This window comes from Trichomycterus rosablanca, chromosome 16, assembly GCF_030014385.1.
Source record: "Trichomycterus rosablanca isolate fTriRos1 chromosome 16, fTriRos1.hap1, whole genome shotgun sequence".
NCBI lineage: Eukaryota > Metazoa > Chordata > Actinopteri > Siluriformes > Trichomycteridae > Trichomycterus > Trichomycterus rosablanca.
Window position 1 is genome coordinate 7488217 of NC_086003.1, and position 65801 is coordinate 7554017.

The 65801-nt window shown below is 42.4% G+C and overlaps 2 protein-coding genes across 2 annotated transcripts; one reads left to right on the forward strand and one right to left on the reverse strand.

Annotated features, from left to right (window-relative positions):
- Positions 1–1417: 1417 nt before the first annotated feature.
- kcnt1a (potassium sodium-activated channel subfamily T member 1a) lies at positions 1418–52091 on the reverse strand. Its single transcript, XM_063010976.1, has 29 exons — positions 51873–52091; positions 48414–48569; positions 35326–35405; positions 33993–34095; positions 33720–33768; positions 31916–31975; positions 30555–30629; positions 29498–29581; positions 28347–28441; positions 25653–25836; positions 25379–25543; positions 21878–22014; positions 21222–21285; positions 19316–19424; positions 19094–19202; positions 17349–17498; positions 15535–15767; positions 14168–14381; positions 13813–13918; positions 12805–12977; positions 12301–12372; positions 11863–11997; positions 10393–10504; positions 9044–9145; positions 7851–7934; positions 7626–7748; positions 6521–6809; positions 4219–4303; positions 1418–1509 (listed from the first exon to the last, which is right to left on the reverse strand). The coding sequence occupies exons 1-29, from the start codon at positions 51944–51946 to the stop codon at positions 1440–1442; spliced, it is 3492 nt and encodes a 1163-aa protein (XP_062867046.1). The 5' UTR covers positions 51947–52091; the 3' UTR covers positions 1418–1439.
- A 1298-nt stretch (positions 52092–53389) lies between these two features.
- LOC134330841 (beta-1,3-galactosyltransferase 9) lies at positions 53390–56878 on the forward strand. The gene is given in 2 exon segments (XM_063012109.1): positions 53390–53491; positions 55787–56878. Coding segments are annotated over 2 exon segments (1194 nt in total).
- The last annotated feature ends 8923 nt before the right edge of the window (positions 56879–65801 follow it).

The following is a 65801-nucleotide window of genomic DNA, read 5'->3' on the forward strand; positions in this document are numbered from 1 at the left end:
AGATATTTTGTTTTTTCTGCTCAACTTCATTTGATTAGTTAATAAACATCCATTCCTGCATTTCAGGCCTGCAACACATTCCAAAAAAAGTTGGGACAGTAAAGCATTTACCACTTTGTGGTAACCTTTTCACCACACTTATTTTGTCTCATTCTTTCTGCAAACACGTCTTAAGATGTGCAACAGTACGGGGTCGTCGTTGTCGCATTTTCCGTTACAAAATTCTCCACACATGGCAGGCCAGTCCAGTACCCGTACCCTCTTCTTCCACAGCCATGCCTTTGTAATGTGTGCAGCATGTGGTTTTGCATCGTCTTGTTGAAAAATGTATGGACGTCCCTGGAAAAGACGACGTCTTGAAGGCAGCACATGTTGCTCTGAGATCTCAATGTACTTTTCTGCATTACATTAATGCTGCCATCACAGAAGTGTAAATGACCTTTGCCAAGGGCACTGACACCGCCCCATACCATGACAGACCCTGGCATGGTCCTTTTCGTCTTTGGTCCGGAGCACACTGTGTCCATTTTTTCCAAAAAAAGACCTGGAATGCTGATTCATCTGACCACAATACACGTTTCCAATGTGTGATGGTCCATCCCTAGATGTCTCCAAGCCCAGAGAAGTCGACGCCGCTTCTGGACATGGTTAACGTAAGGCTTCTTGTTTGCACAGTAAACATTTAAATGGCATTCGTGCATGTAACTCTGTATTGTAGTGCTTGACCAAGGTTTGATAAAGTAATCCCTCACCCATGTGGTTATATCAGCTATTGTTGAGTGGCGGTTCTTGATGCAGTGCCGTCTGAGGGATCGAAGATCACAGGCGTTCAGCTTAAACTGACCTTTACGTACTGAAATTCCTCCCGATTCTTTGAATGGTTTAATGATATTATGCACTGTAGAGGGAGAAAAAAGCAAATCCCTTCCAACCTTTCTTTGAGGTTCATTGTTTTTTAAACATTTCAATCATTTTCTCACACATTTGTTGACAAACTGAAAATTTGCATTTTCCATACTGTCCCAACTTTTTCTGATTTGGGGTTGTAAGATACAGTTGTACATAATTGTCATCAATACCTCATACAGTATATTATAAGTATTGTAACGATGACTGGTCTAATACAGTAATACAAAACTACAAAACCAAGATATCAAGTTTTCAAAGTGCTATACATGTGCACACAGCTTTCATTTAAAGAAAGCATTTGGAAAAACAGATGGAACCAATAAGGACAGTGATGCATGGTAAAGTGAGCTGGCATCCCATCTAATAAATAACTACATGACAGGCTAATACATCATGAATAGTTTACTTAGATGTACTTAACCTAATTAAAAATTAGCATTCAGTTGCTATGCTAGGCTAGACCACCAAGTAAATCAATGTACAATCTCAACTATTTACGGATACTGACATAACTGTGACATAACTGTGGTTCAGCTCTGATTTGGACGAGACTGGTTCTCATCTGGAATGTGAGCCAGTGGATCTGGTCGGATCAGGAACCTGTCGGGATATAAGAAAGTCATTCAAATCTTCAGGAAATCTTAAAACAATAGTTATAATTGTATTAATAATAGTAATAATCTATATAAACATGCATGTACAGGTCCTTCTCAAAAAATTAGCATATTGTGATAAAGTTCATTATTTTCCATAATGTAATGATAAAAATTAAACTTTCATATATTTTAGATTCATTGCACACCAACTGAAATATTTCAGGTCTTTTATTGTTTTAATACTGATGATTTTGGCATACAGCTCATGAAAACCCAAAATTCCTATCTAAAAAAATTAGCATATCATGAAAAGGTTCTCTAAACGAGCTATTAACCTAATCATCTGAATCAACTGAATAACTCTAAACACCTGCAAAAGATTCCTGAGGCTTTTAAAAACTCCCAGCCTGGTTCATTACTCAAAACTGCATTCATGGGTAAGACTGCCGACCTGACTGCTGTCCAGAAGGCCATCATTGACACCCTCAAGCAAGAGGGTAAGACACAGAAAGAAATTTCTGAACGAATAGGCTGTTCCCAGAGTGCTGTATCAAGGCACCTCAGTGGGAAGTCTGTGGGAAGGAAAAAGTGTGGCAGAAAACGCTGCACAACGAGAAGAGGTGACCGGACCCTGAGGAAGATTGTGGAGAAGGGCCGATTCCAGACCTTGGGGGACCTGCGGAAGCAGTGGACTGAGTCTGGAGTAGAAACATCCAGAGCCACCGTGCACAGGCGTGTGCAGGAAATGGGCTACAGGTGCCGCATTCCCCAGGTCAAGCCACTTTTGAACCAGAAACAGCGGCAGAAGCGCCTGACCTGGGCTACAGAGAAGCAGCACTGGACTGTTGCTCAGTGGTCCAAAGTACTGTTTTCGGATGAAAGCAAATTTTGCATGTCATTCGGAAATCAAGGTGCCAGAGTCTGGAGGAAGACTAAGTACCCACAGTCAGTGATGGTCTGGGGTGCCATGTCAGCTGCTGGTGTTGGTCCACTGTGTTTTATCAAGGGCAGGGTCAATGCAGCTAGCTATCAGGAGATTTTGGAGCACTTCATGCTTCCATCTGCTGAAAAGCTTTATGGAGATGAAGATTTCATTTTTCAGCACGACCTGGCACCTGCTCACAGTGAATGGTTTACTGACCATGGTATTACTGTGCTCAATTGGCCTGCCAACTCTCCTGACCTGAACCCCATAGAGAATCTGTGGGATATTGTGAAGAGAAAGTTGAGAGACACAAGACCCAACACTCTGGATGAGCTTAAGGCCGCTATCGAAGCATCCTGGGCCTCCATAACACCTCAGCAGTGCCACAGGCTGATTGCCTCCATGCCACGCCGCATTGAAGCAGTCATTTCTGTAAAAGGATTCCCGACCAAGTATTGAGTGCATAACTGAACATAATTATTTGAAGGTTGACTTTTTTTTGTATTAAAAACACTTTTCTTTTATTGGTCGGATGAAATATGCTTATTTTTTGAGATAGGAATTTTGGGTTTTCATGAGCTGTATGCCAAAAGCATCAGTATTAAAACAATAAAAGACCTGAAATATTTCAGTTGGTGTGCAATGAATCTAAAATATATGAAAGTTTAATTTTTATCATTACATTATGGAAAATAATGAACTTTATCACAATATGCTAATTTTTTGAGAAGGACCTATAGATATGTATGCATGTGTACACTGATCAGCCATAACATTAAAACCACCTCCTTGTTTCTACACTCACTGTCCATTTTATCAGCTTCACTTACCATATAGAAGCACTTTTTAGTTCTACAATTACTGACTGTAGTCCATCTGTTTTCTCTGTATGCTTTGTTAGCCCGCTTTCATGCTGTTCTTCAATGGTCAGGACCCCCACAGGACTACTAAAGAGCAGGTATTACTTGGGTGGTGGATGATTCTCAGCACTGCAGTGACACTGACATGGTGCTGGTGTGAGTGAATCAGACACAGCAGCGCTGCTGGAGTTTTTAAATATCGTGTCCACTCTATTAGACACTCCTACCTAGTTGGTTCACCTTGTAGATGGAAAGTCGGAGACGATCGCTTATCTGTTGCTGCTGTTTGAGTTGGTCATCTTCTAGACCTTCATCAGTGGTCACAGGACGCTGTTGGCTGGATATTTTTGGTTGGTGGACTATTCTCAGTCCAGCAGTGACAGTGAGGTGTTTAAAAACTCCAGCAGCGCTGCTGTGTCTTATCCACTCATACCAGCACAACACACACTAACACACCACCACCATGTCAGTGTCACTGCAGTGCCCACCACCCAAATAATATCCACTCTGTAGTGGACCTGAGAGAGTCCTGACTGACCATTGAAGAACAGCATGAAAAGGGGGCTAACAAAGCATGCAGAGAAACAGATGGACTACAGTCAGTAATTGTAGAACTACAAAGTGCTTCTATATGGTAAGTGGAGCTGATAAAATAGACAGTAAGTGTAGAAACAAGGAGGTGGTTTTAATGTTATGGTTGATCGGTGTATACACACATTTCCACACACACACTCTCATACCTAGGGGGGATTTTATTATCTCCAATTAACCTGACTGCATGTCTTTGGACTGTAGGAGGAAACCCACGCGGGCACAGGCAAAACATGCAAACATTACACAGAAAGGACCCAGGCTGCTCCACATGGGAATCGAACCCAGGAGCTTCTTGCGAAGCTGCATGTCATGTGCATGTTAGTCTGGTACGTACACAATATCGTTGAGCTGGAGGCGAGTGTCAGGGCCGGGATTCACCAGAACGTAAGAGAGTGAGTTCTGCTGGTCATTCAGCTCACCTGAAACACCAATCAGACGCCATCGTTATGGACAACATCGTGTTCAACATTGCGCTTTGTCACCTGCTTTGTCCTTTTTATTAATATTTTTACTCTACATGGACAGAAATAAACTATCGAGTCACATTATTATGACCACTTTGTACTTTCGAGGGCTGTGGCAACAGTATGGTCTGGGGAATGTGTTGGTGGCATTCTCTGGGCCTGTGCATCCATGTGGAAGGCACTCAGCCAATTTGGGTATGAATCCATCCTTGCAGATCACGTACATCCATACATGCCGATTGTCTTCCCTGGGGCGGATGGGATCTTCTAACAAGACAAAGTGACTTCCTAGTACTACCCAGACTTGAACACAATTGAGCATCTGTGGGAGCACCTCGATCGTCATGTTCGCTCTATGGATCCTTCCCTGATGCACCCTCCAGCAGCTGTGGGATGCACTGCAGATACCTGTGACAACCTACCAGGACCTTATTGAGTCACTTCCAGCCCGTCTAGCTGAGGTCCGTGCTGCACACGTGGTTACTCTGGATATTCGCTGGTGGTCATAATAATGTAACTCGACAGTGTATATGGATATCCAAACATCACATAAACTGCATGGCCAGAAGTATATAGACAAGTGTTCTAATTATTGAGCTCAGGTGTTAACAGAATAACAAAATCCATAATGAAGTTTGGCTTGCAAAGACAAAGCATTTGGTGGATGCTTGTATACTCAGTGTTGATGACCTGACCTGTTACCAGTAAAACTGTTCATTGTGGAACGTTCCAGAAGAGTGTTACTTGTATAACATTGGTCTTATTTTGCCACTGTAACAACTTGAGACACAGCATTATTAACTAAATAAACATGCAAGCAATTTAACAATGTACAGTTTTCAGTTTTTATTGGGGTTTTTTAAAAAGTGTCCCAATATTTTGGAAAACTGGCTTTGTCATTTTTCTTTTTAATGTTTCTTCAAGGGGCTTGTTTTACCTACTTAATCATGATAGCATAATCAGTGGTAAGTTCAAAATAAAGTGTTTTCAACTCTTTCACAAACTTGCCAGTGTTGTACACCAATCAGCAATAACATTAAAACCACCTCCTTGTTTCTACACTCACTGTCCATTTTATCAGCTCCACTTACCATATAGAACCACTTTGTAGTTCTACAATTACTGACTGTAGTCCATCTGTTTCTCTGCATGCTTTGTTAGCCCTCTTTCATGCTGTTCTTCAATGGTCAGGACTCTCCCAGGACCACCACAGAGCAGCTATTATTTAGGTGGTGGATCATTCCCAGCACTGCACTGACACTGACATGGTGGTGGTGTGTTAGTGTGTGTTGTGCTGGTATGAGTGGATAAGACACAGCAGTCCTGCTGGAGTTTTTAAACACCTCACTGTCACTGCTGGACTGAGAATAGTCCACCAACCAAAAACATCCAGCCAACAGCGCCCCATGGGCAGCGTCCTGTGACCACTGATGAACATCTCAAAGATGACCAACTCAAACAGCAGCAATAGATGAGCGATCGTCTCTGAGTTAACATCTACAAGGTGGACCGACTAGGTAGGAGTGTCTAATAGAGTGGGCAGTGAGTGGACACTGCATTTAAAAACTCATACCAGAACAACACACACAAACACACCACCACCATGTCAGTGACACTGCTGTGCTGAGAATGATCCACCACCTAAATAATACCTGCTCTGTGGTGGTCCTGACCATTGAAGAACAGGATGAAAGCTAAAAAAAAGTAGGTAGAAAAAACAGATGGACTACAGTCAGTAATTGTAGAACTACAAAGTGCTTCTATATGGTAAGTGGAGCTGATAAAATGGACAGTGAGTGTAGAAACAAGGAGGTGGTTTTAATGTTATTGCTGATACATGTGATACAAATACAACCTTATACCTATGACTATAACAACTAAGAATAAAATAAGGTATAATGAGCTTTACCTTGCAAATAACCTAAATTGACTCTGTTCATGACATCACAGGCTGTCAAGTTGGTGACGCCTTCCGTAGAAAGGAACATCAGTGGAGTTTCAGATTTACAGAGAAAACAAAGTAAAAGAACAGGTAAGTGAAGTAAACACACTAGGTGTATGACATATAATTTTTGCATGTCAGCGATTGGTTGGACGACGAGTCGAAAGACAAAATCAAACAATATAATAATAATATTGGATATAATTTGAAAAGTGTAATTAAGTGTTTACTGAATCCTGTGTGAAGGCAGAGGTGCTGCCTCCGGTTCCTGACGAGTTCTGTTAGTTCTGCCCTCTCTGAAAGGCGGGACTGGCCACACTTGGTCTGGCCTGTGAAAAAAGCAGATTCGCTCCTCTTCATCGCTCGCCTGCTTAGGCGCCTCGTCCAGTGCATGCTCTTCCTCCTTAGAACTGAGGGATCTGATTGGTCGCTTTCTGAGGAACTGCGTGTCATGGCGTTAGATTCTTTTTCCTTTTCCCTGGTGTTTCCCCAGCCTTCTGTGCTACTTGAACATTGTGACTAATACATAAAAAAAAGAATAGGATATTAACGAAGCCAAAAATCCACACACACACACACACACACTTATGCAAATGATACATAGCTCTCTGGCAGATATTTCACTATGGATGTTGGCACATCACCTAAAACTTAACCCCAGCAAGACAGAGCTGATATACACTGATCAGCCATAACATTAAAACCACCTCCTTGTTTCTACACTCACTGTCCATTTAATCAGCTCCACTTACCATATAGGAGCACTTTGTAGTTCTACAATTACAGACTGTAGTCCATCTTTTTTTCTACATACTTTTTTAGCCGCTTTCACCCCTCCAGGACCACCACAGAGCAGGTATTATTTAGGTGGTGGATGATTCTCAGCACTGCAGTGACACTGACATGGTGGTGGTGTGTTAGTGTGTGTTGTGCTGGTATGAGTGGATCAGACACAGCAGCGCTGCTGGAGTTTTTAAATACCGTGTCCACTCACCGTCCACTCTATTAGACACTCCTACCTAGTTGGTCCACCTTGTAGATGTAAAGTCAGAGACGATCGCTCATCTATTGCTGCTGTTTGACTTGGTCATCTTCTAGACCTTCATCAGTGGTCACAGGACGCTGCCCATGGGGCGCTGTTGGCTGGATATTTTTGGTTGGTGGACTATTCTCAGTCCAGCAATGACAGGTGTTGCTGTGTCTTATCCACTCATACCAGCACAACACACACTAACACACCACCACCATGTCAGTGTCACTGCAGTGCTGAGAATCATCCACCACCTAAATAATACCTGCTCTGTAGTGGTCCTGTGATGTGTCAGTGTGTCTCACCTCAGATGAAGAAAATGACTCTGTTCGGTAGACGCCGATAGGGATTTCAGAACTTGTTGAGCAGAGCTTCTGAAACAGCCTTCCATATGTACGGATCCAAAGGTCACACTCGCTCACATGCATCTGAACGGTCGTCGACACGCGCACAGGGTTATATTCAATAATTAAAACATCCGTAGACAATCTGGATGGACATATAAATATATAAAAATAATACAGACTTACAGCACACAGGTATCCTGATCCGGGTGTGGTGTCCAGCCCCAGAAGCAGCCGCGTGATTGAGATCATGTAGTCTTTAACAAAACACTAACAAGCCAACAAAATACAGCAGATATTATAATATAAATAATCTACTGCAAAGCTCACAATATAAAAATGACCTAGAGTACTTATCCTACCCATTGCTATACATAACTTATAATAGATTACTTGGACTGAACGTACTAGCAGAGAGAGTCTATGCAATTTCACTTACTATACACCGATCAGGCATAACCTTATGACCACCTTCCTAATATTGTGTTGGTCCCCCTTTTGCTGCCAAAACAGCCCTGACCCGTCGAGGCATGGACTCCACTAGACCCCTGAAGGTGTGCTGTGGAATCTGGCCACCAAGATGTTGGCAGCAGAACCTTTAATACATGTAAGTTGCGAGGTGGAGCCTCCATGGATCTTGTTTGTCCAGCACATCCCACAGATGCTCGTGATTCATCAGACCAGGCCACCTTCTTACATTGCTCCGTGGTCCAGTTCTGATGCTCACGTGCCCATTGTTGGCGCTTCACCCTGACTGGTCTGCAGCTATGCAGCCCCATACGCAACAAACTGTGATGCACTGTGTATTCTGACACCTGTCTATCAGAACCAGCATTAACTTCTTCAGCAATTTGAGTTGGATCGGACCACTGGCCAGCCTTCACTCCCCACGTGCATCAATGAGCCTTGGCCGCCCATGACCCTGTCGCCGGTTTACCACCGTTCCGTACTTGGACCACTTTTAATAGATACTGACCACTGCAGACCGGGAACACCCCATAAAAGCTGCAGCTTTGGAGATGCTCTGACCTGGTCGTCTAGCCATCACAATTGGGCCCTTGTCAAACTCGCTCAAATCCTTACGCTTGCTCATTTTTCACCTGGTGCCTAATATATCCCACCCACTAACAGGTGCTGTAATGAAGAGATAATCAGTGTTATTCACTTCACCTGTCAGTGGTCATAATGTTATGCCTAGTCGGTGTATTCTAGTGCATAATTCACTTTAAATTAACACAATTACAGTTTCAAACTGTCTATAGTCAGAAACAATACAATTTTAGTCCTTTTCAACATGTCAACAATTTTAACATCTTGTATTAATTGAGTAGATGGCAAAACATGACAAAATCAACATAGCTTATGGATAAAACACACACCTGGTAGAGGAGTGTATCCAGCATGCTGATGCTAAAGACTCGACCAGCAGCAAAAGGCAGACGAAACATGAAGGCCAGATTAAAACCTCTATCACGCTCCTTCTGAAAAGTGAACACACATTGCATGAACACACACACAGAAGACAGACATCCCAAAATTATAATCTATACAGTCATTCAGAATCACATAATGTTACTTATTCTATAGCTACTAACACAAATGTACACTAAATACTCCCCTGAAAGCCTTGATGGACCAATCACAAGCAAGTATTCAATAGGATGGCATCATAAATACACCATTAACGATAACAGAAGTGCCAACCCCCCACCCAGTCCTAAAAAAAATGTAGACTTAATATGACCATAAGCTTGTTAGACATTCCACACCAAGGGAAACATACACCGACTAAGCATAACATTATGACCACTGACAGGTGAAGTGAATAACACTGATTATCTCTTCATCACGGCACCTGTTAGTGGGTGGGATATATTAGGCAGCAAGTGAACATTTTATCCTCAAAGTTGACGTGTTAGAAGCAGGAAAAATGGACGAGCGTGAGGATTCGAGCGAGTTTGACAAGGGCCAAATTGTGATGGCTAGACGACTGGGTCAGAGCATCTCCAAAACTGCAGCTCTTGTGGGGTGTTTCCGATATGCAGTGGTCAGTATGTATCAAAAGTGGTCCAATGATGGAACAGTGGTAAACAAAGCTCATTGATGCACATGGGGAGCGAAGGCTGGCCCGTGTGGTCCGATCCAACTGTAGCTCAAATTGCTGAAGAAATTAATGCCGGTTCTGATAGAAAGGTGTCAGAATACACAGTGCAGCACAGTCGCAGGGTTGTTTTGGCAGCAAAAGGGCGAACAACACAATATTTAGGAAGGTGGTCATATTGTTATGCCTGATCGGTGTATGCTGTGCCCTCCTTTGGCCAAATTTTGGAAAGCATCTGTGGAAATGTATTCAAAATTTTATCCTTAATTAGGTCCATAAGTACATAGAGGAAATACAGTGGCCAGTGCAGAACCACACTGAACATATAAATTGGCATAACTCATAACCGGCATAAACTGTAGTGATTGTTGCAAGCCGGGAGTCTTAAAGTCGATGTGGACTCCACATTAATGGTCAAGATTTTGGAATAGGATGTCCAACAAGCTCATAATGATATAATGGTGACCATATATTTTTCTTGCGTAGTTAAATCCTTATCCTTAATCATTACTAGGTTCTTGCTTGCTGTCTATAATCCCCAGTTGCCTAGCTACAGTGTTCTGACAAATTTAATCACTCAGACAGAACACACACATTCAAGTGACTCGTTATGTGATCTTTGCTTACCTTTTCCAATCTGGACAGGGCTAGTGAGTAACTGTCCTTGGCTCTGAACTGCATAAAGCGCATGTTGGATGGGTGTGTCAACTCTGTAATGATGCTGAGACTGGGGAACAACCTACAAAGAGCAAGAGACAGACACAGAGGCAGAGAAACAGCTTAAAGAAGATACAAAGTACCAGCTTGAGGTGCAATACATGGATCATAAGGTTAACCTTAATAGACCAGTGAAGTTGTAGTCTACAGGAAACTGGATTACCCCTTCTATAGATCTTTAATAGTGCCACATACCTGTGACTTAATCTTCTAGACATTAGGGGATGAGAAAAGTCTTTGGCAGATAACCAAATCAGTTAAGAGGGTCACAAACACCTCCTTATTTTTAGAGGCTGTGTTCGCCCAAGCACTTTTTCAGCACTGGACAAAGAGCTGCACTAAAGGAATGCCAAAGCTGCCCTTCTACTCTGGTAACATGGGCAAACGGTACCAGACTGGCAATCAAAAAGTAATAAACTAATAAAAGAGTGTAACATGGTACTGTAGGTGAACTCGACCCAGGGCAGGTGTTTAGGCTGGTTGTATGATTGGTTCTAGGCCAGACCTCAGAAAGGGCTCAAGGTCCTGACTGTAGTCCATCTGTTTCTCTGCATGCCTTGTTAGCCCCCTTTCATGCTGTTCTTTAATGGTCAGGACCCCCACAGGACCACCACAGAGCAGGTATTATTTGGGTGGTGGATCATTCTCAGCACTGCAGTGACACTGACATGGTGGTGGTGTGTTAGTGTGTGAGTTTTTAAACACCTCACTGTCACTGCTGGACTAAGAATAGTCCACTAACCAAAAATATCCAGCCAACAGCGCCCCGTGGGCAGCGTCCTGTAACCACTGATGAAGGTCTAGAAGATGACCGACTCAAACAGCAGCAGTAGATGAGCGATCGTCTCTGACTTTACATCTACAAGGTGACGCAACTAGGTAGGAGTGTCTAATAGAGTGGACAGTGAGTGGACACGGTATTTAAAAACTCCAGCAGCGCTGCTGTGTCTGATCCACTCATACCAGCACAACACACACTAACACACCACCACCATGTCAGTGCCACTGCAGTGCTGAGAATGATCCACCACCTAAATAATACCTGCTCTGTGGTGGTCCTGGGAGAGTCCTGACCATTAAAGAACAGCATGAAAGGGGGCTAACAAAGCATGCAGAGAAACAGATGGACTACAGTCAGTAATTGTAGAACTAGAAAGTGCTTCTATATAGTAAGTGGAGCTGATAAAATGGAAACAAGGAGGTGGTTTTAATGTTATGGCTGATAACTAGTCAGGATTTACTTGATAACTTTAGCTATAAGCTGCAGGCAGGTATCATCTATAAGGTATCATCTATGCCTGCTGTCCCTGACGATGCCGCTCTCTCGGTCTGCTTAGTCATTTTGACTAATTATTATTGGTTGTTGTATCTCTGATTCACCTGAACATGGTCTGAACATTGACGATGGTTTTAGCATCGGCCATGTAATCCTCTTCTGCACTCATTGTGCTCTCCTTATCCACCACCACCAGATTATCAGCATACAGCACTCCACACTGTAACAGGCTGTCCAAACTGTCAATCACGGAGGTAAACAATAAGTATTTCAACATAAAGACATCAAATCAGATTTTTCCAGCAATCACAATAGCTGTCTATTTAAAAATCATGAGGTCGATGCTGGTGTGGTCTTTATGCTTGAGAAAAGAAAGTTAAAGATGGAATAGGCTGGACAGAGCGCCAATCCATCCTTTCCCCCATTCGGATGTAGCCTATCCTGCCTGTGTAGAAGAATGACTGGACAATAGCACAGCTGAGATTCAAACCATGCCAGCCAAGAAACCACAATAAGTAATAGTTATTTAATATAATGCTTACTTGTCAATGCTTCCAACCATGTAGTACACCATTGGGAAACATGATATAGCTTCCAGGAAGTGCTTATCGGGCCTAAGGCAAACAAAAAGACAATGTACGTAGATGGAATAAATTAAAGTGATGGAATAAATGTGATGACATTTTTAGACATTTCATATTGTACTGACCAACTCAATGTTTCAAACATATAATTCATTTAAAAGACCTGGCTTGTAATCAATTCATTAATTCATTCACTGTCTGTTTTACCACCACTTTATCCAGTTCAGGGTCGCATTGGGTACAATTCACTGGAAAAAAAGGTAGTAAACACCCCAAACAGGTCGGCAGTCCATCACACACACACACACACACACACACACACTCAGACTTAGGCCAATTTTATGTAGCACCAATTGTCCTGACTACATGTCCTTAGACTTGTGGGAGGAACCTGAAGCACCCGGAGGAAACCCACACAGACACAGGAAGAACAAACGAACCCCACACAGTGTGTGTACTTACTGGTTATCCAGTAGCAGTACTACTGGGTTGAGTTCTCTTCTGGGTCTGTAATATGCTCGTAGAGGCACGATGAAGTTGTACAGGCCATTTCCTGCTGTCTCAGCTGATACGATGATAAGCTTGTTTTTGAAGCCATACGCTTTAGCATTCTCAAAGCTAACATGATTACAGGCCTGCAACAGTAAAACATCTGCATCAGTGTAAATTACAGTAATAATACTTTATCCTACGGCATTTTACAGCCCATTTACTTTGTCCCCAGAGTGACTAATGTACGTTTTCCATTTCTACATATCCAAAATCCAGAACTATACATGCCGAACCTCACACAAGTACACATGAAAAGTAGAAGTACTTAATTGTAATTGAGGTTGTGATGGCATTCTCTACCAGACACTGAGAGCAAATACTTTTATTTAAAGAATTACAACAGCAGTTACAACAATGGAACGGTTTGCCCAGCTGAGGTTGTGGTCATTGTTGGTTTTATTTTAAATGCTAGACTCGTAGTTGCAGTTTCTATTCTAAACACACACTGATAATTGCTTGCACCTCGCCAGCTGACCTAAAGTAGTTGGTCTATTAGTTGGTCCCTGGCCAAGAAGGGGAATCAAATTTAGCACAGGCACAAGAACAGTATGGGTCACTTGGTAATTGAAACAACAACTAAATGTGGGCTCACAGATGTAAAAATGTAGGGTACCATGCAACTTACAATTGTGAACGAATACAGTGCAAGCAATCAATGATTAATAGCCTTGCTCAGAGGCCCAACAGGGGCAACTTGGTGGTGGGGCTTGAACCAGCAACCCTCTGATCACCTGTCCTATACCTTAACCTCTAATCTACCATTGCCCTAGGTAATACCAGCATTAAAAAGTCATGTAGAATGAATTAGGACCAATTTCAGCATCTAAAACATGATAAGAGAAGTAAAATAATACATAGAATATGTGCACACTGTGTATGCAATCCAACACTATATTAAAACTCTTAGCAATGGTTAACCTGGTCAAGACGCAGGCAGCATGGTGAGGCTTTTTCCAGCAGGAGATGGCACAGCGTTGGTGAGCTTCCTATATAGGGTGAGTTTGGAGGATAACCTTTCACATACCTGAGAAAATCAACCAGATCAACCAATCAAAAAGCAACCAGATAGATCCAATCATGTAAATATACACATACAATCCCAAATGTCCACAAAACATGGGACACTGTTAGCTGCAATAAAAAACAAGAATCTATGATTTGCTAATTCTCTTGAACCATTTATAAACTGAAAAAAAAAAAATCTGTTTTGGCTGACCAACTTGGCTGGCCAAAAACCTAATCTAGAAAGTTTAGTTTTAATCGGATCACATACTCGAAAGCAGAGGACACCTCTTCGTCCGAGTGTCCGGCTTCATCTTCTGACTGGTCACTTAGAAGGTCACATGGCAGCAAAGAGGAAGTATCAGCAATCTCCAGAACAGGACCGATGCTAGTGCGGCGACCTCCCGGTCCATTTTCTGTAGGAGGAGCCAGCTTGGTTGTGTCTCCGGTTGGACTAGTGTTTTGGAAATCCATTGCAACGGTTCCTAAAGGATCAATACAAAAGTGTTTTATATTTAGTTAATTCTAGATAGTCAATGTAATATTGTGTGTATTCCACCCCTTTCTACTAAAATTTGCATTATATGTTTTGACTAGGGACAAAACACTGTGAAGGCCTTAGAGAAGTGAGTAAAAAGGGGTGAATTTTAAATGTTTTCTACTGTGTGGTTGCTACTAGCTAAATGCTACGAGCATTTAAAGGTAAAAAAGAAGATAAATATATTTTAGCAGTTTATTTGAGAATTAATGCTGCAGCAAATTGGCACTTATTTTCATTTTATCAGCTCCACTTACCATATAGAAGCACTTTGTAGTTCTACAATTACTGACTGTAGTCCATCTGTTTCTCTAAATGCTTTCACCCTGTTCCTCAATGGTCAGGACTCCCAGGACCACCACAGAGTAGGTATTATTTAGGTGCTGGATCATTCTCAGCACTGCAGTGACACTGACATGGTGGTGGTGTGTTAGTGTGTGTTGTGCTGGTATGAGTGGATCAGACACAGCAGCACTGCTGGAGTTTTTAAATACCGTGTCCACTCCTACCTAGTCGGTCCACCTTGTAGATGTAAAGTCAGAGACGATCGCTCATCTATTGCTGCTGTTCGAGTTGGTCATCTTTAAGATCTCCATCAGTGGTCACAGGACGCTGCCCACGGGACGCTGTTGGCTGGATATATTTTTGGTTGGTGGACTATTCTCAGTCCAGCTGTGACAGTGAGGTGTTTAAAAACTCCGTCAGCATTGCTGTGTCCGATCCACTCATACCAGCACAACACACACTAACACACCACCACCATGTCAGTGTCACTACAGTGCTGAGAATGATCCACCACCCAAGTACTACCTACTCTGTGGTGGTCCTGTGGGGGTCCTGACCACTGAAGAACAAGGTAAAAGGAGGTTAAAAAAGCATGCAGAGAAACAGATGGACTACAGTCAGTAATTGTAGAACTACAAAGTGCTTCTATATGGTAAGTGGAGCTGATAAAATGGACAGTGAGTGTAGAAACAAGGAGGTGGTTTTAATGTTATGGCTGATCGGTGTATATTTCTATTAGCTTATATTTTCTCTTTAGCAGGTCACATATTACATTAGCAGAAAAAGCAATATTCAGGGTTTTTTTTCTTTCTTACCCATACTAGCAATAATGCTGTGCACAGGAAGTTCAGAAGGGCTGTTAAAAATGCACTGTTTATGTCTCTTCCCATGACTTGTTTCCTCTCTGACAGTGAATGCAGAGTTTTCCTCCTTGGTGATGTTTATGTAGTAGCAGGTGTCTGAAGCAGCCATCAAATGATGGGGTCCAGGGTTTAGCAGGATGCTCGTATTGTCTTCTTTCTTCATGCCTATTAAACAAACCCCATACCTACAAACACAAGCAAAACAAATACTGAAAACTTGTCCTGCTGAATGATTTCAGATATTTGAACACAACATAATATTGCATAAAGGAAAGTTGAGTAAAAACAACACATTCTGGTGTGATCAAGTGGCAAAGTGGTGTAATGCGCAAATCCATCACTTGAAGAGCTGCAAATGCATGAGAGATGGTTGATTTACAGATAGTAGTGTGTGACTAATGCACTTTGTAAGATCCTGTCTCTGACAGGTGAAATGAAACAGCCAGCGACTGTGTGCATGTTGGGGGCCACAGGTATATAAACCGAGCACCTAGGCATGCAGACTGCTTCTACAAACATCAGTGAAAGAATGGGTCGCTCTCAGAAGCTCAGTGAATTCCAGCGTGGTACCGTGATACGATGCCACCTGTGCAACAAGTCCAGTCGTGACATTTCCTCGCTACTAAATATTCCACAGTCGACTGTCAGTGGTATTATAACAAAGTGGAAGCGATTGGGAACGACAGCAACTCGGCCACGAAGTGTTAGGTCACGTAAAATGACAGGGCGGGGTCAGCGGATACGCAGAGGCGCATAATGCGCAGAGGTCGCCAACTTTCTGCAGAGTCAATCGCTACAGACCTCCAAACTTCATGTGACCTTCAGATTAGATCAAGAACAGTGCGTAGAGAGCTTCATGGAATGGGTTTCCATGGCCGAGCAGCTGCATCCGAGCCTTACATCACCAAGCGCAATGCAAAAGCGTCGGATGCATTGGTGTAAAGCACACCGCCACTGGACTCTAGAGCATTGGAGACGTGTTCTCTGGAGTGACGAATCACGCTTCTCCGTCTGGCAATTCGATGGACGAGTCTGGGTTTGGTGGTTGCCAGGAGAACGGTACCTGTCTGACTGCATTGTGACGAGTGTAAAGTTTGGTGGAGGGGGGATTATGGTGTGGGGTCGTTTTTCAGGAGTTGGGCTCGGCCACTTAGTTCCAGTGAAAGGAATTCTTAATGCTTCAGCATACCAGGAGATTTTGGACAATTTCATGCTCCCAACTTTGTGGGAACAGTTTGGGGATGGCCCCTTCCTGTTCCAACATGACTGCGCACCAGTGCACAAAGCGAGGTCCATAAAGACATGGATGAGAACTTGAATGGCCTGCACAGAGTCCTGACCTCAACCCGATATAACACCTTTGGGATGAATCAGAGCGGAGACTGCGAGCCAGGCCTTCTCGTCCAACATCAGTGTCTGACCTCACAAATGCGCTTCTGGAAGAACGGTCAAAAATTCCCATGAACACACTCCTAAACCTTGTGGAAAGCCTTCCCAGAAGAGTTGAAGCTGTTATAGCTGCAAAGGGTGGGCCGACATCATATTAAACCCTATGGATTAAGAATGGGAGTCACTCAAGTGTGAGCTGTCCTTTTAGCAGGACTACATGAGAGACATGGCTTGAGATATCTCCAACAGGGTAGTGGGGGGACATGCCACTCCATATTACTGCCCAATGATTTAAAATGGGATGTACAAAAAATGATGGTCATGGCTGTGTAGTATATGAAAGTGCGTTTTGTAGTTTTGGAGCTGTGTGTACTCACTTCTTGTGTGCGTTGAATGCAGTGTAGGTAAAGCTCTTGCTTTCAAACTCTCTGAAAAACATGCTGTCACTGAGTCGGATATGATACACTTCATTCCCAGAACAGCGGCCATACATTCTCTGCCACTGCTCAGGAGACTGCTGACCTTCCCTGTAAATATTAATAAAAACAATTGATATTCATTATTATGTAATTAAATAATCATGTATTGTACACCGACCACTGACAAGTGAAGTGAATTACACTGATTATCTCTTCATCACGGCACCTGTTAGTGGGTGGGATATATTAGGCAGCAAGTGAACATTTTATCCTCAAACTTGATGTGTTAGGAGCAGGAAAAATGAGCAAGCGTAAGGATTTGGGCGAGGGCCAATTTGTAATGGCTAGACGACTGGGTCAGAGCATCTCCAAAACTGCAGCTCTTGTGGGGTGTTCCCGGTCTGCAGTGGTCAGTATCTATCAAAAGTGGTCCAAGAAAGGAACCTCTATACTGGTTCGACCCTTTGCCGCCGACTGAGGACGCCACTCAACTGACCTGCGCCCCCCTCCGGCACGCAATCAGTACAGCCTGCATTTTTCACCTGCACGAGCCGAGCTCATACACCGAGAGACACTGCGCACGGAGGGTCACACCCCCCTCAATGTTATTCCTCAGCCCTGTGCAGGCGCCGCAGTGGTACCAGTTATGAGGACCTATGCTCCGACTCTACCCCTAAGCCCCTGAACAACAGCCAAATGTTGTTCATACTGCCGCCCAACCCAGTCGGAAAGGCAGAGCTGAGTTTCGATACGATGTATCTAGCGTACTTTACCGCTGCGCCACCTGAGCGGCTAGAAAAGAGCAGTGTTAATCCGTCGACAGGGTCATGGGCGGCCAAGGCTCATTGATGCACGTGGGGAGCGAAGGCTGGCCTGTGTGGTCCGATCCAACAGACGAGCTACTGTAGCTCAGATTGCTGAAGATGTTAATGCTGGTTCTGATAGAAAGGTGTCAGAATACACAGTGCCTCACAGTTTGTTGCAGATGGGGCTGCATAGCCGCAGACCAGTCAGGGTGCCCCTGAATTGATGCTGACCCCTGTCTACCGCCGAAAGCGCCAACTATGGGCACGTGTGTATCGTATCGGAACTGGACCAGGGAGCAATGGAAGAAGGTGGCCTGGTCTGATGAATCCTGGTGGATGGCTGGGTGCGTGTGCGTCGCTTACCTGGGGAACACATGGCACCAGGATGCACTATGGGAAGAACACAAGCCGAATGAGGCAGTGTGATGCTTTGGGCAATGTTCTGCTGGGAAACCTTGGGTCCTGCCATCCATGTGGATGTTACTTTGACACGTACCACCTACCTAAGCAGTGTTGCAGACCATGTACACCCTTTCATGAAAACGACATTCCCTGATGGGTGTGGCCTCTTTCAGCAGGATGATGCGCCCTGCCACAAAGCAAAAATGCTTCAGGAAGGAGTTTGAGGTGTTGACTTGGCCTCCAAATTCCCCAGATCTCAATCCAATCGAGCATCTGTGGGATCTGCTGGACAAACAAGTCCGATCCATGGAGGCCCCACCTCGCAACTTACAGGAGTTAAAGGATCTGCTGCTAACATCTTGGTGCCAGATACTACAGCACACCTTCAGGGGTCTAGTGGAGTCCATGCCTCAATGGGTCGGGGCTGTTTTGGAAGTGAAAGAGGGGCCAACACAATATGAGATAATAAAGATTAGAAAAAATACAGTTACTTACTGTCCACGTGATGTATGGACGAGCAGAGTGACAAGAGTGGACGTGGCAGGACACAGACAGTTTAAAGCTAATAATGCGTATTTGAACTCCTCCTCACACACCACATGATCTACAAAAAAACACAACCCACCACTTGTATTTCACATACAACTGATCAATTATCAGGACAGTCCTAAATATAGCAAAGGGAAACTATGAAATCAGGTTTAGTGCAACTCTCACCTGCAAATTTGACATGAAACTTGTTTTCAGGTTTGAGGATCTGGACATAGAGGGGACAATTGGGGGCAAAATCCTTTACCGCCCAAGCTCTCAGTATGGTTTGATGATCCTGAAAAAGTCAATTCATAATATGAATAAGTAAATGCAGAAACAGAAAAAGCCATGGACATTAGTATGAAGATGTAGTATAGTGGCATTTAGTCAAAAAAAAGTGTCAGACACTAATCTCCATTGATTGGGGCTCAAACCAGAGATGCTAAGTGTCAAAACTAGGGATGTCCCGATCACGTTTTTTGTTCCCGGTCCCGATCCAGATTATTAATTTTGATCCCGATCCGATACCGAGTCTCAAACCGATACTTGTATTTTCTAGATATTGTCTAGATAAGAACTAGATAATACTGTTCACACAGTGCACACTTCAAGTACATTACAGTTATTCAAATTAATTCAATGTATATGTTTAACAACTGAATAGCTCTGCAGTGCTGTAGGGAAAAAAATGCCTGCATCCAAGCTATTGCTTAATGTTCTTTTATTTTTACAAAATAAAAGTAAACAAACTTAGTGCAGCATTGTAGTAGTAAAACTAGAACACTCAAAATGAAGTGAAGGTTCTTTCTGAGGAAAATCAGCATCTCTGCCGTGTTAGCGGACAGCCGGTTCCTCTTCTCATCACATAATAATAAACTCGCTGTATTCGACTGTTAAATGATATTTGGTTTGTTTCTTATGAGCCACCGTACTTGTATGCGTGTTGTAACTGTAACAAACTTTTCTGTGGTTGTATTGTGACAATGGTTTGATGGACGTTTCTACGCGGTGAGTGTGTTTTGACCCTTTGGGGCTTCCATAGTGCTTTGGAATAGCGTGCTTGACTAACGCGATGACTTTAGCTGTCCGCTATTCGGTACCGTAATAGAAGAAGTTAATAAAGTGTTCTGCTCATCAACCTAACAGAGGACCAGAATACTGACCCAAAGCATTTAGCACTGCCATGCAATATCCTTTGATCTAGGTTTATTTGGTCATACACATCCTGGCTATGTCAGAACCACATTGGAAGACAAGAACAAGACAATGGTAGGCTTTAAATCGTAGAATAATCAGAATAGTCTCCATGCTTAAACCCCATCCTGTTAATTTTGAAGGAATTGGAAAGAAGAGTGAAATGAAAGCAATTGCATCCTTGATTTCTACTATAGAAAGAATGCCTGGAGGACACCAATTTATGACACCAATCTATTGTAGGGCCTTGGGCAACCCCACCCGCCAGACACAGCTAATCATGTGTGTATGGAGAAGCCAGACCAGCCAACAGAACAGCTGGGGATTCAGACCCTGGATTCCAGCGGTGGGCTGGCAAGTTTTACCACGGCGCCCCCCAAGCCCTTTAACAAAACAATTTCATTATTCATTCATCTTTAATTGTGTATTTATTTTATGTTTTAATTCCCATTAAGACACTGATCTGTGTAAACACCGATCAAAACGTAAAATGAGAGGTCACTCCGGTGGCGTAGCGGTAAAATATGCTAGCACACCAGAGCTGGGATTTCGAATACATCGTATCGAGTCTTAGATCTGCCATGCTGGGCTGGGAGCCCACAGTACAGTACAGAGGAAGCATATGCAATCAGGGTAATTGGTTATGACTTGTTTAGGGGAGAAAATTGGGGGGGGGGGGGGGAAATTGGATAAAATGGCGGTGTTCCAAACCTTTTTACCAGTAATGTATTTAAAGAGTCAAGTTGTACACATATCTTGTCAGTACCATATTCTTTAAATTTAATACTAATAAAATCCCACAAAATCACATTAGCCAAGCCCCCCAAACACCCCCCCAACCCAAACAAAGAGCTGTGATGATGATTAAGAAAAGAGAATGATCACTAGCAGTTCTTACAGCAGCCATTCGATCTGGTTCGTTTCTGCTGCTCAGAATGAAGCAGGCCTCCGCATCGTCCATCCTAAAGCACAGAGATCGCCATTAGGAAAGAGTTGCTAGAGCCATAAACAAAGAAAAGGGCACAGACAGCCGCCCTGCCAGTTAAAATGACACATCGAGATAGAGGTCACTGCCACACAATCCAGCTCAGTGAGTCAGAATGAGGTTTTGCTGAACAGGTGCACGCACACACACACACATTATTATATAAAGAGGCATAGGATGCTAAAAATTCCTCACTGTTATTAACATTTCATAGTCCTGAAAACATGATACCATAGCAACAGACGAGAAAGAGCAAAATGATATAGAAATCATAGGAAATAACTGAGAGAACAGGGATGGAATGGATAATAATTAAACAAAGGAACATGGATTGAAGAAATGGGTATATTAAAAAGGAAGAGAGCAGAAAGGAGGAAAGGGGGGTGGTGGAATCAAAAGGCGAGTGAATGAGGAAAAAATAGGAATGACAAAATAAATAACAAGAAAACAAAAGAAAAGAAAAAGAAAACAATGGAGATGCAATTAAACAGAATGCATGAAATGGCAACAAAATAAATGGAATTAAGGGGGGAATAAGAGAGGAAAACAAGAAAAGAACTGCCACTCACTTGGCTCGAAGGAGGTCCTGGTTTTTGAGGGCAGACCCTTGCAGGTAGATGACCCTCTGAGACCAAAGTGGAATTTGTAGGACTCTTCTAACCTGGCTGTCTGCCTCACATGGACAGAGGATGACCACATAATAATCCTACACACACACACATACACAAACACAATTCCTAATTTAAAGCCTGCAAATAATGTAAAACTGTTTCTAATGTAAACATTATAGAAATACACCCATCAGCCATAACATTAAAACCACCTCCCTCCTCGTTTCTACACACATTGTCCATATTATCAGCTCCACTTACCATACAGAAGCACTTTGTAGTTCTACAATTACTGACTGTAGTCCATCTGTTTCTCTGCATTCTTCAATGGTCAGGACTCTCTACAGAGCAGGTATTATTTAGGTGGTGGATCATTCTCAGCACTGCAGTGACACCGACATGGTGGTGGTGTGTTAGTGTGTGTTGTGCTGGTATAAGTGGATCAGACACAGCAGCACTGATGGGAGTTTTTAAACTCATCACTGTCACTGCTGGATTGAGAATAGTCCACCTACCAAAAATATATCCAGCTAACAGAGCACCGTGGGCAGCGTCCTGTGACCACTGATGAATGACCAGTTCAAACAGCAGCAATAGATGAGCGATCGTCTCTGACTTTACATCTACAAGGTGGAGTGTCTAATAGAGTGGACAGTGAGTGGTCCCGGTATTTAAAAACTCCAGCAGCGCTGCTGTGTCTGGATCCACTCATACCAGCACAACACACACTAACACACCACCACCATGTCAGTGTCACTGCAGTGCTGAGAATAATCCACCACCTAAATAATACCTGCTCTGTAGTGGTCCTGACAATTGAAGAACAGGATGAAAGCAGGTTATAAAGGTATGTAGAGAAACAGATGGACTACAGTCAGTAATTGTAGAACTACAAAGTGCTTCTATATGGTAAGTGGAGCTGATAAAATGGACAGTGTGTAGAAACTAGGAGGTGGTTTTAATGTTATGGCTGATCAGTGTATATAGAAACAGTTCAATGTATTTTGACTTGAATTAAACTATGTGGTTAAAACTCATGCTGGCGCCATTCATTTGATATTCGCTGCCGAGTTTCCTTTCCTCCCAATGTGGTGGTGTAAACTGAAGGAGTCACATGACACCCAAAGCTCTATACCCACATGGGCTCAGAAAGACTTTAGAAGACCCTTGTTAATAAACACAAGTGTAATATATAAAAGAGACCCTAGAAGTTTAGGCAGCTGAACTGTTATAAAAAGCAAAAATTCCACTTTTAACAACTACAAAAATTGGTGTCCTCAGTTCCCATAAGAGGGCGGCATGGTGGCTCGGTGGGTAGCACTGTCGCCTCACAGCAAGAAGGTCCTGGGTTCGATCCCCAGGCGGGGCGATCCGGGTCCTTTCTGCGCGGAGTTTGCATGTTCTCCCTGTGTCTGCGTGGGTTTTTTCCAGGAGCTCCGGTTTCCTCCCACAGTCCAAAAACATGTACAGGTTAACTGGAGACACTGAATTGCCCTATAGGTGAATGGGTGTGTGTGTGTGTATGTATGTGTGTCGCCCCGTCCAGGGTGTTACTGTGTGCCTTGCGCCCATTGAAAAGCTGGGATAGGCTCCAGCACCCCCCACGACCCTAACTGGATAAGATTACAGAATGATGTTAAAGGACAGCTGACCAAACTAACCCACATTTGCTGGAATGCCTTGAAGCCACCAAGTTTAAGAAGCATATATATATACAGTGTATCACAAAAGTGAGTACACCCCTCACATTTCTGCAAATATTTTATTATATCTTTTCATGGGACAACACTATAGACATGAAACTTGGATATAACTTAGAGTAGTCAGTGTACAACTTGTATAGCAGTGTAGATTTACTGTCTTCTGAAAATAACTCAACACACAGCCATTAATGTCTAAATGGCTGGCAACATAAGTGAGTACACCCCACAGTGAACATGTCCAAATTGTGCCCAAAGTGTCAATATTTTGTGTGACCACCATTATTATCCAGCACTGCCTTAACCCTCCTGGGCATGGAATTCACCAGAGCTGCACAGGTTGCTACTGGAATCCTCTTCCACTCCTCCATGATGACATCACGGAGCTGGTGGATGTTAGACACCTTGAACTCCTCCACCTTCCACTTGAGGATGCACCACAGGTGCTCAATTGGGTTTAGTCCATCACCTTTACCTTCAGCTTCCTCAGCAAGGCAGTTGTCATCTTGGAGGTTGTGTTTGGGGTCGTTATCCTGTTGGAAAACTGCCATGAGGCCCAGTTTTCGAAGGGAGGGGATCATGCTCTGTTTCAGAATGTCACAGTACATGTTGGAATTCATGTTTCCCTCAATGAACTGCAGCTCCCCAGTGCCAGCAACACTCATGCAGCCCAAGACCATGATGCTACCACCACCATGCTTGACTGTAGGCAAGATACAGTTGTCTTGGTACTTCTCACCAGGGCGCCGCCACACATGCTGGACACCATCTGAGCCAAACAAGTTTATCTTGGTCTCGTCAGACCACAGGGCATTCCAGTAATCCATGTTCTTGGACTGCTTGTCTTCAGAAAACTGTTTGCGGGCTTTCTTGTGCGTCAGCTTCCTTCTGGGATGACGACCATGCAGACCGAGTTGATGCAGTGTGCGGCGTATGGTCTGAGCACTGACAGGCTGACCTCCCACGTCTTCAACCTCTGCAGCAATGCTGGCAGCACTCGTGTCTATTTTTTAAAGCCAACCTCTGGATATGACGCCGAACACGTGGACTCAACTTCTTTGGTCGACCCTGGCGAAGCCTGTTCCGAGTGGAACCTGTCCTGGAAAACCGCTGTATGACCTTGGCCACCATGCTGTAGCTCAGTTTCAGGGTGTTAGCAATCTTCTTATAGCCCAGGCCATCTTTGTGGAGAGCAACAATTCTATTTCTCACATCCTCGGAGAGTTCTTTGCCATGAGGTGCCATGTTGAATATCCAGTGGCCAGTATGAGAGAATTGTACCCAAAACACCAAATTTAACAGCCCTGCTCCCCATTTACACCTGGGACCTTGACACATGACACCAGGGAGGGACAACGACACATTTGGGCACAATTTGGACATGTTCACTGTGGGGTGTACTCACTTATGTTGCCAGCTATTTAGACATTAATGGCTGTGTGTTGAGTTATTTTCAGAAGACAGTAAATCTACAGTGCTATACAAGTTGTACACTGACTACTCTAAGTTATATCCAAGTTTCATGTCTATAGTGTTGTCCCATGAAAAGATATAATGAAATATTTGCAGAAATGTGAGGGGTGTACTCACTTTTGTGATACACTGTATATATATAAAAAATCAAGCTGATTAGTTCAAAATACATTCAAAATTATTGATGCCTGTTTATAGTATTGTGTTTGTATTCACAAAATAAACCATGTATTTTATGACTGAAGCCTGAATCATGCTGACCATATCAAAAGCCGCTCTTTCAGACCTGTGTGTGTGGGTGAGCGTAGAATTCATTTAGAAAATCCATCAGCAGGTCCATTTTAAGTGAACTGACACAAAGCACAGCGTGCTTTTCTGTCTGGGCACGATGTCTACTGTAGTTCCCTCCAGACTTTTGCCTTTCCATCCACAGATAGATCAGTTCCTCAAACTACAGAGACAGAAATAGAATGCTTGTGAAATACTGTGAAATATCAGAACTATAACACACAGGGTAAATAAGTGGTGTGCTGTGATTATGTGAATATATATTCCCCCACCTGTAGAGGCAGCACAACCAGTGCAACGCAAATCATGACCACCACGAGCAGCTGTGAGGGCCAAATTTGAGGTGTCACGTCACCAAAACCCACGGTGGAAAACGTGACAATGCAAAAATACAGAGAATTAAAGAGAGACAGGCGGTTCTTCCCGGCTCGCTCCAAGTGCTGGATGCCGCAGGTGCTGAAAAGGGCAAACACACACACACTTAAGCAATAGAACACGAGAGGGAGTGTGTTATCGCGAATAACATCACAGCCGTGATGTTATTCGCGATAACACACGACCTCGAGTGTTCTATTGCTTTTATACAACAGTTTTTACAAAATAAAGAAAGAAAATAAATCAAAGAAGCCCTGAATTTCATAATAAATATGCTTTAATATTGACAATACCTTCCGCCAAAAAGTAGTTCCACAACGAATATAAAGTTTAACACTACAAAGCAGACATCCCAAATTGCAAAAACTCATTTCAGGGAGGTAAGAACAACAAGAAGAAAAAGTCAAGAACCTCCGAAGGGAAAAAAAGAAATAAAAAACCTCTCTCACACACACCAAAGGATATGGGTGATAACAGAACTTCTAGGAGCTGCTAACTGGGCCATTAAGCTAACTGTTTGCGTTACAAACACATTAATGTTCCCTACATAGTGCACTAGCTTGTGTATCAGATCACGGATATATGTTCCCTACATAGTGCACTAGATAGTGAATTAGACAATTGGTTATGTTCCCGACACGCTAGATTGTATATCAGATAACGGATTTAAAACGCGATCGGGAATAAGGTCTGTGTCGCCTGCATGCGCGTTTGTGTGCATAAAGCTTGTCGTTACTGGCAACGCGTCAGCGGAGTAATACAGTTGTGGTGTGAAAAGAACGCTTCTCAACCAATCAGATTGTAAGGTCGGAACTAACTGTTGTATAAATAATAATAATATGTTAAAATATTGAAAATAAATTGTTACAGTCACACAATAAACTGTAGTACCTGTATAATCCATAAATCCACTTTTAATAGCCTAATTGATAATTTCAACATACCAATTGGCAAAGCAGTTCAATGACGAATTGAATTCAATGTTACTAAATCTGTGTCTAAGTAATTTAGACTCTAAGTGTTAAACCATGTCAGATGCATGGAAGCTTTTTCAAAGCTATGTAAAAGGTATTTGACTATGAGCATGAATAAGTCATTCAAAAACCATGGGCATTAATACAGAGGTGCCCCCCACCCTTTGCTGTGATGGAAATGCATTTCACATGATATTGTACTGATGTAGGCGGTGAATGATTGAGCACAAGAGACATTCTGAGTCACAAGCTTACCCAAGCTGTGATCTTTTAAGATTTTCTGGCCACTTGAATCATACTCTTCAGTAAATGTACGATCAATATAGACATAATACTCTTCCTAGCAGATATTCAACTCATCTCAGATTATCTTCCGTTGCTTTAAACGTCTTTATTATTGCTTATTTAGTAAAAATATGCATTTTTAACTATTTAGCCATTTCTTGTAGTGTTTTCCTAATTTGTGCAGCTCAACAACCATTCGTCCACCACAATAGCTGTATTTTCAGTTTTTTGTTCTCATGGTACACAGTTAGTGAAAAAATTAGATCTGTATGACACCTCATATTCAAACCAGTGGTGCTCCCAGAAATGTTTCATAGGGGCTTTTCAGATAGCCAGATGGGGCAAATGGGGAAAATCTTGGGTGGCACACCAAAACGAAAAGCCAGAACTACATATCAGGAAGTCTATTATTGTAGTGTACAGACTAGTTGATAACTAATTATCTGATGTGTATAGACTAATACGGTACAATTAACATTTTACTGTACAACAACAACCCTGCACTGTGATACAGCGATGGCGGTTGGCTGCCTGCGTTTTTTTTTTACATAAACTATTGTAAAAATATACATTACTGACTGAAATGGACAGCACCTAATGGAATATCTTAGAAAGAAGCATAATAGGCGGTAAAAACACACGCTGGAACCAGAGCTGGGATCTCGAATACATCGTATCGAATCTCAGCTCTGCCTGCCGGCTAAGGCCGAGCGGCCACATGAACAACGATTGGCCTGTTGTTCAGATATGGGCGGGACTAAGCCGGATGGGGTCTCTCTCCCATGACTGGTGCTGATTGATGGCGCCTGCACAGAGATGAGAAAAGAGTGCTCTCAGGGTGTGTCTCTCCGTACACAACGCTGAGCTGCACGGCACTCGTCAAAGTGCAGGTGATAAAATGCATACGGCGTGCTGCCCACGTGTCGGAGGGGGCGTGGGTTAGCTTCGTTCTCCTCAATCAGAGCGGGGCTCGGCATTGGTGGAGAGGAAGCATGACGCAATAGGGCAATATGACGTGCTAAAAGGGACAAAAAGGAGGAGAAAATGCATTAAAAAACCATGGCTTATAATTTAATTGGGCCTAAATGTTTAACTGTAAAATCTGTATAAATGGAAGTGTACTGTGGTTAATTTCTAGCTGTGCCACAATTGGCCCTTAGATTTAACATATATTTATGTTGATTTATGTTTTTTTTTTCAAAATATTGTACTTTTAATAAATGGGAGCTTTTTGCATTATTAATATTGTGAATAAAAGATCAATGATATGCAATAACAAACGTTTTACAGCCCGTTTTGTTCTCGTTTTGTTGTGTAGAAATAGATACTGACCCTGTAAAGACAAGGCATAGCAGAGTGCAGATGAGAATCAGAACCTGGTTGAACATGGCTGAGTGTGTCCTCTGGATGGCTCGATGCAGGTCATTCTAGAACACACACACGTTATTGAGGTATTTTCCACTGTAAGAGCAAATAGTTCTTAGTAACTATACTAACAGCATTTCCATCAGAAGTCAACTGGATATTGAAGTGTCCAGCATCAAAATTATTTTGTTCACATCCAACTTTTTGAGTGTGTTGTGGTCATGGCTCATTGCTGGCTACTTCAGAACTCTTCAGCTATTTGTCCTAATCCATTTCTCTGTGCTTACTGAAGTAAGCTTTGGGTCACTGTCCTGCTAAAGACCCTTGACAGAAACCCAGCCCTCTAGCACTGGGCCCTATACTGCAATCCAAAATTATTTAAGAGTTTTCAGATTTCACGATGCCATGTGCATAGTCAGGGCATCCAGTGCTTGAAGAACCAAAGCAACCCCAAAACATAAGTGAACTTTTACTATGTTTAACCACAGGAGCCATGTTGTTCCTTCATTTCGTTTTCTGTAAACGGTACAACGATGTGCTTTAACAAAACGCTCAATTTTGGTCTTATCTCCTTAGAATGTTCTCCTAGAAGGATTAGGGCTTGCTTCGGTACCTTCTAGCAAACTTCCTCTTGGGTCTCTTACCTTAGTAGTTAGTGCCCAATTTTATTCAGATGACGGTGCAAGCTGACACTGTTGTACCCTGTATATGCAGGTCAGCTTGAATCAAGTTGAAGGCTGAATGAGGTTCTGTATTTGCATTTGAATAATCCTTTGATGTAACCTTCCAATGTTTCTGTTCATGTCCAGAGAGGTCAGCTACAATGCCTAAGCTGTAAACTTTTAATGAAGTTGCGCAGAGTGGACAAAGGAAAACGGAGATGGACTTGTAGCCTTGAGATTGTCCATGCTTTTGCACAATATTACAGTATGTAATATCAGTACATCCTGACACAAAAATGACTTTCCTTGATTTAGACTGGTCTTAAGTGTGACTTTTATATTACCAGTCATTATATTCTACACCTTTAGTGCATTTATGACTGATGCAAACAATGTCCATGTTAATACAGCCTTAAAAACATAAGCATGAATCAACACACACTGACACACACTTACAATCATGTTCTCTAAAGCATGCTTGGCGAGCCAACAGTTAAGGAAGACAGGGATGAAGAGGTTCCTTAGAGTCGGCCAGAAGATCTGCAACCAGAGCAGAAAAACCTTTATTAAGACTTGCAGAGGTCAAAAATGAAATAGCATGAATTACACTATATGGCCCAAAGTATGCGGACAACTTTCCTAACTTATGAGTTAAGGCAGGGGTGCCCAATACGTCGATCACGATCTACCAGTCGATCGCACAGTGCACGCTGGTAGATCGCGCCTCATTCAAACAGGTCAAAGGGATTGACATGAAGTGTGGCCACTGTTTCTTTAATTTGAGGTTTGTAGCTACCATAGCCACGCCTGAGCCAGCCTAAAGCACGGCGAATCTAGAAAGTTTTCATTCATCAGTAGCCAGTTTGCGCCATTTTTGCATTTTTCCTTTTGTAACCTACACTGTTTGTGAAGATGAGTGCGCAACCAAGAACAAAGAAACAAAAAGCGGTTCGATTCAGGCAGGAACACTGCAAAGAGGACTGTTACGTTCATATGTGGAGAAGTTGACAGACAGGGAAATTTTAACCCGACAATCTGACATTCATATGAAGTCAAGGGCGTCTGCTGGACAATTTTGGAACTTGCTGGCTGAGGAAAAATATCCAAACATTAGAAAATGTGCCACATATTTGAGTGCCAGCATTTTTTAATAAACCTACTTGTGTGAATCAGCCTTTTCCAACATAAAAATAATTAAGTCTAAATATCGATCCACCCTTACCGATGAACACTTGGAAGCTGCTTGAGACTTAGTATCAGCAGCTACTCTCCAGACTACATGAACCTGACTGACACCATTCAGTGTAAATCATCAGAATAAGGTTAGCGTGATTTTTCAGTCGTTTGTCCTGTAATGCTGAATATCAATATATCAATAACTGAAGCACCTTTTTGGACAATGATGAGGCCAATCTTTTAAAAAAGTCTGTCTAACGGTCAGTTGTCCACATACTTTGGATCATATTAGATTTCTATTCAAGGTTGGAGAGTGCTGACTGTAAAATATATTTACCGTGATGATGAAGGGGACAGTGTTTAACATTTCCAGCAGGAATGCAACCTGGAATATTTGCTCCCAGATGTTACCCTATGTAAAAGATAAATAATAGGATCAAATGTTATGGACATCACAGCTTTACTAAAAGGGGATGGATGTATAATAATACAGATTGCAATAACAATATAAATTGTATTTTATAATATTCCATCTCAGATTTTAGTACGTTGGTAAATCAACAAAGTTCTAATATGGCAAGTCTGATGGAACAGGGATCTACTGAGCAGCAGGTATATCTAGGTGTAAGTCCAGCTCTTACACCGATCAGGCATAACATTAAAACCACCTCCTTGTTTCTACACTCACTGTCCATTTTATCAGCTCCACTTACCATATAGGAGCACTTTGTAGTTCTACAATTACTGACTGTAGTCCATCTGTTTCTCTGCATGCTTTGTTAGCCCGCTTTCATGCTGTTCTTCAATGGTCAGGACTCTCCCAGGACCACCACAGAGCAGGTATTATTTAGGTGGTGGATCATTCTCAGCACTGCACTGATACTGACAGGGTGGTGGTGTGTTAGTGTGTGTTGTGCTGGTATGAGTGGATAAGACACAGCAGTGCTGCTGGAGTTTTTAAACACCTCACTGTCACTGCTGGACTGAGAATAGTCCATCAACCAAAAATATATCCAGCCAACAGCACCCCGTTGGCAGCGTCCTGTGACCTCTCATGAAGGTTTAGAAGATGACCAACTCAAACAGCAGCAATAGATGAGAGATCGTCTCTGACTTTACATCTACAAGGTGGACCAACTAGGTAGGAGTGTCTAACAGAGTGGACAGTGAGTGGACACGGTATTAGACACAGCGCTGCATACCAGCACAACACACACTAACACTCCACCACCATGTCAGTGTCACTGCAGTGCTGAGAATGATCCACCAACTAAATAATACCTGCTCTGTAGTGGTCCCGAGAGAGTCCTGACCATTGAAGAGCAGCATGAAAGCGGGCTAACAAAGCATGCAGAAAAACAGATGGACTACAGTCAGTAATTGTAGAACTACAGAGTGCTTCTACATGGTAAGTGGAGCTGATAAAATGGACAGTGCGTGTAGAAACAAAGAGGTGGTTTTAATGTTATGCCTGTTCGGTGTAGATGTCCTGCAAAGTTAGCCAGGCTGTCAAACGATCACCCACTTGTCAGTTTGGGCATGGGATGGCCTGACCGGAGTCTGGGCAGGTAAGGTTATGTACCAAGTGGCACCTTTCCTCTAGATATGCGCTACCTCACTAGGTGTACTACACCAACATGTGGCTACTCCAAAAACACTGTTATGCACAACTGTACACACAAACACATACAGTCCTACCTTGTAGGTGAGGTACATGAGAAGCATGGCCTCCAGAAAACTGATGGATGCTACTATCACCTAAAAAGTAACAAAAATGGAAAATCCCACCCATTACATACAGTACATGTACAGAGGGAAAACATAGAATCCCACACATTACATAAAATAAACACCAATATTATCACTGTTGTAATCACATACAAGCAGTAATCAACCTACCACCTCATCTAAATGAATGTAATAATATCAGTAACCTAAAAAAAAACAGCTCAAAGCTCATTTTTTATCACTGACAATCTTATGTGTGACATGCATATTATATATAGGTTCTTTTATTCTTTATTTTGTTGTTTGTATGTTTCGTAGTTATGTAATTTAAGCACTCTCACTATTGACTCCAAACTCAACCATGGCCAAGACCAAAGAGCTGTCGAAGGACACCAGGAAGAAAATTGTAGACCTGCACCAGGCTGGGAAGAGTGAATCTACAATAGGCAAGCAGGTTGGTGTGAATAAATCAACTGTGGGAGCATTTGTAAGAAAATGGAAGACATACAAGACCATTGATAATCTCCCATGGGGTCAAGATCTCATCCCGTGGGGTTAAAATGACCATGAGAACGGTGAGCAAAAATCCCAGAACTACACGGAGGGACCTGATGGATGACCTGCAGAGAGCTGGGACCAAAGTAACAAAGGCTACCATCAGTAACACACTACGCCGAGAGGGACTCAAATCCTGCAGTGCCAGGCGTGTCCCCCTGCTTAAGCCAGTACATGTCCAGGCCCGTCTGAAGTTTGCCAGAGAGCATATGGATGATCCAGAAGAGGATTGGGAGAATATCATGTGGTCAGATGAAACCAAAATGGAACTTTTTGGTAAAAACTCAACTCGTCGTGTTTGGAGGAAGAAGAAGAACCCAAGAACACCATACCTACTGTGAAGCATGGGGGTGGAAACATCATGCTTTGGGGCTGTTTTTCTGCAAAGGGGACAGGACGACTGATCCGTGTTAAGGGAAGAATGAACGGGGCCATGTATCGTGAGATTTTAAGCCAAAACCTCCTTCCATCAGTGAGAGCATTGAAGATGGAACGTGGCTGGGTCTTCCAGCATGACAATGATCCCAAACACATCGCTCGGGCAACGAAGGAGTGGCTCCGTAAAAAGCATTTCAAGGTCCTGGAGTGGCCTAGCCAGTCTCCAGACCTCAACCCCATAGAAAATTTGTGGAGTCCGTGTTGCCCAGCGACAGCCCCAAAACATCACTGCTCTAGAGGAGATCTGCATGGAGGAATGGGCCAAAATACCAGCTACAGCGTGTGCAAACCTGGTGAAGACTTACAGGAAACGTTTGACCTCTGTCATTGCCAACAAAGGTTATGTTACAAAGTATTGAGTTGAACTTTTGTTATTGACCAAATACTTATTTTCCACCATAATTTACAAATAAATTCTTTAAAAATCCTACAATGTGATTTCCTGGATTTTTTTTCTCATTTTGTCTCTCATAGTTGAAGTGTACCTATGATGAAAATTACAGACCTCTCTCATCTTTCTAAGTAGGAGAACTTGCACAATCAGTGGCTGACTAAATACTTTTTGGCCCCACTGTATATGTATATATTTTGTTTCTTTTTTTATATATATATTTTTTTTCTTGAGGGAAAGTTGTTTATATAAGCCCATTCGGCTTTTTTACTTTCCCTGCACATTCTTTTTTTTTGTTCTTTTTTTTTTTGTATCATTATGTTTTCTTTCCTTTTGTGTTCATATGTGCAAATAAATAAATAAAAATAAATTAAATCTTCTCGAGCTCACCTGAATGGCCCACACAGGAGTTTTCCTATCCACCCAAAAGATCATTTTCCTAAACAAAAACAGGAGCAAGAAAAATACCTTGTAGAGAACGGCAAGGACCTAATAAAGCGATGGAGAAACGTCCTCTTACCAGTTGATCTCGTCAGTTTGAGTGCTGTTGCATTTCATACTGGAAAATCAAAGACAGACAGACAGGTAGGTAATTAGAAAAGGCACCGGCAGACAGTGACTGAGATTTGTTTTTAAAGGTGTACCACATGCACGTGTTCTGACCATGTGTTGCAAAGATGAGCTGGGTTTTCGGTCATCACTCGTATGATGTAGAGCACGCAGGTCAGGACCTTCAGACAAAAGTTGAAAATTCGGATGCGCAGACCTGCGTGAAAAGTCAGGAAAGCACCTAGTTCAGTACCTTTATACAAGTAATAACAGTTATTACCCAGCGTTTTATCCAAAGCGACTTACAGTTATGACCGAATACAATTTAAGCAATTGAGGGTAGAGGACATTGCTCAGGGGCCCAGTAGTGGCAGCTTGGGGGTGGTGAGGCTTGAACCAGCAACCTTCTAATTGCTAGTCCAGTACCACCGAGCTACCACTGTATTATTCTCTTTAAACCTTATTAGACCAACCTAATTTTATTTTGTAAATATAAACAAAATTTGACTTTATGCCTGCAAATATAACATAACATTATGACCACCCTCCTAATATTGTGTTGGTCCCCCTTTTGCTGCCAAAACAACCCTGCAACTGTGATGCTCTGTGTATTCTGACACCTTTCTATCAGAACCAGCGTTAACTTCTTCAGCAATCTGAGCTACAGTAGCTCGTCTGTTGGATCGGACCACACGGGCCAGCCTTCGCTCCCTATGTGCATCAATGAGCCTTGGCCGCCCATGACCCTGTCGCCGGTTTACCACTGATCCTTCCTTGGACCACTTTTGATAGATAGTGACCACTGCAGACCAGGAACCCCACAATAGCTGCAGTTTTGGAGATGCTCCGACCCAGTCGTCTAGCCATCACAATTTGGCCCTTGTCAAACTCGCCCTATTTACAGTGCTAAAAAAGTAATGCCATGAACCGACTGTTTAAGTTCCTTCCACAGCATCTTAATAGGGTCCGAGCTTTGTTGTTTCTTGTAATCTAATTTAATTCAATGTGCTCGTAATCGTTGTCTTGTTGCATCCCAAATGCACTCGAACATGGATTGATGACTTAGAAATCTCCGCTAGGAGTTTCTAGAGTTCCATTAAGTCAATTTTGTAGATGCAGCACAGCACACCACTATCACACCATCATGTTTGCATCTGTCCTATGGATTTTGGTTGAATCATAAACACATTAGCATTACTTAAAGTCATCAAAGCTTGCAGTTCGTTAGATCGTCTGGGTTTGTCTGGGCTGTTTTGTGACTTACTGGATGACATGTCAAATTGTATAAAACATGCAATTAAAAGAGCAATCAGAAGATGAATAATTACTTTCTCAAGTTACTGAATAATTTAATAAAGCATTGCTATATTACCCAGACCTAATATCTATACAGGAAGTACTGTATGTAACATGATAACAGAATGGAGTGGGTCTTATGTTGACTTACTTGAGCGCTGGTTGTTAATAAAGAAGAGTTTGAGTCTCTCCTTGAAGGTGTTCTCATTCACATAGAATTCCACATGTACCCTACAAAAACAGAATACACATCTTTTAGGATGTTTTCTTTATTTTAAGAATGCAAATATTCCTGATACGCTACAATTTTTTGACATTTTTATGACAGCGTATTAGGGCCACTGTAAAAAAATATTTTTGATAGCTTTGATTTCAAGAATAAAGTCGTATAAGTTTCAATTTCGAGAATGAAGTCGAAATGATTTAGATTAGATTAGATTCAACTTTATTGTCATTACACATGCACAAGTACAAGGCAACGAAATGCAGTTTAGCATCTAACCAGAAGTGCAATAAGCAGCAATTGCAGGATGTACAGTATCTACGATATACATTATTTACAGGATATGGGCAGTGGTATGAACAAGATATAGATAGATATACAGGTAAATATATTATTGATTGTTCTATAAACATGGTATACAGATGGGAGTGCTAAAGACATAATATACAAGTTAAGGTGCTGTGAACATAATAGACAGATGTATACGGTATAGGTGTAGTGCAACCTTTACCAGGAGAGATGTTGGGGAGACAGACGGGAGACAGAGTTCAGTAAGGAGACAGCTCTGGGGGAAAAAGCTGTTCTTTAATCTGCTGGTCTTGGTCCAGAGGCTCCTGAAGCGCCTGCCGGAGGGCAAGAGGGCAAACAGTCTGTGTGCAGGGTGGGAGGAGTCCTCAGTGGGTGGAAGTAGAGTCCCTGTGATGCACTGGGCCGTTTTCACCACTCGCTGCAGTGCCTTGCGGTTCACATACCAGACTGTAATACAGCTGGTCAGGATACTTTCGATCGCACAGCGGTAGAAGTTCACCAGGATGGCCGAGGATAGGTGGTTGTTTTTTAAGTGTCCTCAGGACACACCAGCTCTGACACCAGGCTGGAGGCGTTGGTGGTCCAGGACAGGTCCTCCGATATGTGGGTCCCCAGGAACTTGAAGCTGGAGACACGTTCAACAGCTATCCCGTGGATGTGGACGGGGTCATGCGTTTTTAGAGAATAAAGTCGAAATATTATGGCCAAAGAGAGTGCAGCCGTCGTAGGCTCGTCAGTTCAGCACGCGTCTCGGTACCTGGATCGGCACGCAAGTGCTGAGGGCAGCCTCCAATGCGCGTCACTGTGGTTATCCAATAACCCGCGATTACTTCTGGGTCGTTGTTTGTATTGTATGTTTCCATTTACATGACATGATGACCAAACCAGTCAATGTAACTTTATATAGCGATGCCATGCGGCTTTAGTTTATCGTACGAGTCCGAATCATCTTCAAACCTGACACCAGACAGGTCATCAAGCCCAGATGGTCCTCCAAGACTGTTCTGCTCCAGGGCCCAGGGGATGTTCTGTAACATCCTCCCCAGTGTCCCCTCTAGCATGTGAATGACAACGCTTTAATTAGGCTTTTGTTTTGTTTGTGTCCCTGCTTAAGTCTTTTGTCTTTACATCTGTCATGAGAATTGCTTCTTTGATTATTGGTTTTACCCGTTTCCTGTCTTTAGCGTAATTACATTGTGTTTAAGAACCCAGTGTGTTTTCTGTGTTTTTGTTCTCTCTTTATTGCCTTTCTCTGATTGTCATTTCTAATATTGGCCGATTTAATTTATTATGCATGTAGTGCTTTGTTTTGTGTTTGTGACATTTCAGATTGAGATATATATTTATATTTTATATCATCATTTACACTGATCAGCCATAACATTAAAACCACCTTGTTCCTACACTCACTGTCTATTTTATCAGCTCCACTTACTATATAGAAGCACTTTGTAGCTCTACAATTACTGACTGTAGTCCATCTGTTTCTCTACATATCTTTTTAGCCTGCTTTCACCCTGTTCTTCAATGGTCAGGACCCCCAATGGACCACCACAGAGCAGGTATTATTTAAGTGGTGGATGCTTCTCAGCACTGCAATGACACTGACATGGTGGTGGTGTGTTAGTGTGTGTTGTGCTGGTATGAGTGGATCAGACACAGCAGCACTGCTTGAGTTTTTAAATACCGTGTCCACTCGCTGTCCACTCATCTTGGTCATCTTCTAGACCAGGGGTGTCAAACTCACGGCCCGCGGGCCAGATCCTGCCCGCCGCGTCATTTGATCCGGCCCGCGAGAGCTTAAACGACTTTGTGATGGTTCGAGTCGTTACAGAGACGCGCTTATAATTTAATGCGCTGCTGCGCCTTTAAGAGACAACGTGACATCGTAGTCATGGCAACTAACTTTAACCTTCGCTAAGAAGCCATGTGACTTTTACGGCAAAAGAACGCGGGGTAGCGTAGTCAGTAATGTAAACAATAAATAAATACAAATCATTATATTGCAATATAATACCCAAGCATTGTCTGTAAGTAGTGGCGTTTATATTCTCAGTTGTTAGTAAATGTTTAGTGAGTATATCACAGCGTTTTAGTTACAAATTTACCGTAATTAAATACTGTTGTTACGTTACTATAGCAATTAGTATCTTTACACACAATTTTAACTCGTTATTTTACGTTTGGTTAAATCTCATATTGTACCAGATGTAACACCTGACTACAGCTGTGTGCTTTTACTGTATTAGGTTCTTTATTGTTTTTATTATTTGTATTTTTACTTCATTTTGATGCACACAGCTGGGGAGCAAATAAACCGACTGTATTCTGAAGGAAGCTAGCTGTCTGTCTGTCTGTCTGTCTGTCTGTCTGTCTGGCTGTCTGGCTGGCTGTCTGGCTGGCTGTCTGGCTGGCTGTCTGGCTAGCTGAGAAAGGGGGATAAACTATTAGTGAGGGCAGAATGATTGTCTTAAAAATACACTGTAAAATCCTAAAGAAACTGCATCTTTCAAAATGCATGCTGATTTTGTGACCTGCAAAGTGACACAGCCTGCCAGTAGATGATGTTACACATATTTACACATGATCCTAAAATGTACAAGAAGATAATTAAGAAAATTAAGCATAAGGAGGAAATTTAATGAAAGTGAAAACCAGTTTGTGCTTCAGGAAGAGAAACCGGTGCGTCTCTTGTGTTATGAGGCCGTGTCTGTGGTAAAGTAGGACAATATAAATGCAGAATTCAGCCTCCAAGAAAAACAGCAATGTGACTGCAATCACAGCAGGATACGTTACAATCGGCCCTTTGAGGGCCACCATAATGCTGATGTGGCCCTCGGTGAAAATGAGTTTGACGCCCCTGTTCTAGACCATCAGTGGTCACAGGTTGCTGCCCACGGGGTGCTGTTGGCTGGATATATTTTTGGTTGGTGGACTATTCTCAGTCCAGCTCTGACAGTGAGGTGTTTCAAAACTCCAGCAGCGCTGATGTGTCTTATCCACTCATACCAGCACAACACACACTAACACACCACTACCATGTCAGTGTGACTGCAGTGCTGAGAATGATCCACCTGGGATCCTGGGAGAGTCCTGACCATTGAAGAACAGCATGAAAGGGGAAAAACAAAGCATGTAGAGAAACAGATGGACTACAGTCAGTAACTGTAGAACTACAAAGTGCTTCTATATGGTAGGTGGAGCTGATAAAACGGACAGTTATGGCTGATCAGTGTATAATAAAGTTCTTGCTGTGACAGCAAAATACTTTATTTTAAAATTACAAAAGAGAAAAATGAGATAGAATAGAAGTCACAGTGGATTCAAATTTTTTCTTAAAAGCTCTATTTAATATAACTCACAAACACACAGATATTGTACACAAGTACAATCAGTGGTATCAAAACAAATGGGCTTATTGAATCACAGATCTGGAGAATTCACTGCTCAAGCTTGGAACTCGTGTAACAAAGTAAATGTATGATAACGGAACATGGAACATATCAGCACGGAACATGGAACATGGAATGAAAGAAAACTTATAAAATATGTCAAAGCAGTCTGTCAACTTTCCCATCACATCAAAACATCAAAATGGCATTTAAAATTAATATTAGTGTTGATTATCCAAAAACATACACTTTAAAGACAGAGTACAATTTAATAATAATAATAAGAACAAGAAGAAGCAAGACATAGAATGAGAGGAATCTCATGTGCTGTTTTTAGAACTACCTCTGACCGGCATCACTCCCAAACGAGTCGACCCTCCGAGCGACCACATTAGGATGAACCCAGGATGGTACGGCACTCTTCGCCTCAGTCATGTCTATCTGTTACAATGCTACTGAGCGAACGATACACAACAGAGTGCAGGATTCCCGGACGGCTCACCCACACACCCATTCGCACGTACACACCCATCGGTTCATGTGCTGATATGTGTCCTATCATAATAACCAGTAGTGATTAATCATTGTGCTCATTTGCAAACGTTTAAGGAGTATGTGATGCACGAGAAAGGATGTACATGAAGTATACTAAACTTAGTACATACAGTACATACTATTATGTACATACATGCTTTTTACTGTTTTACTGCCTTATTCTTTTTTACTTCTCTCTCTGTGTCTCCATCTCTCTCGCTTCTTCTGTGGTTCATGAAGGTTGCCACAGCAACATGGCCCATACTCTACAGAAATAAACATCAGTGCTGATGGACTTTATCATGGCACAATGTCTTGCTCAAGCTGTGCCCGTGTGTGGGCGGACAGTGTAAAAATGTACACCTCAAAGCAGTGGTTCTTAATTTTCTTTTCAGCTGTGCTGCAATGTGCCAGAAGCCAGCCTCACATGTCGCTCATATACATCAATGTATAGAATTCATTATATGGCTAACAATTATGGGTAGAAGTGACCATAAGCTTGTCAAACCCTTAGTTTTGTACTATTTGCAACAGTCTTCACTCTTCTGGAAAGACTTGAAAGGCATGGCAGAGCTTTGGGCTATCAACTGAAAGGTTAAGAGTTTAAATCACAGCTCTGCTATGCAGCCACTGTTGGACCCTTGAGCAAAGCCCTTAACCCTCTCTGCTCCAGGGGCGCTGTACGATGGCTGACCCTGCATTCTGACCACAGTTTACGAACAAGCTGGGATATACAGTGTATATATATATATATATATATATATATATATACAGTGTATCACAAAAGTGAGTACACCCCTCACATTTCTGCAGATATTTCAGTATATCTTTTCATGGGACAACACTGACAAAATGACACTTTGACACAATGAAAAGTAGTCTGTGTGCAGCTTATATAACAGTGTAAATTTATTCTTCCCTCAAAATAACTCAATATACAGCCATTAATGTCTAAACCACCGGCAACAAAAGTGAGTACACCCCTTAGTGAAAGTTCCTGAAGTGTCAATATTTTGTGTGGCCACCATTATTTCCCAGAACTGCCTTAACTCTCCTGGGCATGGAGTTTACCCGAGCTTCACAGGTTGCCACTGGAATGCTTTTCCACTCCTCCATGACGACATCACGGAGCTGGCGGATATTCGAGACTTTGCGCTCCTCCACCTTCCGCTTGAGGATGCCCCAAAGATGTTCTATTGGGTTTAGGTCTGGAGACATGCTTGGCCAGTCCATCACCTTTACCCTCAGCCTCTTCAATAAAGCAGTGGTCGTCTTAGAGGTGTGTTTGGGGTCATTATCATGCTGGAACACTGCCCTGCGACCCAGTTTCCGGAGGAAAGGGATCATGCTCTGCTTCAGTATTTCACAGTACATATTGGAGTTCATGCGTCCCTCAATGAAATGTAACTCCCCAACACCTGCTGCACTCATGCAGCCCCAGACCATGGCATTCCCACCACCATGCTTGACTGTAGGCATGACACACTTATCTTTGTACTCCTCACCTGATTGCCGCCACACATGCTTGAGAACATCTGAACCAAACAAATGAATCTTGGTCTCATCAGACCATAGGACATGGTTCCAGTAATCCATGTCCTTTGTTGACATGTCTTCAGCAAACTGTTTGCGGGCTTTCTTGTGTAGAGACTTCAGAAGAGGCTTCCTTCTGGGGTGACAGCCATGCAGACTAATTTGATGTAGTGTGCGGCGTATGGTCTGAGCACTGACAGGCTGACCCCCCACCTTTTCAATCTCTGCAGCAATGCTGACAGCACTCCTGCGCCTATCTTTCAAAGACAGCAGTTGGATGTGACGCTGAGCACGTGCACTCAGCTTCTTTGGACGACCAACGCGAGGTCTGTTCTGAGTGGACCCTGCTCTTTTAAAACGCTGGATGATCTTGGCCACTGTGCTGCAGCTCAGTTTCAGGGTGTTGGCAATCTTCTTGTAGCCTTGGCCATCTTCATGTAGCGCAACAATTCGTCTTTTAAGATCCTCAGAGAGTTCTTTGCCATGAGGTGCCATGTTGGAACTTTCAGTGACCAGTATGAGAGAGTGTGAGAGCTGTACTACTAAGTTGAACACACCTGCTCCCTATGCACACCTGAGACCTAGTAACACTAACAAATCACATGACATTTTGGAGGGAAAATGACAAGCAGTGCTCAGTTTGGACATTTAGGGGTGTAGTCTCTTAGTGGTGTACTGACTTTTGTTGCCGGTGGTTTAGACATTAATGGCTGTATTTTGAGTTATTTTGAGGGAAGAATAAATTTACACTATATTACACAATATAAGCTGCACACAGACTACTTTTCATTGTGTCAAAGTGTCATTTTGTCAGTGTTGTCCCATGAAAAGATATACTTAAATATCTGCAGAAATGTGAGGGGTGTACTCACTTTTGTGATACACTGTATATATATATATATATATATAACCACCTCCTTGTTTCTACACTCACTGTCCACTTTATCAGCTCCACTTCCCATATAAAAGCACTTTGTAGTTCTACAATTACTGACTGTAGTCCATCTGTATCTCTGCATGCTTTGTTAGCCCCCTTTCATGCTGTTCTTCAATGGTTAGGACCCCCACAGGACCACCACAGAGCAGGTATTATTTAGATGGTGGATCATTTTCAGCACTGCAGTCACACTGACATGGTGGTGGTGTGTTAGTGTGTGTTGTGCTGGTATGAGTGGGTAAGACACCTCAGTCACTGCTGGACTGAGATTAGCCCACCAACCAAAAATATCCAGCCAACAGCGCCCCGTGGGCAGCGTCCTGTGACCACTGATGGTCTAGAAGATGACCAGTTCAAACAGCAGCAATAGATGAGCGATCGTCTCTGACTTTACATCTACAAGGTGGACCAACTAGGTGAGAGGGTCTAATAGAGTGGACAGTGAGTGGACACGGAATTTAAAAACTCCAGCAGCGCTGCTGTGTCTGATCCACTCATACCAGCACAACACACCAACACACCACCACCATGTCAGGGTCACTGCAGTGCTGAGAATGATCCATCATCTAAATAATACCTGCTCCGTGGTGGTCCTGACCACTGAAGAACAGCATGAAAGGGGGCTAACGAAGCATGCAGAGAAACTGATGGACTACAGGCAGTAATTGTAGAACTACAAAGTTGATAAAATGGACAGTGAGTGTAGAAACAAGGAGGTGGTTTTAATGTTATGGCTGATCGGTGTATAAAGAAGGCATTCTTCTATTCTTCTTTAAATGGGGTTTACTGGGGTTGAGGTCAGCACAGTGTCTCAGTGGGTAGCACTGTCACTTCACAGCAAGAAGGAGCAGTCTGGGTCTTTTCTGTGTGGAGTTTGTATGTTCTCCCCATGTCTGTGTGGGTTCCCTCCTACAGTCCAATGACATGCAGTCAGGTTAATTGGAGATACTAAAGTCTGTGTGTTCACCCTGTGATGGACAGGCAACCTGTCTGGGGTGTTTCCTACCTCTCGCCTAGTGAATCAAACCCACTGCAACACTTAACAGGATAAAGAGCTGGTAAAACAGACAATGAACAAATGAGTTCAGGCGTTGTGCAGGACACCAAACAATTGACAAATTGGAAGCATATACTTACTTTTACAAAATTGATTTTAGATGCTATTTAGTTTGGCTGAAACACCTAATTAGCAGGGGTGTCCACATACTTTTGGTCATTGAGTATAACAGACCTATTAAATGCAATATGTGGTTTCAAGATGCTTTTAAGGCACTCTAGTAGAGAGTTATTTATCTACAGTGGTTGAAGATCTGTTTAATGTTCCGGTCAGACATTAGTTGATGCAAATATTATACAAAAGTGCTTTGGTTCTAATAATTGCTAAAAACTGTGGTGTACTAATGACTGTTCTGAAAGCTCCAGCACTTATACAGCTCATTTTCTTATGAATCATGACTTAAAAGCTAGACATATGACATTCATGCAGTCTACTTCTGAGACTGAAACGAGCATTCGTCAGAAAATGCAGTTGAAGGTGCAGTTTAGTTTTCCATGTCACTAGGAAACTTTCATACTACACCACAAACTATATACACAATATTGCCAATATTGTATTCGCTCGTCTGCCTTCACACGCATATGAACTTGAGTGACGTCCCATTCTTAATCCATAGGGTTTAATATGGGTCGCTCTCAGGAGCTCAGTGAATTCCAGCGTGGTACCAACAAGTCCAGCTGTGAAATTTACTCACTACTAAATATTCCACAGTCAACCGTCAGTGGTATTATAACAAAGTGGAAGCGATTGGGAACGACAGCAACTCAGCCACGAAGTGTTAAACCATGTAAAATGACAGAGCGGGTCAGCGGATGCTGAGGCGCATAGTGCGCAGCGGTCGCCAACTTTCAAATCGCTACAGACCTCCAAACTTCATGTGGCTTTTCAGATTAGATCAAGAACAGTGTGTAGAGAGCTTCATGGAATGGGTTTCCATGGCCGAGCAGCTGCATCCAAGCCTTACATCACCAAGCGTCGGATGCAGTGGTGTAAAGCACGCCGCCACTGGACTCTAGAGCGGTGGAGACGTGTTCTCTGGAGTGACGAATCACGCTTCTCCGTCTGGCAATCCGATGGATGAGTCTGGGTTTGGCGGTTGCCAGGAGAACGGTACTTGTCTGACTGCATTGTGCCGAGTGTAAAGTTTGGTGGAGGGGGGATTATGGTGTGGGGTTGTTTTTCAGGAGTCGGGCTCGGCCCCTTAGTTCCAGTGAAAGGAATTCTTAATGCTTCAGCATACCAAGAGATTTTGGACAATTTCATGCTCCCAACTTTGTGGGAACAGTTTGGGGATGGCCCCTTCCTGTTCCAACATGACTGCGCACCAGTGCACAAAGCGAGGTCCATAAAGACGTGGATGAACGAGTTTAGTGTGGAAGAACTTGACTGGCCTGCACAGAGTCCTGACCACAACCCGATAGAACACCTTTGGGATGAATCAGAGCGGAGACTGTGAGCCAGGCCTTCTCGTCCAACATCGGTGTCTGACCTCACAAATGTGCTTCTGGAAGAATGGTCAAAAATTCCCATAAACACACTCCTAAACCTTGTGGAAAGCCTTCCCAGAGGAGTTGAAGCTGTTATAGCTTCAAAGGGTGGGCCGACATCATATTAAACCCTATGGATTAAGAATGGGACGTCACTCAAGTTCATATACGTGTGAAGGCAGACGAGCGAATACTTTTGGCAATATAGTGTATAAGTAAAAACCCAAGGGCTGCATCACATGACCTAAAGGCCTCTGTAAGCACATTAAATGGTAGCACAATTAGAAAAAAACAAGTATGGCTTTCTGAGTGGTGGCTAGGAAAAGACCCTTCTCATCAAAAGGTTTGGACAAATTGTGTCTGAACAAACCACGAAATTTCTAGAACATTATCCTTTGCGCTCACGGGGCCGAGGAGATGTTTGGTCATCATGCAAAGTGCTGGTGCTGGAGCCTATCCCAGCTTTTCAATGGGCGCAAGGCACAAAGTAAAACCCTGGACGGGCCGCCAGTCCATCGCAGGGCAGACACACTCACACACCCATTCACCTACAGGGCAATTCAGTGTCTCCAATTAACCTTGACTGCATGTTTTTGGACTGTCGGAGGAAACCCACACAGACACGGGGAGAACATGCAAACTCTGCATAGAAAGGACCCGGACCGCCACGCCTGGGGATCGAACTCAGGACCTTCTTGCTGTGGGGTGACAGTGCTACCCACCGAGCCGCCGTGCCGCCCAGTTTGGGGAAACAGAACTTATTTTATATGATCAATTCTATACACCTGCTGTCAATTGATGTGGCTAAAACACCTAAAGTGACAATCAGAAATATTTAACCCCCCACCCTTAAAGGCATTATGGTGATGCGTTTTCGATACGGCATAACATTCCTCTTCTAAATGCCATTCATAATGCCAGTCACACAGTCAAGATTGCCAGTTCCTACAGTAGAACAACATCCCTACATCACTGATCTCACATTTCTTGCATCAGACAAACCCCTGACCCATATGGCCATATGGTTCTAGCTTTGGTTTGTCACTCCGTAGAACTCCCAGTACCCTGCAGGCCTTTCCAAATTTCTTCTGGTCTTGGAAGGCTTATAGTCATTACACTTTTAATGCAATGAAATGATCCTCTCTTTCAGCTTTTGAAACAGCTCCTTAGTTGTCACCATGGTTGCAACCACTGATGTCAGTAACGCGTTACTCTAATCTGACCACATTTTTTCAGTAACAAGTAATCTAACACGTTACTATTTCCAATCCAGTAATCAGATTAAAGTTACTTATCCAAGTTACTGTGCGTTACTATTTTTGTCATTTTCCTTAGTAAAAAGATATATTTTTGCTTTCTTCTTGCGTCTCGGGGAGTGACGTCTGTCCTATGCGACAATTAAGTCACGAGCTGCGTCCGAAATCGCATACTTACAGAGTACGCACTAGATTGGAGGAAGTATGCACTACTCGGCCGGTAAAAAAGTACATACTTTCAGTACAGAAGTATGCAGTATGCACACAACACCGCTACGTACTACATCCGCCATCTTACCAACGTCAAGTGATGACGTGGGGACGTGATGACGTAATATCACCATAGTTACAGACTCATTACAAACCCCACTCGCCAAAATTTTGGATATTTATCGTCTTTTTGTTATTTATTTGTCTTTAAATATTTTTATTTTATTTATCTTACTTACACTTGTGAACAGAGGACTCCGTTTTCCACGTCTTGTTTCTTATTATTTTATTTTTTTATAAAAACAATTATTTATGTTAAGTTAATTCAAGAGAAACTGTCTTTATTTTTATAAAAACAAGTATTTTTTTCAGGAAATAGTTTTTCAGTTCAACTTTAAATGTCATGAGATGCATTGTTACTGTTAAAAATGCACTTCCAATAAAGTGAGTATTGGCAAAACTGGTTGTCATTTTTATGTTGAGGCGGCGGGGGGTGTTGTCGGCAGCTGCTGAATGTAACTAATAAAGTAACTTGTAATCTAACTTAGTTACTTTATTGATTACTTGATTTTAAAAGTAACAGTTACTTTTTAAAGGAGTAATCAGTATCAGAAATCAGATTACTTTTTCAAGGTAACTATGCCATCACTGGTTGCAACAGACCTTGAACGTTTGAATAAAACATCACAGCTGAAGCAAATTAAAGGTCATTATTTGTGACATAGCAGTATTAACAAAACACCCTGCTTCTCTAACTACTACTACATCAATCAATTTATTTGTCCACTTGCTTTGTCATTCAACTGATAAAGGTTTAATGTAATACCAAACGCCTTTGCAGAATTGTGTGCAGCAATATTAGCATTGACGCTCCATAAGAAATCACTACCATACAACAATGACTTCCAGGCTGATCCTGTCTTTGAGTGGAGTGTCTTTGAGGAACAATATCAAGGAACAAAATCACATCTTTGTATCTACAACCCCAAATCAGAAAAAGTTGGGACAATATGGAACATGCAAATTAAATAAAAATGCAGTGTTCCTTACATTTACTTTTATTTGATTGCAGACAGTTTGAACCCGAGATATTTTATGTTTTTTTCTGCTCAACTTCATTTCATTTATTAATATACCTCCATTCCTGCATTTCAGGCCTGCAACACATTCCAAACACAGAAAAGTTGGGATGAGAGCAATTTAGGGCTAGTAATGAGGTGAAAAAACTAAATAATGATGTGATTCCAAACAGGCGATTGTAATCATGGTTTGGTACAAATGCCACATAAAACTTTACTGTGCAAAAAAGAAGCCTTATGTTAACCATGTCCAGAAGCGGCGTCGACTTCTCTGGGTTCGGAGGCATCTAGGATGGACCATCACACACTGGAAACATGTATTGTGGTCAGATGAATCAGCATTCCAGGTCTTTTTTGGAAAAAATGGATGCCACGTGCTCCAGACCAATGACGAAAAGGACCATCCAGACTGTTATCAGCAAGTCCAAAGCCAGGGTCTGTCATGGTATGGGGGTGTGTCAGTGCCCTTGGCAAAGATCATTTACACTTCTGTGATGGCAGCATTAATGCAGAAAAGTACATTGAGATCTTAGAGCAACATGTGCTGACAAATGCAAAACCACATGCTGCACACATTACAAAGACACGGCTGTGGAAGAAGAGGGTACGGGTCCTGGACTGGCCTGCCTGCAGTCCTGACCTGTCCTCAATAGAGAATGTGTGGAGACTTTTAAAACGAAAAATGGGACAACGACGACCCCGTACTGTTGTACATCTTAAGACGGAAGGAAGAATGAGACAAAATAAAAGCTGAAACACTAAATCACTTGGTCTCCTCGGTGCAAAAATGTATTTTAAGTGTGGTGAAAAGGAATGGCAACATTACAAAGTGGTAAATGCTTTACCGCCCCAACTTTTTTTGGAATGTGTTGCAGGTCTGAAATGCAGGAATGGATGTTTGAGCAGATAAAACATGAAATATCTCAGGTTCATCCTGTCTGCAATCAAATAAAAGTCGAAGTAAATGTAAGAAACACTGTGTTTTTATTATATGCATTTTTCCTGCTGTCCCAACTTTTTCTGATTGGGGTTGTATTAGTTTGGAAATTAATTAAACTGAGACAGACATTAAAGACATTGTTTTAAACAATTTGAGAACCACTGCATTTAAGTAGTTTATTTCAATGCATTTTTGCACTAGAAGCTTTGTGAGCATTTTCAGTGAGTCACTGCCAAGGTTGTGTCAATTCTATGATTTGTCATTGTGTGACGATCTAAGTACCTGTCCTCACTCTGGCACGGCTGGTCACCTAGCAACAGCTCTCCGAAACGAACACGGAACTGGAGGGGCGGTACTTCGGGTTCGCCGGTGATCATCTTAAGTCGCTGAACATTCAGCACCACCTCACCGAGCTTTTGGGAGTGTTCAGATGGTCCACTAATAACAAACAGAATGATAAGATATTAATGTCATTAATGCTCAAAGACAAAACTTTATAAACAATAACTTGTAACTAAGGGAACATCCCATTTTTTACATAATCTATTCATCTTTAGTAACCTTTTCATCCTGACCATCATGGCTGTGGGTCTAAAACCTACTTGGTAACAATGGTAGCAACCAGGAAAGGCATACTGGACAGGGCACCAATCCATTAAAATGCAGCACACGCTCACTTTTTTACTTGCTTACCACATCTTAGGCCAATTTGTTGCAGCCGATTCACCAACTACCACATTCTTGGAGAAAACAAATACATTTTGTACCAAGCCATGTTGTACATTATACACATTTAGTTTGTTGCACAGAATACATTTTTACTGAATTAGTTACAGCTTGACTGGAATTTTTGCTGAGTATACTGAGCAAAAATCTTGATATTGGCTGGATGGGTGTCTACACAGCCATAAACAGAGCAGTGGTAGCTCAGCAGTTAAGGTACTAGACTGGCAATCACAAGGTTCAAGCCCCACCATCACAAAGTTGCCACTGTTGGGGCCATAAGGCTGTATTTGGGCACAAATGTGAGTCACTTTGAATAGAAGCGTCTGCTGAATGCCATAAAAGTAACGTAAACGTAAATTATTGGCTATGTCTTAGGGCAGGGGTCAGCAACCTATGGCACACGTGCCAAAGCCGGCACGTGAAGCACGTTTGCCTGGCTCGCTGATTGGTAAGAGTAAAAAAATTTATTTCATGCTCAGGGCTGCGCCTTATTAGTTATTAGACACCTCGATTAACTTTAACAAGCGTAAATTACTCCACCTTAGCTGCCTCCGCCGCCTCCGCCTATGGCCAGTTAAGGTTGAGTAATTTATGCTTGTTAATGTTAATGAAGGCGTTGGGAGTGAGTCAGCTTTCAATTCGGTGCGAACGCGCAAAAGTGGATGTTTGTTCAGTTCAACAACACTGGACGGATTTGACAAAGCACCAAAGCTCATTTAAGGATGATGCTGACAAAACGGAATCAATCGAGTGTTCTTAAAAATTTAAGCCATGGTAAAAGTTCACCTCATATACACCACAGAAGGATCATCTTTGCAGGGAGTCGGGGACAAGGATCACACTGACATGTAAGTTTAATTAACTGATTAATTGGTTTATGTCACATACATAACAACAGTTTGTTATATATGACTGATGCATTCCATGGCACACTTAGTACAAAAAAAAGGTTGCCGACCCCTGTCTTAGGGGATGCCCGAAGCCTTGCCTTGGATTTGCTGCCCTGTTCAGGGTATTCCTGCCTTGCTCCTCACTTCTCCTGCATGGTAAAACTGAACTCATTGTATTAAACTGCAATAAAGCGATTAATGAAACTGAAATAATACAATCAAGAAATGAATAAATATGACAGTGTGCCCAATCACTATGCTTCCCATGGTACTGCCCCCAGTTACACTGCCTGGCCAAAAAAAAAAAGGTCACCACCTGGATTTAACTAAGCAAATAGGTAAGAGCCTCCCATTGGATAATTACTGCATGGGTCATTATGTTTCAGCTGGCAACAAGTTATTTAACCCTAACTGATGCAGTGAGTAGCTTCTCATTTGTTAAACAACCATGTCGAAAGACACATCCTGTGGTCATCAAGCAGAGAAAACATCTAAGGAGAAGCTGAAACTACTAAAATCGGGTTAAGAACTGTCCAACGCATTATTAAAAAATGGAAGGACAGGGGGGGGGGGGGACATCATCTTAGAGGAAGGAATGTGGTCGGAAAAAAATCTTGAATGATCGTGATCGGCGATCACTTAAACGTTTGGTGAAAATCAAATGGTAGAAAAACTCCAGTAGAACTCAGGGATATGTTTAATAGTGAAAGTAAGAGCATTTCCACATGCACAATGTGAAGGGAACTCGAGGGATTGGGACTAAACAGCTGTGTAGCCTTAAGAAAACCACTTGTCAGTGAGGCTAACCGGCAAAAACGGCTTCAATTTGCTAGGGAGCATGAAGATTGGACTCTGGAGCAATGGAAGAAGGTCATGTGGTCTGATGAGTCCAGATTTACCCTGTTCCAGAGTGATGGGCGCATCAGGGTAAGAAGAGAGGCGGCTGAAGTGATGCACCCATCATGCCTAGTGCCTACCGTACAAGCCTGTGGGGGCAGTTCTATGATCTGGGGTCGATGCAGTCGGTCAGGTCTAGGTTCAGAAACGTTATGTGCCCAAAGAATGAGGTCAGCTGACTACCTGAATATACTGAACGACCAGGTTATTCCATCAATGGATTTTTTCTTCCCTGATGGCACGGGCATATTCCGAGATGACAATGCCAGGATTCATCGGGCTCAAATTGTGAAAGAGTGGTTCAGGGAGCATGAGACGAGACATCATTTTCACACATGGATCGGCCACCACAGAGTCCAGACCTGAACCCCATTGAGAATCTTTAGGATGTGCTGGAGAAGACTTTGCGCAGTGGTCCAAATCTCCCATCATCAATACAAGATCTTGGGGAAAAATTCATGCAACTCTGGACAGAAATAAATGTTGTGACATTGCAGAAGCTTGTGGAAACGAATGAAATATTAGTGTGACCTTTTTTTTGGCCAGGCAGTGTATTTCTCTTCACTCAAACCTAAATTCACAGCATTTTTGTCCTTGTCATATAATGAATGGAGTGTTTATTATTATTCTTCAATAAGATTTCTTAATAAGATAAAGGAAATTATCCACTGATAAGTCATAGCAACTCATAATTTATGAACCATACAGATTTTTTGAAGCTTTGCTCCTCTAAGAAATTGGTTAAAAAATTACTTTGTTAAAATATATCTTTACATTATTGTTTCTGCAATCAAAATGATCAAAACATGACTAACTGTATAGGTTTATGTTAAGGGTCTTTTATTCTTAATCTCACATTTTAAAATTAAAACGACATTGTTTTCTTAAAGAATAAGACCATTAGTCCAGTTGCTGCGTCATTACTCTAATAATTACATAAAACACTGTAAAAAAAAAAAAAAAAAAAAAAAAAAAAAAAAAAAAGAATTTGTACTATTTTTCTTACCTCATGTTACAGCGTTTAGCTGAGGCAAATTGAGGAAAATGTGCGGAACACTGTTAACTTGCATATATAACATGTTTGGACAGTAAATGTATGTATTTTCAACTTACAAACTAGGTTTATATAATATCATCGTGATATACGTATTATTTATAATTAAAAAGTGATAAAGGAAAGGTGTATATCGTGTATAAACGGCTGTTAAGAGTGTGAAGAGGCGAGTACCTGACCGGTGAGTCTCGAGGCGCGCGCCCCTCATCATCCACGAAAGTGCGGTTAGTGTAGCACGCGGCGCGCATCACGAGCTTCAGCTGCTTTCACACTCTCGGTTCTGCTCAGATTGAACAATTCGCTCGCTGTACAAAGATTCCTTTTAAAATTTAACGCTTTAAATAGTTTTAACTCGATGCATCAATCTGCATCAATCAGCAGCAATGCAGCACGACAGCTCTCCAAACATTTTCATCAACTTCAATCATCCGTTTAGTTACACCTTTTTTTTCCCACCTGTTAAACGCAAACTGAGGGAGCAGCCTTGTTCCAAATAGCTCCACGTTCCCTATATAGGGGCACTTTCCAAACACGATCTACATGGCGTATTTAGCCTATTTAGTGCACTCTGTGTTCAGTGTGGTGTCAATGGAACGTGGGCAGTGGCATTAATTAAAGGACACCGCGCCATCTAACGGACAAAGTCTAAACATGTATTTTAGCCATTACACTATCTACAGTAAAGTTATTATTCGTGTAAAGAACACTGTAAAACGAGGTCCAGCAGCCATTTGTAGGGTTGTTCCAATCAGTTATGAGGATAAACGTTGACTTGAAAGCCCCCTTCGTTCATTTCTGAAGGGAACAACTAATATTTACTCGAGCAGGGGTCCACAAACTTTTGGTACAACGTGCATATTTATAAAATAAGCAAAGATGAAGTATTTAGTGTCCCATCTAATACCTCAGTCATATAACACAAACTGTTAGCATGTACGCTACATGGACAAAAGTATTGGGACTCCCCTTTCAATTGTTAAATTCATGTGTAATTGCTAACAATAATGTGGATCGCAGCGCTGCTGGAGTTATTAAACACCTCACTGTCACTACTGGACTGATAATAGTCCACCAACCAAATATATCCAGCCAACAGCGCCCCATGGGCAGCGTCCTGTGACCACTGATGATGGTCTAGAAGATGATCAACTCAAACAGCAGCAATAGATCGAACCCAGCGATCGTCTCTGACTTTACATCTACAAGGTGGACCAACTAGGCAGGAGTGTCTAATAGAGTGGACAGTGAGTGGACACGGTATTTAAAAACCTCCAGCAGCGCTGCTGTGTCTGATCCACTCATACCAGCACAACACACACTAACACACCAGCACCATGTCAGTGTCACTGCAGTGCTGAGAATGATCCACCACCTAAGTGATACCTGCTCTGTAGTGGTCCTGAACATTGAAGAACAGGGTGAAAGCAGGTTAAAAAGGTGTGTAGAGAAACACGTGGACTACAGTCAGTAATTGTAGAACTACAAAGTGCTTCTATATGGTAGGTGGAGCTGATAAAATGGAGTGAGTGTAGAAACAAGGAGGTTTGCCAGTGATAAAATACTCATTAACATATTAATGATTCAGAGCAGCATGTGTCTGTCCTGAAGGGTCTAGCGTTACCCAGCTGGTATCATTTTACGATGGAAACAGGGCTCATGTTAATGTTGAATGTGCTCCCAATTGCATACAAATGAATACACTGACATACACACAACAGGCAGACTACACAGGAGGATCAGAGAGAAAGAAAGAGACATAAGAAGAAAGTATTTCTTCATGGGCAATCATGAGGGTGAGGAAACTTTACACACACTTACCTGTTTGTCTTTACTTCTTCTTTTCTCCTATATAAAATATATAGTACAGTATGCATATAGTACATGTACAAACATGGATTTATATTGAGTTATATTGAGTAAACAAGATTATGGAAAACATCAAATCTATTTTATTCAACAATGTAAAACTTTATGATGCAAAGTTCTGCTGTAACAACTTGTGTGCCAAGTCAAGTCTATATATTAGAAATATATTGCAAAAAAGTAGACAGCGATGATCTGCAATTCATTTTGACCTGCATTTAATGAATTGTTATATACAACCCCACTTTGTTGCCAAACTGAAGATCTTTGGTCCTCAAAGTTACTGCTTTTGTTCCAAATCATGATTACAATCACCTGTTGATATCACCTGTTTGGAATCACATAATTATTTCGTTTTTCACCTCATGACTAGCCCTAAATTGCAACTGTCCCAGCTTTTTTGGAAATGTGTTACAAGTTTAAAATGCAGGGATGGATGTACAGTATATAACCAATTAAACGAACTTGACCTAAAAAACCCACAAAATATCTATCTACTGTCTTTTTTCCATACTCTCCTAACTTTTTCTAATTTGGGGTTGGATGGATATACTTTTGACTTATGTACAGTCATTGCCAAAAGTTTTGAGACAGGCACAAAATCTGGTTTTCACAAAGATTGCTGAATCTGTTTGTATGGTGGCAATTTGCAGTAACTCTAGTTATCTTATGTGGCCTGCAAGAGCTTAAAAGACGTATGACCTTCTTAAAATACACTGTAAAATCATACATAAACTACATCTCCCACAATGCATGCCGATTTTGTGACCCGCAAAGTGACCGCATCCTGCCACTAGATAGCAGCGTTTCAACATCAGTGTATAACTGAGGTGGCTTTCCAACAAGTGATGTTGAGAAATATTTACAAATAATCCCAAAATGTACAAGAAGAGAAAATTAATGCAGAAGGAGGTAATTTAATGAAAGATGGGAAAGTGAACACAAATCTGTGCTTCAAGAAGAAAAACTGGTACATCTGTTGTGTTATGAGGCCGTGTCTGTGGTAAAGGAGTACAATATAAATGTAGATAAACATTATAAATATACAGTATAAATTTGCCATTTTGACACCAAACACAGAATTTAGCCTCCAAGAAAAACAACAAATTATCCAACACTGGCAATTAATTCTTTGTCCACATTGTGTCACAAGGCAAAAGTGATAACCAAGTGGCTCTTTGAATATAACATTGACATTTTGGGTCCAAGGCCAGGAAACTCCCCAGATCTCAATCCCATTGAGAACCTGTGGTCAGTCCTCAGAAAACAGGTGGACAAATAAAAACATAAACTGATTAGGCAAGAATGGGTTGCCATCAGGCTGGATTTGAACCAGAAGCTGATATCCAGCATGCCAGGGTGAATAGCAGAAGTCTTGAAAAAGTCGGGGTCAACACTTAAAATTGATGTATTTGTCAATAAAAGTAAAAAAAACAAACAACTTTTGGCCATGACTGTACATTTATGCGTGTCAATGTGTTAAAAATACTGCCCTAGCTAATTCACGACCTTAAAAAACACGTCACCTACCTTGAAATGAGCAGTTTCCCATTCCCAATTTAACATTTTTTATTTATGTAGCGTATAAAATATGAGGCGCAATAAGCAACATCAAGCAATTAAGTTAGTGTAACGGACTTTTCTGTGGTGTAGTGCTGATGATGTTTGATGTATGTGTTTACATATTGAGTGCATTTGGGGATTTCATAATCAGTAGAAAAGTGTGCTTCTATACACACGTGATCATCTCTGTGTAGTCTGAGCTGCGCCTCAAAATAACAAGCCAATAAAGTACTATGCTCCCGATTCTTTGCACATGTTCATTTTATTTCTTTGTTTATGAACGTAGCAAAGCCGCTCGTTTACACTAAGAATCGCTTAGACTAAATGTCCAAGATGTCAAAGTCTAAAGCAGTTAAAAACACGACTCCCAACCGATTCTGTGGATGCAGAGAGGGTGTGTCAAAACACGGTCAGGAGTTTACATCTTTCATTTATTAAGGTAGGCTGTGATGTGTATTGTAGCTTCCATTTATTCTATTTAATTTATATGATATTTAATTAAATGTGGCACTTTTGTTTGCGATTTCTGAAAAATGAGCACATTTTTATTTACTTAGTAGGGCCCTAGTTATAAAGCCCCTTGTTTTGAGTGTCTTATATTTAAAAATGAAACGTTTCTACTCTATATTGATAAATAAATAAAAACATGTCTGTTTGTGCAGTTGTGTGTGTTTAGGCTGCACACCCATCAGTGGTGCTTCCTGCTCTGTAATGTCGTGCTGTTCCACGCCTTGCTGTTTGGTGGTGACATCGTAGAAGAATTCCTCCTCCAGTCTTCTCCCACCGCCTACACAGACCGAGCGGTGCTCGAAATACGCGAACGGGCACGCAAACTGTACCTGAGCGAAACCACACCCAACTCCTCCCACCTGTACCCAATTACCTCCGGTCCTTGCCTGCATCACCAGGACCTTCTATTTCTTACTGTCGTTTTCAGCGGGTCAGGAAACGCCAGTCGGAGAGAGGCGATCCGGAGGTCATGGGGGAATCAGACGTCGGTGCAGGATGTGGCCGTGCGGACTGTATTTTTTCTGAACCCAGCTGTCTCGGAGAGGGAACATGAGGCAGTTTGGGCAGAATCAGTGCAGCATGGTGATGTTGTGCAGTGCGCTGGGCCATCATCGCGTGATCACTGGGGTCGGGTGAAACTAGCATTGCGCTGGGTTCTGCTTTTTTGTCCTAATGCACGATTTATAGTTTTGGCAGAGGATACGGTTTTTCTGAACGTGCCAGCGCTGGGCGTCTACCTGCTTACACTGCGTACACACTCTGAGGACCTGTACCTCGGAAGGGTCATCCATCGTGCCTCACCTGAACGAAAACACAACAAACCCCAGTACATGTCTTTACACCTTTACCCAGACAGGTTTCTACCGGATTATTGCTCGGGTCCTGTGTTTTTAATGTCGCAGGACGTCGTGCGCAAGGTCTATGTAGCCTCTGAGGACGTCACTCTGCCCCTGCCTTCAGACGTCATGGTCGGCCTGGGCGCAAAACGGGCCGGAGTCGTGGCCACTCACAGCGCACGCTTCTCCGGAGACCGACATGTACACTACAACCCCTGCTGCTACAACTTTCTCTTCAGCTCGGCCTCAGTAGGTGCAGAGCAGATGATCACAGCCTGGAAGGATTTGGGGAAGGGGAAAGGGCGGGACTGTAGCATGTTAGAAACTTATTACAGTTTGGTAGCATGCAAAACCATGACTTACCTTGACAAGCTCAGCTTTTTCACCACCAACAACACACAAGAGTAATTATGGGAAAGAGGTTCGTCTTCCAAAACCACACCTGACCTAAAGTACCGACATTTTATGAGCATAAATCAGTAAGTTTCGTAAATATTGCGCAACATCAGCACAAGTAGCGTTCATTTAAACTGTCCACTTTATCAGCTCCACTTACCATATAGAAGCACTTTGAAGTTCTACAATTACTGACTGTAGTCCATCTGTTTCTCTGTATGCTTTGTTAGCCCCCTTTCATGCTGTGTGTCCGCCGGTGTATGAACTCGTCTCGTGCAGTTGAAAAATGCAGTCTGTATTGACTGTACGTGCCGGAGGGGGCGTTTGTCAGTTGAGAGGCGTCCTCAGTCAGTGGTGAAGGGTTGAATCAGTATAGAGGACGCATTCAGGGTAATTGGACACGACTAGATTAGGGGAGAAAATTGGGGAAAAATGTGGGGAAAATTATATAAAAAATAGAATCTCGGCGCTGGTGTGCTAGCGGAATATCCCGCTGTGCCACCTGGGCGTCGATTGTCCTATTTTTTAATTAGCATTCAAGCATTTTGGTCTAGTATTTGCCCTGATAATACTGTTTATAAAAGAGACACAAAAAGAATAATTAAAAGGAATAATTATTTCCGAGAATCAATGGTGTCAGATATTAAACAGGGTTTATTCATCCTCTATCTGTGCCAGACATGGACTCTTACAGTGCAAAGTAGTTCATAGAGCTCACCTTACCAATGCTGAACTAGCATGTATTTTTCCAGGCAGAAGTGATGCATGTGAGAGGTGTAAACAATCACCTGCTGATCATATACATACTGTATGTTCTGGTCATGTCCTAAGCTTGTGAATTTCTGGTCCAAAATTTTTGATATTTTTAAACAGGCTCTGGGAAGCGACCTGGACCCCAACCCCATAACCGCCCTGTTTGGTATTCCCTATGGGGTTATCTATGTCGATCACAGCACAGAGGGTCATTGCCTTTTCTACGTTATTGGCAAGACGCACAATACCGCTTAAGTGGAAACGAGCCTAGCTCCTAATGTTTGATAGATGGGTTCAGGAACTTCTAACTTGTGTCAAGCTCGAGAAGCTAAGATTTTCCCTGAAACGTGGGGTCCCATCCTCATTTTTATTGAAGAAAAAAAAGACAAATTAGTTCCTGACATGTAATGAATAGAGAGTCTGGTGTTTTTTTTTTATTATTAATTAATTTATTTTTATTTATTTTATTTATTTTATTTTATTATTTAATTTATGATAACTATTTTTTTTTTTAATTTTCTATTTTCCCCACTTTTTTCCCCCAATTTTTCTCCCCTGAATGCGTCCTCTATACTGATTCGACCCTTCACCGCTGACTGAGGACGTCTCTTAACTAACATGCGCCCCCTCCGGCACGTACGGTCAGTACAGACTGCATTTTTCACCTGCACGAGTCAAGTTCATACACTTGACGGGCGCTGTGTATGGAGAGCTTTAGATTATAGGGGTTAGATTATAAAGTCAAAAGGGGGGGGGCAGGAGGGGGTTGAAAGTTTGGTGAATACACAGAAAAAAAATCACATACATACACTGATCAGCCATAGCATTAAAACCACCTCCTTGTTTCTACACTCACTGTCCATTTTATCAGCTCCACTTACCATATAGAAGCACTTTGTCGTTCTACAATTACTGACTGTAGTCCATCTGTTTCTCTGCATGCTTTGTTAGCCTCCTTTCATGTCGTTCTTCAATGGTCAGGACTCTCCCAGGACGACTACAGAGCAGGTATTATTTGGGTGGTGGATCATTCTCAGCACTGCAGTGACACTGTGTGTGTTGTGCTGAGTGGATCAGACACAGCAGCGCTGCTGGAGGTTTTTAAACACCGTGTCCATTCACTTTCCACTCTGTTAGACACTCCTACCTAGTTGGTCCACCTTGTAGATGTAAAGTCAGAGATGATCGCTCATCTATTGCTGCTGTTTGAGTTGGTCATCTTCTAGACCTTCAGCAGTGGTCACAAGACGCTGCCCACAGGGCGCTGTTGGCTGGATATATTTTTGGTTAGTGGACTATTCTCAGTCCAGCAGTGACAGTGAGGTGTTTAAAAACTCCAGCAGCGCTGCTGTGTCTGATCCACTCATACAAGCACAACACACACTAACACACCACCACCATGTCAGTGTCACTGCAGTGCTGAGAATGATCCACCACCTAAATAATACCTGCTCTGTAGTGGTCCTGGGAGAGTCCTGACTATTGAAGAACAGCATGAAAGGGGGCTAACAAAGCATGCAGAGAAACAGATGGACTACAGTCAGTAATTGTAAAACTACAAAGTGCTTCTATGCTAAGTGAGTGTAGCAAAAAGGAGATGGTATTAATGTTATGGCTGATCGGTGTATGTGTATATGCATACCTACATCTACGTATGGTTTCTTTTCCGTCCCTAGATCTGTCTTCTCAGACTTTTCTTTTCTTACTGTTGTATCACCTTATAAACCTAATAAAAAGATAAAAAAAATAAGACACATGCAGTTCTAGTGACCACCGATTACATATGCAATGCCTGAACATATAAATATCGCTTATTATTTCGTTAGCAAAGATTGTGAGCTCAGACACGAGAGATGCAAATGACTAGGCACATTTTTGACAGTTTTATTACAAAAAGAGCACATACAAAAAAGATAATGTACAAGCTTCGAAACAAAAACAACAAAAAATCTAAAGTTTAGGTTTAGCGATGCCACTTTTAAAATCATTATTAGTAGTAATAAATTAGGTACAAAACTTCCACCGAAAGATAATCATAACATTTCACACATTTACTTAACTGGACACCTATCAGCAGTCTCTTGAGCAGGAGGTGGTATTGCTTTCATATGAATGATAAAGATTCTAAATATGTTGTTTTTTTTTTATTTTCTGCTAGAAAATCCCCTAGTGAAAAAGAAACACACCCATAGCTCGACAGCATGTGGCACCCCTGTCACTGGCACCTTTTGAAGATTTATTATTATTATTATTATTATTATTAAATTATTTAAATGCGAGCAGCAGCAAAAATATCCTTTAAAATATTAGAAGCAGAACATCTGCACATTTAATGTGAATTGTATATTTCTAGTTGTGTCATATATATAAACCTGAGTAAAAACATGCATTTTAAAAATCAGTTGTGCTTTATCGTACTCTGTTAATCCTGACCCTGCGCTGTACAGTAGAATGCTGACGTACTCTGGCAAAGAGAGAGAGAGAGTGTGTTGGAATGCTATTAAAAACAGTTAAAAATTAAGACATCGGGTATTAAAAGGTAATGAGAGCAAGAAACGGGGAATAAATAAAGGGAAAGAAGCACTGAGGGATAAAGCAGAAGAGAGAAATAAAGTTGAAAAGGTAGTATATCTCGCCGGGCGGCTGGGCGCCCCCTAGCAGGCAGCAGACAAATTGGCCACTAGTCTGCTGGGTGAGAAAAGACCGAACTAAAAAGGGGGTGGAGTCTTCGACGCTGCTTAGGGACCCTGGTTAGTAGACTGATGCGCCTGTACAGAAGCGGCGGTCAGTGCGTGACTCTGCGTGTGCAAGACTGGCCTCACGAACGAATCCACCAAAGTGTGGGTGAATAAACAGGCATCGGAGGGAGCTTGTGTCAGGCACATATACCCTCCTCAGACATAATTGGGGTCCCCAGTAGCGGAAGACTAATTGGGGAGAAAATACAGATAAGCACTGAAAGATAACAGAAGAGAAAAATATTTCACTAGCACACCAGTGCTGGGATTCAGAATTCTGAGTTTGAATCTCAGCTCGGCTACCGGTTGCCTGGGCGCCCCCCTGGAGAAAATACACAAATACAACAGAAAGAGCAAAAGAAAAAGAATGTAAAATGTAAAGGAGGTTGCCAGAGTGGTTAAAATATGCCAGTGAGAGGGTGGCCTCTAGAAAACTAAGAGTGCAAACGTTACAGCGAATCAAAGCCCAGAGCACTCCGCCACTGTACCTGGCCAATCAGCAAGCGGAATGTCACAGAGGTCACAGCACCGAAGGAGAAACACGCGCAAAGACGATCACCCGCATGCGAAAACAAAAAAAAAAGCATTCCTGCGAAACCAACGCAAACGTGAGGTAAGAGCCTTACTCCAGTTTTGTGTTGTCTGGAAATAAATAAAGTATGGTTTTGATCACATGAATGGAAATACTATACAAAATTAAATATGTACCCACGATATCTACAGTTAGTAATAAATTATGATTGTTAAATACTTAAGGCATTTCAATGGACAAAACCCTGTGTAAACTATTGATGTGAGCCAGAATCCACCAATCGGCGTGCGGAACACGGAGTGCTTTGAAATAAGAAAATCCTTGGCTGTGTGATTTGTGTAGAATATTGTCAAGAACAGTCAACCATGACATTAACTAAACTTAAAACTCGAGTTAGAAGCACTGTGTAGTTCTACAATTACTGACTGTAGTCCATCTGTTTTTCTGCATGCTTTGTTTGCCCCCTTTCATGCTGTTCTTCAATGGTCAGGACCCCCACAGAGCAGGTATTATTTAGGTGGTGGATCATTCTCAGCACTGCAGTGACACTGACATGGTGGTGGTGTGTTAGTGTGTGTTGTGCTGGTATGAATGGATCAGACACAACAACACCTCACTGTCACTGCTGGACTCAGAATAGTCCACCAACCAAAAATATCCAGCCAACTGATGAATGTCTAGAAGATGACCAACTCAAACAGCAGCAGTAGATGAACGATCGTCTCTGACTTTACATCTACAAGGTGGACCAACTAGGTAGGAGTGTCTAATAAAGTGGACATTGAGTGGACACGGTATTTAAAAACTCCAGCAGCGGTGCTGTGTCTGATCCACTCATACCAGCACAACACACACTAACACACCACCACCATGTCAGTGTCACTGCAGTACTGAGAATGATCCACCACCTAAATAATACCTGCTCTGTAGTGGTCCTGTGGGGGGTCCTGACCATTGAAGGACAGCATGAAAGGGGGCTAACAAAGCATGCAGAGAAACAGAAAGACTACAGTCAGTAATTGTAGTCACAGTCAGTAAATGGACAGTGAGTGTAGGAACAAGGAGGTGGTTTTAATGTTATGGCTGATCAGTGTACGTACCAGTAAGGTAACTTAAACGTTGACTCAAGTCAATTGTGCTTTCAACTATAGGGCAGTTGCAGCCTAGTGGATAAGGTACTGGACCAGTAATCGAAAGGTCACTGGTTCAAGCCCCACCACTACTTTGAGCAAGGCCCTTAGCCCTCAATTGCTCAGACAGTATACTGTAAGTCGCTTTGGATAAAGCATGTAAATGTAACCAACCAATGTAGTGCTTTATCAATATAGCATTATCTCTGTATGTGTAGTCACTGGCCACTTTATTAGGAACATCTCTACACCTGGTCCGTCATGGTATTCAATCCACTCGCCATGTGGCAGCCGTGCAGATTCTGTAATTCTGTTTTGGAAATTCTTAATAAATAGAGTTTTAAAAGTTTAAAAATGGGTTCGAATACATATTGTTGACTGGACAGTTCACAGGAGAACATTTAGACTGGTTTAACCTGACAGGAAAACTATGGTAACTCGAAAAAGCAAAATGACCACATCTGGTCACGCTCTGTCCACCTTAAACAGGAATCTGAGGCTACTAAAGACTATAAAGTCATGCTAACCAACCGGATTGGTCCATGGAATGGTCCAATGGTCCAACCTGATGGAATTGATGTAATGATACAGGGAACGGGTTTTCTCATGACACCATGGGCCAAAATGTTGGAGTAATCCATGCCACGAACAACTAAGGCTGCTCTACCCAGTATAACTACACCGACCAGGCATAACATTATGACCACTGACAGGTGAAGTGAATAACACTGATTATCTCTTCATCACGGCACCTGTTAGTGGGTGGGATATATTTAGCAGCGAGTGAACATTTTATCCTCAAAGTTGATGTGTTTGACAAGGGCCGAATTGTGATGGCTAGACGACTGGGTCAGAGCATTTGGTCAGTGGTCAGTATCTATCAAAAGTGGTCCAAGAAGGGGAACAGTGGTAAACCGGTGACAGGGTCATGGGCGGCCAAGGCTCATTGACTTGGGTCCTGCCATCCATGTGGATGTTACTTTGACACGTACCACCTACCTAAGCATTGTTGCACACCATGTGCACCCTCCCTGATGGCTGTGGCCTCTTTCAGCAGAAATGGTTTGAAGACCACAACAACCAGTTTGAGGTGTTGACTTGGCCTCCGAATTCCCCAGATCTCAATCCAATCGAGCATCTGTGGGATGTTCTGGACAAACAAGTCTGATCCACGGAGGCCCCACCTCACAACTTAGAGGAGTTAAAGGACCTGCTGCTGACATCTTGGTGCCAGATATCAGAGCACACCTTCAGGGGTGTAGTGGAGTCCATGCCTTGACAGCCTGATCGGTGTATAGTGTTCCTTAAAAAGTGGTCAGTCACATTTTCCTTATGATCAGAATACTGCAGTGCAATTCTTCCAAACAATAAAGTAAATATTTAAGCTAACCCACAGTCCCGGTTCCGCTGGCGCCCAACTGGTGGATAGTCTGCCATTACAGCACATTCTAAAAAACAGTTGATCTAGCGATACAGCATAGCAATCGACATATAAACCAGCATAGCAATCAGCATAGCAACCACGAGGAGAGACCCGTCACGCACGAAAAAAATGCACACAGTTTTATGCACAAGCTCTGCCCTCCTTCTAAACACTGCATGTATAAATACCGATAATAAATAGAGTACCCATGGCAATAAAGCACCAAAGAGAGACTGGGCGCTGTAGCTACGCTCACATGTGCTTCTTCAGTAGGCATTTAGGGTAGAAAAAAGAAAGAAAACTATGGCAGGGTTTTGTACACACGTACAAGCACACACGCAAACACACACACACACACACACACACACATACATACATCAGTCTGGTAGTGTTACAGATAATCACAGTTTAAAGGGACTAATTTACACTCATGCAGAGGTTATTTTTTCCACAGACACGCGTACGTACGTACACACCCTCGGGCGTACATTTACAGAACAGAGACATGCAGCTACTACACCGGAGCGCCCCCATCCCCTATATCTACACCTCCACCAGTTACAATCTCAATGCCTGGAGCCATGACGGTGCCACTTCAAGGAGTAATGGATCTGCTTTTTTGTTTGTTTTGTATGTTTTTGGCATTGTACGAGAATGTAAGTGCACATCTGGATAACACCTATGAGTAAGTATGCACAAGTAATGTGCCGTCAAACATATGCACATGTACTGAAATAGCTGCAGCATGACAAATATGCACTCACACACACACACACACACTCTCTTCTGCAGCCGAGTGTGTGCGCGCAAAGTGTGCTGACTACAAGCTCGGAGTCTACAGACCCTGACTGAAGCATAGTAAAAGTTTTCAGTAGTGGCATGGCTTTCAGATTTCACAAACACACACATACGCAAGTTGCTACTAATAAACAATCAATCATCGACCAGTTTTCTATTAACATTATTCTCACATTAGTCCAAAAAAATCCTGTGTGTGTTTGTCTGCACACGTTCCTTTCTGGCCCAATAAAGTGTGTGAAATAAGTAGAATACACCATATGCCTTTTTATCAGCTCCACTTACCATATAGGAGCACTTTGTAGTTCTACAATTACTGACTGTAGTCCATCTGTTTCTCTGCATGCTTCGTTAGCCCCCTTTTATGCTGTTCTTTAGTGGTCAGGACTCTCCCAGGACCACTACAGAGCAGGTATTACTTGGGTGGTGGATCATTCTCAGCACTGCAGTGACACTGACATGGTGGTGGTGTGTTAGTGTGTGTTGGTGTTGCTGGAGTTTTTAAACACCTCACTGTCTCTGCTGGACTGAGAATAGTCCACCAACCAAAAATATCCAGCCAACAGCGCCTCGTGTGCAGAATCCTGTGAGCACTAATGAAGGTCTAGAAGATGACCAACTCAAACAGCAGCAATAGATGAGCGATCGGCTCTGACTTTACATCTACAAGGTGGACCAACTAGGTAGGAGGGTCTGATAGAGTGGACAGTGAGTATTTAAAAACTCCAGCAGCGCTGCTGTGTCTGATCCACTCATACCAGCACAACACACACTAACACACCACCACCATGTCAGTGTCACTGCAGTGCTGAGAATGATCCCCCACCTAAATAATACCTGCTCTGTGGTGGTCCTGGCATTGAAGAACAGGGTGAAAGCAGGCTATAAATTTATGTAGAGAAACAGATGGACTACAGTCAGTAATTGTAGAACTACAAAGTGCTCCTACATGGTAAGTGGAGCTGATAAAATGGACAGTGAGTGTAGAAACAAGGAGGTGGTTTTAATGTTATGGCTGATCAGTGTATATACATTATTGACCTCATTGCCCAAAACTGACAATCCTCTTTTGCCTGAATGGGCGCATGTCCACAGACACGTCCTTTTCAGAAGAGTAGAGTCTGTTATAGCCGCAAGAGGGAGGCAATGTCACATTAAAGCCAACGTTTTGGAACGAGATGTCCAACGAGATGTCTAAAGTGATTTAGCTGCTGTACATAACTTACATTTTGCAGCATATATACAGTGTATCACAAAAGTGAGTACACCCCTCACATTTCTGCAAATATTTCATTATATCTTTTCATGGGACAACACTATAGACATGAAACTTGGATATAACTTAGAGTAGTCAGTGTACAACTTGTATAGCAGTGTAGATTTACTGTCTTCTGAAAATAACTCAACACACAGCCATTAATGTCTAAATAGCTGGCAACATAAGTGAGTACACCCCACAGTGAACATGTCCAAATTGTGCCCAAATGTGTCGTTGTCCCTCCCTGGTGTCATGTGTCAAGGTCCCAGGTGTAAATGGGGAGCAGGGCTGTTAAATTTGGTG

Bases quoted from the DNA above. Each gene is read 5' to 3' on its own strand.
- kcnt1a (XM_063010976.1), bottom strand. From the start codon at position 51,946: ATGCGCGCCGCGTGCTACACTAACCGCACTTTCGTGGATGATGAGGGG. The intron at 14,382-15,534 runs GTAAGAAAGAAA...TTGATCCTTTAG, and splicing joins CAGCATTATTGCTAGTATGG to GAACCGTTGCAATGGATTTC. The intron at 11,998-12,300 runs GTAAGCATTATA...CGTGATTGACAG, and splicing joins ATGGTTGGAAGCATTGACAA to TTTGGACAGCCTGTTACAGT.